Source organism: Trachypithecus francoisi, unplaced genomic scaffold (assembly GCF_009764315.1).
Source record: "Trachypithecus francoisi isolate TF-2019V2 unplaced genomic scaffold, Tfra_2.0 Contig01440, whole genome shotgun sequence".
Classification (NCBI taxonomy): domain Eukaryota; kingdom Metazoa; phylum Chordata; class Mammalia; order Primates; family Cercopithecidae; genus Trachypithecus; species Trachypithecus francoisi.
The window spans coordinates 20,854,778-20,926,866 of record NW_022681431.1 but is presented as its reverse complement, the minus strand read 5'-3'; positions in this window follow the sequence as shown (position 1 = coordinate 20,926,866).

Genomic DNA, 72,089 nt, shown 5'->3' with positions numbered 1-72,089 from the left:
GAGCTCGCATGACTTCTGCATTGCTGGGCAGAGAAAAGGAATCTCAGATCTTTTCTAATGGTACTCCCTATAATTTCATTCTGAAAGACCCCAGATAAGACAAAGTAGGAGCAAGCCAAACGCACACCTGAGATCCCAGAAAAGGATTTACAATAGACCCTGAAAGGCCAACTGCCCCAGCAAGAAGTCAGAGGACACAGGTAGCCCTATAGCCAAAACTGAGTCATATTTTTGTTGTTGTTTTCAGAAACCGCTTCTATGGAAACCCCCTAGAAAGGTCTCAGGGTTTCTGAAAGCAGACATCATTTTGAGAGAGACGTGTTTTTTGATGAAGAATGGACTATTAAGTAGCAATATAAAAGTGGAGAAAATGGACTCATAGTGAAAACAGAATTATGTTCTCCTATGATCTCCTGACTCACGTGCTTAAATGACCTCTCGGGGAAGAGAGGGAATGACGTAGTTTCACCTGCCTGTACTGAACTACAAGAGGTCAAAGGGTGTCGGAAGAAACCAAGGTGGGCTGAAAGGGCAGCGAATTAGGACCTACAAGATATCAGTTGCAGTCCTGGCTCAGCCACTATGTGGCTTGGCTTTGACATTTTGTCCTGTCATTTAACTTCCCTGGACCTTCGTGTCCTTCGTCATGTATGAGAATGGCATTAAACTAGACTAAAAATAATGTTCCAACTAGCTTGGGAATTCTGTGTTTTCATGACTGCAGTGATTATTTTCTTCTCACTAGAGCTATGACAAACTGAGGACAGCTGGGGGAGAACTATAAACACTGAAGAATTCATTAACGCAAATATGACAGTTGTGTATGGAGACTTAATTACCTACTTTTCTAATTTCATTATGGCAGAGTTCTTTGCTCTGAAATGCCTTATACTTGAGAATGTTGCTCTTTCTTTCTTCCTTTTTCTTTCTCTCTCTCTCTCTCTCTGTGTTGGTGTCTGTCTGTCTCTCGAGATGGAGTTTCACCTTGTAGCCAAGGCTGGAGTGCAATGGCATGATCTTGGCTCACTGCAACCTCTGCCTCCCTGTTCAACCGATTCTTCTACCTCAGCCTCCCAAGTAGCTGGGATTACAGGCGCCTGCCACCATGCCCAGATAATGTTTGTATTTTTAGTAGAGATGGGGTTTCGCCATGTTGACTGGGCTGGTCTCGAACTCTTGACCTCAGGTGATTCACCCACCTTGGCTTCCCAAAATGCTGGAATTACAGGCATTGGCTGCTGCGCCTGGCCTGTTTCCTATTCTTTCTGATCCAGTCATTGCTACAGACCCCATCTCTGATTTCAAAGCATTGAAGTCACAGATCTAAAACAAATGGATGAAATGAGGCCCTATTTCACAATGACCTTTTAATTTGTAGACTTTTGTAGTTTAGAGTAGTCACATAATTTTGGTTTTTTTTCCCCCCCAAACTCGTATTAATAGATTAATAATAATTTCTGTATCTTTTAATTCTGGGGCTTGGAAGTTAGACTACAGAATAGATTTGGTATCCCTTAAGGCAGTGATTCCCAATCTTTTTGGCACCAGGGATGGGTTTCATGGAAGACGGTTTTTCCATGAATCAGGGTGAAGGGTGACAATAGTTTCAGGATGATTTAAGCACATTGCATTTATTGTGCACTTTATTATTACATTGTAATATATAATATAACTTGCCATAATGTAGAGTCACTGGGAGCCCTGAGCTTGTTTTTCTGCAACTAGACGATCCCATCTGGGGGCGATGGGAGACAGTGACAGATCATCAGGCATTAGATTCTCATAAGGGGCACACAACCTAGATCCCTCACATACACAGTTCACAATAGGGTTCACACTCCTATGAGAATCCAATGCAGCAGATGATCTGACAGGAGGTGGAGCTCAGGTGGCAATGTGAGCGATGGGAAGTGACTCTAAATACAGATGAAACTTCGCTTGCCTGCAGCTCACCTCCTGCTCTGCAGCTGGGTTCCTAATAGGCCAAGGACCCATTTCAGGCCCCTGCTTTAAGGAATATATATATATGTATATGTATATCAAGAAAGATCTTAAGATTCAGCTTAAACCTCAGCTGCTTTGGCTTGATTCCTTTAAAGTATAACAAATTATTCCTTCCTCTTTGGTCCTACAAATCATTTCTCTTCTATTATCCTTTAGTGTGTTTGTAGGTGTAAGTGAGTGATCTTTGGTAATGTGTGATCCAAGTTTACACCAAACACTAAATTGTCTGGGTCCACTGTTTCATATTGATTTAAAATGTGACATAATAGGAAATGTATTTGGTTTCTGCCCTTGGCTCCTGGCTCCCGGAGTAGGAGGAGTGATAGGAGCATCTTTTGTTATTCATAATAAACCCTTTTCAACTGTATCTAAGTTATACTAATTAGCTGACTCTTGGAGGGTGAGTCCTGGTTGCCAAAGAAATTGACTCTGTGAGGCCAGGTGCAGTGGCTCACACCTATAATCCCAGCACTTTAGGAGGCTGAAGTGGGCGAATCACTTGAGGTCAGGAGTTCGAGACCATCCTGGCCAACAAGGTGAAACTCCGTCTCTACTAAAAATACAAAAATCAGCCAGGCATGGTGGCGCGTGCCTGTAGTTCCAGCTACTTTGGAGGCTGAGACAGGAGACTCGCTTGAACCCAGTGGGGCAGAGGTTGTGGTGAGCAGAGATAGTGCACCATATTCCAGCCTGGGCGACAGAGTGAGACTACATCTAAAAAAAAATAAAAATGAATTTTAAAAAATTAAAAAAAAATTGATCCTGTGATTAGAGGGTGGTAACGTTCAGCCCTATCCTCTGGGGAGATTGAGTTTACCCATGGCCAGTGATTTAATCTATCATGCTAATGTAGTGGAACTGTGGTAAAAAGCCTAAATGAAGGAGTTCTTGAGCTTGTAAGTTGGTGAACACAAGACAGGAAGGTGACGTACCCTACTTACAGGGACAGAGCTCCTGTGCTCAGGACCCTTCCAGACCTTGCTCTATGTACCTCTCATCCAGCTGTTCATCTGTATCCTTTGATAAACTGGCAATGAGTAGGTGAAGTGATTCCCTGAGTTCTGTGAGCTGTCACAGCAAATTATCAAAACAGGCGGTGTGGTTATGGTGAGACAGGAATGAAGCAAGATGGTCACAGGAGAATAGACACTTGCAGGCAGCAGTTTCACATGACCAGCAAAAAAACTGGAAGACTCTGTGGATCAAGCTGGCTAAGACTGACTGGACCCAACATTGTACTGGATTTGACCTAGGTTTCACCTTAGATCTCACTATATGCTCATCAACATCCTAAATCACACACCCACCAGCGCATGTCAGTTCCAGGAATACCCATATTTGCTGTAAAAATGGGTGGCACCACAGTTCCAAGAAATCTCCACATTTTTCTAGGAATCTTCTTGAATATCCCACCCCCTGGTTAAAGAAACCCATGCAGATAGAAGACCCACTCCCTTGTGTATGCCCACAATCCCCTCTTGAGAGGTACTGTTCTTTGCAATAAACCTCTGCACTTTCACTTTTTCAGCCCCTCCTTGAATTCCATCTTGTGACAGTGTCATGAGCCCGGACACCAACTGGGGTCAAGATCCCAGTGGCATTTGGGGACCTCCCCTAGCCTACTTGTATCAGTAGGAACCCCTGATTTGTAGCAAGATGGGACAAAACCATGAGTACTCCAGGAACCCACTACTTGCCATAGGCATTTGAAGCTAGGTGCAGTCTTATAGGACTGAGTCCTCAACCTGTGGGGTCTGCACTAATTGCAGGTGGCTAGTCAGAATTAAACTAAACTGTGGGACACTCAGTTGGAGTCTGCAAAGGACTGGAGAATTGCTCGGTGTGGAATACCCACACGTTTGGTGTCAGCAGTATTATGAGTTTAGAGAAACAGTTTTTGCTTTACAGAATACTTACTAAAACCATGCAGGACTTGGTAGAGATCTCTCAGGTGTACTGAATTTTCATAGAAAAATGAGTGTCTTAGAAAAATCTGGATCCCTGAGGAAGAAGCTGGGCAAGTGGTCCATGTGGATGGATGAGTCCAGTCCCAGCCCTGACATTCCCAACTCTGGACATCAGGGAGGTCAATCAGTTCCCTTGGCTTCAGTTTTCTCAACTGTCAAATGGAGATAATACTGTAACTGCCCAGTGGGTTCACCTTGCCGGATGCCTAGACAGTGGATTTATTAGACAGGGGAATTGCAATAGAGAAAGTCACGCAGAGCCGGCTGTGCATGAGACCAGAGTTTTATTATTACTCATTATTACTCAAATCAGTCTCCCTGAAAATTTGGGGACTGGAGTTTTTAAGGATAAGTTGGTGGGTAGGGGACCAGTGAGTCAAGAGTGCTGATTGGTCAGGTCTGACATGAAATCATAGGGAATTGAAGTTGTCCTCTTGGGATGAGTCAGTTCTTGGGTGGGGGCCACAAGTCCAGGTGAGCCAGTTTATTGACCTAGGTAGTGCCAGCTGATCCACTGAGTGAAGGGTCTGCAAAATATCTCAAGCACAGGTCTTAGGTTTTACAGTAGTGATGTTATCCCCAAGAGCAATTTGGGGAAGTTTAGAATGTTGCAGCCTCCAGCTGCATGACTCCTAAACCGTAATTTCTAATCTTGTGGCCAATTTTTAGTCCTGCAAAGGCAGTCTAGTCCCTAAGCAAAAAGAGGGTTTGTTTTTGGGAAAGGGCTATTATTGTCTTTGTCTCAAAGCTAAACTATAAACTAAGTTCCTTCCAAAGTTAGTTCAGCCTACACCTAGGAACAGACAAAGACAGTTTGGAGGTTGGAAGCAAAATGGAGATGCTTAGATCAGGTCTTTCACTGTATGTAATTTTCTCAGTTATGATTTTTGCAAAGAGGGTTTCAATACCAAGCTCCTATGGTGGATATGACTAAATGACACAATGCACATAAAATTAAACAGAGCCTGGTCTGAGGTACTCACTCAAAATATTCCAACAGTGATGAAAATGATATTGTGGGAAGGCACCAGCTGAGAATAAATGGGGCTTGATCTACTGCCAGGTGGGACAAATCATAGAGACAAATTCTAGGGACAAATTCAGGCAAGAGGGAAGCCTAATTCGGGAAATAAGGATCATGAGACATCTTCTGAAGTTACCTGTCTTTATAAACTTTGAACTCACTCTTTTGGTCCTTCTTTTGTCTTAAAGCCATGAGGTTTAAGAACAACTGTCTAATTACTATTATGCTTTTGTTTATGAGACAGAGTCCTATAGGCTGGAGTGCATTGGCAGGATCTTGGCTCACTGCAACCTCCACCTCCTGGGTTCAAGCGATTCTCATGCCTCAGCCTCCTGAGTAAATGGGTTTACAGGAGTGTGCCACCATGCCTGGCTAATTTTCGTACTTTTAGTAGAGATGGGGTTTTGCTTTGTTGGCCAGGCTGGTCTTGAACTCCTGACCTCAGCTAATCCACCTGCCTCGGCCTCCCAAAGTGCTGGGATTACAGGTGTGAGCCACCGCAGCTGGCCCAATTATTAGTATGCTTTTATTGTAACACACTCAACAGAGGAGACCCAACTCAATTTAGGGGAATAAAAGAATAATTTGCAGTATTTCTTTCTCCAAGACAGAAACTACTTATTTTGAGACATATAATTATTAAAATTATAATTTGCTATTGGTAAGTTGAAAATGGAAGCCAAGAAATAAATTATAAATGAAAGGAAACCCTGTGGATAATTTTTGTTCTTCTGAGTAGTTTGTGCTACTTAGTGGCCTTCAGAGAAACAAATCGATAACTATTATTTAGAGCTTCCCTGTAGCTTCCAGTGTGTTAGGAGCCCTTTCTCTATCAGTGATCCTGTAATTTCATCAATGTGGTATCATTAGCACTCCACAGTTAGCAATTAACCTTTATCCAACAAGCTCAGTTATAGCTTTAGGGGAAAAAACTGCCAGTCACATGGAATATACTCAGATTTCAGCAGTATAGCTAGTTCTATTTAAGATAGATGAAACAGCTGTTAAAGTTATAGTTAGAGCTAGAGTAAGTATTGATTTGCAAGAACCAATTTCCTGTTTTTAAGGCAGTCTGAGGAACCAAGGGGATATCTGTATCAGTCATTTTTAATCTTGGTGAGAGGTTAAGAAGTAAAGTGCTCCCTGATAGGGCAGCGTAGCATTCTGGTTTCTTACAGATCTCATTAGTGACTGCTCTCTTTTAGATACCAAAATATGCATTAGTATTTCACTGGCAAGGCCGCTATATTTGTAGGGTGCTTTCACACAATTACTTCAAATTAACTTCACACGATGCTGGGAGGTGGTGATAATTACGTTCTTTGTTCTGCTTGGAAATGAGAACTCACAGAGGTTAAGTAACCTGTCCCCCCTTCCAATAGCTATTAAGTATCATAACAAAAAGTCCAGGTCATTTTAACTCATTTTCATCAGTTCTTCTGAGCAAAAACATATTCCTGGATCCTTGCACTGGGTCTACCAGTGAATGTCTAGATGACCTTGAAAGTTGCTTGTCTGTTCTTCAGTTTCCTCAACTGTAAAAATCAACCTGTAATAACGGGGTTGGCACAGTGGGTTTCATCCAGATAGGAGATCTATGATTCCAGGCATCTCCAGATTAACTTTGTATCTCAGCAAGAGTACTTTAGTATTAATTATTGATGAAATGACATCATAATGTCCTAGCCATTGTCCTACAGTATATTTTGTTAGGGTAATAATGTTTTTAGTAATATGAGCACATTACACTGCATTTGTCTTTTAAATCTTTGCAAAGAGTGTTGTTTGGGTGTTTTTTTTTTTGGTGAGTCCTTTAAAATAGTGTTCAAGACTTGCAGATTATTCTTGTAATCATATTCATTAATTTTTCCCTCAAGTTCTAAAAAATTTGCTTTTGACATAAGCAACTGGGTTGATTTAAATTGTCAAAACAAAGTAAGAGATGGACAGATTTGCTCTTACTCTAGTAAGCAGGAATTCATCCATGTTTTTTATATTAATATAAATTGGCGGGATATAAATGCCATTAGTGAAGGAGATGATTCCAGAGACTGGTCTACAAATAATCTACATATTAGATGAAAACATTCCAAATAGAGGAAGAAATGCCCATTTTAATTTGTCATGGACTAAGTTAAATACCAAAAGAAATGAAAGCTTTTGTAAAGATGAACTTTCTGTTTGATATATAGACAGCTGGTCTTGAAGATTAAAGTTAAATACAATTCAGTACTGCAGACTTTCCAAAGTTTTCCATGGAAGTACCTCTATCAACAGAGAAATGGGAGTGTTGGTTCTTTTCCTACCACCAATCTCTAGGGTATGATTTGACGTGGCTATTGTCAAATACAAAAATTAATTGGAGTCTGATGTTTTATATAAACACATACAATCTTTATCATTTTATTTTGCTTTTCTTTTTGTCTTTAAAGTTATTTTAATAGAAAGTGTGTATCCTCTGAGATCTATTGCTAAGTTTAGAGCAGAACGTGGGAGGAGGGGAAGAGGGAGAAATAAAGACAATTATCCTAAAATATCATCTAATTGTAAGATCAAATAGTGTGCATGGAGACCAGAGGATGGTATAATCATCTTCTCCTTTGAGTCGCCTTTTAGTTCATGCTAATTTCATCTATGATGAACATCCATGAGTTCTTCTGTGTTCTCCTTTGATCCAGTGGATGACTGTATGTGGGCACTAATAAATATTTTCTAAGGAATTAATCTTCCTGTATCTCAATAGCCTTGCCATAAACTTTTTTAAAAAAATCATGATCTATGTAGCAAAATTACTATCCAGAAAAATGTTATCTGATTATAGATCTACAAATTGCACATTGCAAAGTATTATGGTCTCTTAAAGTTTTGTCCATTGCTATCATTTAACAGAAAGCCACACACATATAAATATGTACAAGAATATATAATATATATTAAGAGCAAAACTCTTATACAAATAACCATGTCTTTCCGGTTGAATCAGACTTCTATAACGAGGAGAGGGGTTGAGCTGTACCGTATGTTAGCTCCTGCTAGTTTTTTTTTTTTTTTTTGAGATGGAGTTTCACTCTTGTGAAACTCCAGGCTGGAGTGCAATGTTGCGATCTCAGCCCACTGCAACCTCCGCTTCCCAGGTTCAAGCGATTCTCCTGCCTCAGCCTCCCAAGTAGCTGGAATTACAGGCATGTGCCACCATGCCCAGCTAATTTTGCATTGTAAGTAGAGATGGGGTTTCACCATGTTGGCTAGGCTGGTTTCAAACTCCTGACCTCAGGTGATCCACCTGCCTCAACTTCCCAAAATGCTGGGATTACAGGTGTGAGCCACCGTGCTTGGCCCTATTGGTTCTTGAGAGCAGGTCGTGAACATATTTTCCCAGCGTCTCTTCCCAATTCCTGGTTCAATGACATCATGTTGGTAGCCTGAATTGGCCTAGGAGGGAATATTTGTAACATAGGAATACACACACATCACAAATTAGGATTTGTTTCCCCGATCTTGGAGAGCTGATTGTTTAACACTTGTCTTCGCACCACTGTCTGTTTACAAATCTTCTCCAGCAGTTTTCAAGACCTCTTAATTCACATAATGAGCAGACTTGCTTTAGTATTTTTATCTTCCAATTTTCTGGATTTACCCATTTAAATTTATTTACGACGAGTCTAATAGCCAAATGCCACTCCCAAAATTCTTTTGTGCTATATTAAACAGAAAGCTCCAAGAAAACTATATTCATATCACACAAGGTTAAGAGAAAATAAGTAATAAATACTTGAATAAAGAATGAGAATGATATAACTAAAACTGGAAGTATATTTGTAGGCTTTTAAGCACCACCACAAGCAATTTATGAATAATAGTATATGACCATCGGCTCAAAAAATTCTCCCGTGCTGCTCCTTTGTAGTCAATCTCTTCTCTCACACCCCCAGTTTCTGGCAATAACTGACCTGAATTCTGTCCCTACAGGTTGTGGGTTTTTGTTTGTTTTTTTGAGACTGGTTCTGGCTCTGTCACCCAGGCTGGAGTGCTGTGGCACTATCGCAGCTCACTGCATTATCGACTTCCCTGGCTCAAGAGATCTTCCTGCCTCAGCCTCTTGAGTAGCTGGGACTGCAGGCGTGCATCACCATACCAGGCTAGGCTAATTTTTTAATTAAAAAAATTATTTCTTTTTTTGTAGAGACAGGTCCTCCCTTTGCACAGGTTGGTCTCAAACTCCTGGGCTCAAGAGATCCTCCTGCCCCAGCCTCCCAAAGTGTTGGGATTACAGGCCTGACCCATGGTACCTGGTCACTCTATAGTTTTTTTATGTTTTATTTTTTTCCAGAATGCAATCTAGTGGAATCATACAGCATCTAGCCTTCTATGTCCAACTTCTTTCACTTATGAGACCTTCGAGATACCTCCATGTTTGTATATATATCTCAATGGTTTTCTTTCTTACTAAGCAGAATTTCATTGAGTGGCTATACCAGTCACCAGATGATACACGTTTGCGTTGCTCTTAGTTTTGAGGTTCAGATCTTTGTGTAGACATATAATTTTATTTCTCTTGGCTAAATATTTAGGAGTGGACATTTTGGATTGTGTGGATAATGCCTGTTTAACTTTCAGGAATCTGCCAAACTGTTTCTCAAAGGGGTGGTTCCATATTGAATTCTCACCAACAATATGAGAGTTCTAATTGCTCTATATCCTGGCCAGTACTTTGTACTGTGAACTTTTTCTTGTATAATTTCAGCATCAGATATGTAATAGTATCTCATTGTGGATTTAATTTTATATTTCCTTAAGGACTAATAGTGTTAGACATTTTTCATGTGCTTATTGATATTGTGATACTTTGCCCAGGGTTTTATTAGAATATTTTATTGTTAAGAGTTCTTTATATATTCTGGATAAAACTTTTACTATATCGGTTTTTAAAAATATTTTTCCAAGTGTGGTATTCTTATTTCTTAACATCTTTTGAAGAGCAGAACTTCTACATTTTGAAGTCTAATTTATCAATTTTTTCTTCTATGATTCATGCTTTTCTGTCCTAAAATTTTTTTGCCTAACTCAAGGTCACAGAGGTTTTAGCCTAAGGTTTCCTACAGAAGTTGTGTGGTTTTATTTTTCATTAATTTAAAGTTCATTTTTGTGTATGGTCGAAGTCCATTTTTTTTCTATGTAGATATCTAGTTGTTTTACTACCATTTACTGAAATAGTTATTTTTTCTCTTGGAGTCTTCTGATCTATGAGCAGTGTATATATTGCCATTTGTTTAGATTACATTAGTATCCTTATCCATATTTTATAATGTTCAGCATACAAGTCTTATATATTTTATTAGGTTTATTCTTAATTGTTTTGTGTTTTTGATGTTACTGTGAATGGTACTCTGTAAAATTTCTATTTCTGACATTTCATTGCCATTATATAGAAATGTAATTTATTTTTATCAACCTTACGTCTTGGGTACTTGATGAACTCTATTAGTTCTAGCGTTTTTAGTGGATTCTTTGGGATTTTCTTTATAGATGATAATGCCACCTGCAAATAAATACAATGTTATATTTTTCTTTCAAATCTGTATTCACTGGCTTAGACTGATGTCCCTGCCAGAATCCCAGTAGAAGGGGTCTTGTGGAAATGGCATACAGAAATGTCTGTAGCTTCTATATGAAATAACTCCTAAAGCAACAAAATTACTCTCACATAGTGCTGGTAGAGTGTAAATACTACAAATTGTCTTGGGAATACTTTTAAAAATGTGTGTCCCATTGACTCAGTAACTTCCAATTTTAAAGTATCTATCTTTTTTTTTAACATTTAAGTTCAGGGGTACCTGTGCGGATTTGTTATATAGGCAAACTTTTGCCATGGGGTTTATTGTACAGATTATTTTGTCATCCAGGTATTAAGCCTAGTACCCATTATTTTTCCTCATCCTCTCCCTCCTCCTACCTTCACCCTCTGATAGGCCCCAGTGTGTGTTGTTTCCATCTGTGTCCGTGTGTTCTCATCATTTAGCTCCCATTTATAAGTGAGAACAAAAGCATCTATCTAAAGCACATAGTTTAACAAGATGTGGACAGATTAATGCACAAAGATGTTCGATGCATAATCATTTATAGTAACGAAACATTGGAAATAATTGTATGTTTAATAGAAGGAAGATTTACTGAGAGGGATGATAGAATATACTGCAGTTTTTAAAAATGCTAATGTTTGAAAAGTCTTCACTATATATGAAATGGCAAAAGCAACAAGAGGAAAATAAAAATTGTATATGGTATTATCTCCTTTTCAAAAATTATGCATAAGAAAATATCTTAAAGATATATATCAATATGTCAAGTCATTCTGTGGTTTCTGCTTTTTCTCAGTTGTATTTTCTGAAAATAAACATTAATGTGCTAAATTAATATTAATATGTTAGTCATTTTATGGTTTCTGCTTTTTCTCAGTTGTATTTTCTGAAAATTCAACTCAGTTGTACTTTCTGAAAATAAGCATTATTAATGTGCTAAAATAATATTAAAGGAAATACTAAATCAATTGCATAGTATTATCTTGGCTTGGTTTATGTTTCCCAGACACAAGGGTTCTCGGCATGTAACTGAGTTTATGTGATTACTTATTGTTCTTAAGGAACAGATAATTATATTCAAACATTTCTTTTATGGATATAATTTTAATTGTGAGCCCTGCCATTTGTGTGAGGCTTGTTGCAACAGTTTTTAGTATAGGTAATTGTTCAGTTTTGAAGCTATGCTTTAGACAGAACCAACAGCGAAGTTGTCAATTCTGATAGCAAAAGAAAACAAGGTCCTGGGAACCTGGATATTTTCTTTTCTTTTCTTTTTTTTTTTTTTCGAGACGGAGTCTCGCTCTGTCGCCCAGGCTGGAGTGCAGTGGCCGGATCTCAGCTCACTGCAAGCTCCGCCTCCCGGGTTCACGCCATTCTCCTGCCTCAGCCTCCCGAGTATCTGGGACTACAGGTGCCCGCCACCTCGCCCGGCTAGTTTTTTTTTTTTTTTGTATTTTTAGTAGAGACGGGGTTTCACCGTGTTAGCCAGGATGGTCTTGATCTCCTGACCTCATGATCCGCCCGTCTCGGCCTCCCAAAGTGCTGGGATTACAGGCTTGAGCCACCGCGCCCGGCCCATATTTTCTAAATCTGCATAGAATGCCAGAGACTCAAAAGGAATGAGAACCAGGGTAAAAAGATTTATTTAGGTTAGACCTCATTTCAACAGGTCAAAGCCCCACTATTGCCTTGGGTTTCACCTACTTCACTAAGTCAGTAAGGCTTCAACACTTGTCCAATATTGGCAGGACATGAAATGAAATGGTGACGTCAGTCAACAGTAGACAGTTCCCTGTCTTGAGAGAGAATGACGCAGAAGAAAGCCATCAGGAACCCTCCCAAAACAACCCCACCCACAAGCAGACACTGACACAGGGGTCTTGGTTGTGTAGAGTTCATACAGATCTCATTGTTTTCTGAAGAAAATGGACATTTTTTCTCCATTTTTTCAGTTAATAGAAAATCACATCATTCAAGCCCTTAATCCTGCATGCCTGGATAAAGTTCCCTCTAAACGGGACTGTTCACTTCTGATCCATTTATCTTCTACTGCTGAATCATTCACAGTAAATCCCATGCAGAGCCCATCAGTGGCTCAAACATCAGCTCCTAGATGTATATCTTGGCTGCTTAAGGCTCTCAGTGAGTGGTCCAGCCCAGCCTACCTCTCCAACTTTAAACTATCTGGTATCTGAAACAAGCCCTCCAGTACATCCAATGACATCTACTCTCTCAGACACACTTTGACATTTATTTGGTCCTCTGTGCGTTTCACCAGTCATATTCTTTATAAAACCAAAATCTGTATTCTCCCAAATTCAAATCCTACTTTATTGTCAAGACTCAATCCAAATTCCCCCACCCTTCAAAATCTCTAACCTCTGCCCATCTCACCGTTATTGGCACATTATTGTTGTCTTTATGTGAGAGCTATTTATCTGATGCCATCTAAAAATTACTTTGAATTGATTTCTTCTTTAGGTTATTAATTTTCCTATCAGTTTTATTATAAACTCATATTAATTTATGTAAATCATAACTTATCAAAATGAAAAATAATAAAAATGAACATTGTTGAACCCTTAATATTTGTAGGCATTTAAAAACGACTTTGACATGTAATACTTAATTCTCATAACTGTGAGGCAGCCAAAATTATTTGCATTTTGCTTGAGGAAACCAGGGTACAAAGAGGTTAAGTAACTTGCCCAGACTGTCTCCATAACTAGAACTCTTAATCTCTGCATTACACTATTTCTCATCAATATAGAATAATACTAAATAAAAATAATGTAGTTCATGTGAAGGATACTTGAGCAATTATAAGACATCCTTGCCTCTGTTAACCTTTGGCCATTTTCCTTTCTAGAGCTTTATACATTTATTTGCATATCATTTACATGCATAAGTACCAGGTGTGAGTCTCAGTTCACAAAGTATGTAACTTTGTCTATAACTGAACTTAGTTGGTCTTAATTTTTCTTATAGCAGAAACATAATCTTACATAATTCTCAGATCTTCCTGGCACTTTTTCTCAGGCTGTGTTTAGATTCCTCTGGGGACCCCAGGTACTACATCACAGGGAGATATCAGGGCCTCTGTCCTTCCAGATATTCATGGTTCCATCTGATTTTTAGTTACTGAAAGCAAGGACTCTCCACATCTGGATGTCTCTTAGCTGCTCCTTTACAGTTCACAAGCAGATTGAAAATCATTCCACTCTTGGGAAGGAAACCAAGTGGGGCTGCCTAAGGCCCTTCACGACTACAGCATCTCCACTCCAGTGCTCTTGTACTCTCTTGAAGCAGGAGAAGCTCTGTGGCCTTGTCCTTAAGGACCCTACACTTGGGAAGGTCGATAGAAAGCAGCTCAGGGTCACTCTGCTCTTGGGTTCCTCAAATATCGGTAGAATTTTTATTTTATCATTTCTAGTTTCCTCCATCTCTGACATGGGGAGAAGCTGACTCAAGTTACATATAACTTCTTATCCTCCTTTCTCTGATACTTTCATTCTCCTATTCAGAGAAAAAATAATTTTAACTGAGTATGTGTTCTACCAAATCTTCCAAAACTCAAAAGATAAGACTTAACTATTCTAATGTCTATGCTCTCTCATATTGTTCCTTCCTTCCTTGAGGCAATGGTGATGCTAAGTTGCTCAGACAGGAGGAGGGACCACGGGGTACAGAAATGAGGAAAATGCCTTTATCTAAAAATACCAACCTACTATTCAATTCAGGTACACATTCAATATGTTATTTATATCAGCCATATGACTGGTGGGGTTGACTCTACCTCCAAATCTTGGGTGCGTTTTAGTTTGCTTACCCTATCAAGGTCCTCTCATCTGCTATGTATGGGTTTAACTATGAGTCTGTTGCATAAGGTGGTCCAAACAGAGTGATGATCAAGAATTTTATTCAGTGTTGTATGGAGAGACACTCTATCTTCTTTAGATGTAAATGAAGATGCTTGTGTGAACCCTGAAAATCAGACAGGTCTCAGTTAATTTTGGAAGTTTATTTTGCCAAGGTTGAGGATGCGTGCCTGTGACACAGCCTCAGGAGGTCCTGATGACATGTGCCCAAGGTGGTCAGGGCACAGCTTAGTTTTATACATTTAGGGAGACATGAGACATCAATCAGTATGTGTAAGATGTACATTGGTTCTGTCCAGAAAGGTGAGACAACTCAAGCAGGGAGGGCGCTTCCAGGTCACACGTTGGTGAGAGACAAACCATTGCATTCTTTTGAGTTTCTGATTAGCGTCTCCACAGGAGACAATCAGATATGCATTTATCTCAGTGAGCAGAGGGATGACTTAGAATAGAATGGGAGGCAGGTTGGTCCTAAGCAGTTCCTAGCTTGACTTTTCCCTTTAACTTAGTGATTTTGGGGGCCCCAAGATTTATTTTCCTTTCACACTGGTAACCTTGGTTTCTGCTTGCAGCCATTTTGTGAAGTAGAGTTGTCAGACAGAACAGAAGGCTCCTACTTGCAGAAGACTAAAACGCAGAGTATTGAGGGAAATGAAATTTGAGTCATGATGGTACCATGCCTGAAACTTGAATTATCTTTGGACATTTCAGTGATTATGCCAATCAGTTATCTTTATTTTAAATCAAATTTAAATATGTTCTCCAATAATTGAATTTGAGAACATCTTAATATCTATAGATAGAAATGAGATTGCTAGACGTGGGGCATGCTGTTTAAAATTTTCATAGTGTGAGACTACCCGCAGAAATACTTTGTCAATGTATAATACTTCCAACCAAGTATTTTAAATTATATTTCTTTGTACTTACATCAACAATAAATAGTATCGATCTTTTTTTGTCTCTACTAATCTGCTGGGAGAAATATAATGTAATGATGTCAATCCTCTTCACTCTCTTATTTTCTTTTCTTTTCTTTCTTTCTTTCTTTTTTTTTTTTTTTTGAGACGGAGTCTTGCTCTGTCGCCCAGGCTGGAGTGCGGTGGCGAGATCTCAGCTCACTGCAAGCTCTGCCTCCCGGGTTCATGCCATTCTCCTGCCTCAGCCTCCCGAGTAGCTGGGACTACAGGCACCCGCCACCACGCCCGGCTAATTTTTTTTTATATGTTTAGTAGAGACGGGGTTTCACCGTGTTAGCCAGGATGGTCTTGATTTCCTGACCTCATGATCCACCCGCCTCGGCCTCCCAAAGTGCTGGGATTGCAGGCGTGAGCCACTGCGTCCAGCACTCTTATTTTCTATAACAGATTTCATCTTAGGTAAAACTTAAATTTGTCAATTTATGGTATATCAGCATCTTTTGGTTAAAGACCATTCAATTTCAAGCAGTTATATAGCCAATTCAAATTGTAACTTTCTGTCAGGGCTACTTTTCCTCTGCCACAAGATAGGATGTGGTAAATAAATGCTGTACAGACAGGCTTACCTGATCTCTTGGTATGGAAAGGAAAGCCTGTGGACCCCTGCATTGTCTTCTAAACCCTCTGTGGTCTCTGCTTTGCTTGGGGCTGCCTTCTTTGACTCTTGGACTGGGGTTGAGGATGAAGTCTGCAGCCGTGGATGCATATAGTTGTTGACTTGTTTTTGTCATGGCCTATTTTTCCTCCCAAATGATTCAGTTCCACCTTTCCTTTGGCTGGCACTTGTCCATTTTTCTAAGGTACCTGAAATACCCACTAGATCTCCAATCTGGGACATTTGCCCTGGAATTCAGAACGGTCATGATACTCCTCTAGGCCATGACAACTCCATCAAGATTTCTAACCAAAATCATCTGTGACCTTTCACAGATGTACTTCCTGGTCTCATGGGATCAGAGAGTAATTCTGGCTCTGTCTCTAATTGAACTCCATGTGACCAAACAATATTGCTATGGGCTAACCTTGTGAGACAATATTTCTCACAGTTAACTCACTCCTACCTCCACAGCCCATAGATTTCCAAATTGAGGATAGGGCATCCACTTTTGTTTAACTTCTCAACAGAACTAATCCCTAGACTTCAGGGATTTAAGCTTGTTAAGGGAGCTGTAAAGTACTTCTCTGGGGCTTTTTTTCCCTATTAGGTTGGTGCAAAAGTAATTGTGGTTTTAATCCTTCCTCACCTTAAATCTATTCCATTAAGGAGAATGGAAAAGATGGACATTCCACTCAAATTTTCTTCTTATCTGATATTTTATTTTCATGATAATTCAACTTCTTTCTACATTGGCATTTGTCTGACTCTTTCTGAGATCATAAGATGCCAAGGAAGAAGCTAAAATCTAAAAGTGCTCTCTTATAGTGCAATGAAAATTGTTCAAGGGTTTATTACTGGCATTCTTTTTTTTTTTTTTTTGAGATGGAGTTTCACCCTTGTTGCCTAGGCTGAAGTGAAATGGCATGATCCCGCTCACTGCAACCTTCGTCTCCTGGGTTCAAGTGATTCTCCTGCCTCAGCCTCCTGAGTAGCTGGGATTACAGGCCTGTGCCATCATACCTGGCTAATTTTGTATTTTTATTAGAGATGGAGTTTCTCCATGTTGGTCATGCTGGTCTCCAACTCCTGACCTCAGGTGATCTACGTGCCTTGGCCTCCCAAAGTGCTGGGAGCACAGGTGTGAGCCACCGTGCCTGGCCCCATAATTGTTATATATAGATTATTGTATATGTTATATATTATGTAATATAATTATGTAATTGATGTAATTAATATAATTATATATTATATTCCATATATAGTCTAGATTTATTTTCATTGATTCACTCAACTAATACTACTTATTTAGCCTATTACTTTCCAAAATGTGTGCCTAGAGTCCACGTTCTCATGAACTTATAGTCTCATGGAAGAAATTAATTGAAAAACTAATAGGATAATCATGATAATAAATGTGTTATTCTAAAGTAAGATACATGCTCTGAATAATGGGAATAGCAATTGAGAGAGAGTTAAAATATGACCAAGACATGGATGTAAAAAGAAGACTTTTCTTTAGGGAACGATATTTGAACTGAATTGTTGCAAGTATTTTTCTCAGTCTCTTCATTGTCAAATTTTTTATGGCATTTCATTTCAAAGTTGTGTATAATAAGATAATATCCCCATATTTGCATCAGAAAGCCCAAAAGATATTTAAAGATACATAGTCATCTCAATAGCTGCTAAACATTTGATAAAATTCAACTCCTATTCACATGACTTGCACATTTCTCATTTGGTTTGCTCCTAAGCATTTTCAACTTGTTTGATTTTTTTAGTTTGCTTTTTGTATTTTCAGTATTTTTCCTTTCCTATTGTGTACGGGATTGATTTCTTTTCTAATTTTATAGGAAAGCTATTTTTATGCATTTATCTTTGGTACTATTTACTTTCTCATAAGCTCTGATTTAAAAACACATTCTTTAGATTTTTTTGGATAACAATCAAATTATACCAATTAAATATGTCTTATTGCATGGCCTCAAGTACATTGTTTAATTCATAGTGATAATAGAAATATTAGCCCTATTACTGAATGTAATTGGAAACAATTGTTTCATCAATATACGTGAGGATTGTTGTAGGATTCTTGTATACTATCTTTATCACATTATGGTAGCATCCTTTTACTACCAAGACTTTATTATCAAGAATGGGGTAGAATTTTATCAAATGCTTTTTAAGCGTGTATTGAGATAACTAGACATTCTTTCCTTTCATGTGTGCTGAAGTAGTGAATCACATTAATAGGTGAGTATATGTTCAATCCTCTCTGCGTTTCTGAGAAATACTCTCCTTTGTCATGAAGTACCATTCTTTCCCTATGGTACTGGCTTATTGAAAGAGTCAATGAACTTAGATTTTGAAAATCTATAATTGAATTTGAATTTAATACGTATCTGACTCTGCTCAAGTCACTTAGTTTTCATTAACCTTAATTCCCTCATGTGTAATATGAGTACATTCTATGCTACATACACAAAGTAACTATTAGAAGTATGTAAAATTGTTAAAATTCTTATATAGTAAAAATCACAAATGTCACTTATTAAACTTATTACTCAAGAGAACTGAGCAATTATACTTAAATCCCTCACATAGCAGGCATAAGATACATGATATGGTATCAATGAGGATGAACTGAGTGCATTGAATCACCACTTTGGGCAGCTATACTTTATTCCAAAGTCTTAGCTCCATCAACTGTATGGATGAAGAGCCCAAGGCACACAGATGGTACCTTAATTTTCCCCAAGATTGCATCAATGTTAGAAATACTATTAGAGATTTTTCGGAGGGTTCAGTGATCCCAACCAATAATTATCAGCTAGTAGCTTGGGTACTTCCTCAAGAATAAAGACTTACTTTGATAGTTACTTAGAAAGAAAATGGCCCGTGGGATGATATTTTGAAGACTGTCCACTAGATGGCATTACAAGCCTGTTGGAATTGTTTTAACCAGACATTTCTTCACCAGTTAAATACTAATTAAAGATACTAGTAAATGGAAGTTGGTGACAGCATTATCTTTGAGAAAGCTGTCTGTCCCTATTTGTTTGAATATATGCTGAAGGTAGCAACTACATAAAGCCATCTAGGGACAGGTTTACCTTTAGACCTCACTTGAAAGCAATCACCTCTATAAGGAAAAGAATTAAACTACAGCAAATGGACAGGATTCTTAGAAGAACAAAAAGTCAAATATATTTTATCAAGAAAACTAAACATATTTTTGTACTCAATTGAATTACCTAACTTATTTATGAGATAAATGGATTCCAAAAAAAGCTTAGATAAGTATGTCAATGACAGCATGAAACATGGCTTTTGAAAAAAAGCTGAGTAGAATGACAATGATGAAATAATTTTAGGTTTAACTCAGAGGGTTACTTATTCTGTCACCTCTTTGGGATTGCTGTTGGCAACAGAACACTTAAATGAATGGAATTTAGATTGTAATAACAAACAATATAAGGATGATTCTTACTAATTTTTATGACAGGAACTAAGAGCCAGGACTGTTGACGGGGATGCTAAGTATTTATCCACCCTAAACAAAAACTGGCTTTTCTGTTTTATTCTACTCTAACACTTCATTTGTCCTTCCACACATTCCCACCACCTCCTGTTCACTTTACTCACTTTTATATTAAAGAATGAGACACTTGGCCAGGTGCAGTGGCTCACGCCTATAATCTCAACACTTTCGGAGGCCGAGGCAGGTGAATCACTTGAGGCCAGAGACCAGCCTGGCCAACATGGCAAAACCCAGTCTTTGCTAAAAATATAAACAATTAGGCAGGCATGGTGGCACACACCTGTAATCCCAGCTACTCAGGAGGCGGAGGCAGGAGAATCACTTGAACCCAAGAGGCAGAGGTTGCAGTGAGCCAAGATCATGATGCCACTGCACTCCAGCCTGGGTGACACAGTGAGAATCCATCTCAAAGAAAAAAAAAAAAGGGAAAAAGAATGAGACACTTTACCTCTTTTTACCTCTCTTTAATCCCTTGAGGAAGAAAGAACACACCCAAATCAGAAGCTCATACTTTTCAGAGTAAAGTAATCTATGGGTGCCATTTGGAGTCATGGGTGGAAATGCTGCCTTCAGTACATATACTGGCACCTTCAGCTGTCAGCACACCTCATGTCCTGTCCTCATACTTTGAATATTCTTATTACAGGCTTGAGATAGTTGCCTAATAGGTTTCAAAGTACTGTCTTTACAGTGATGAAATAGTAGATATTTCATCAGCAATTATTTTATGATTTTTATAAATGGACATGCCTAAGAAGGAAGGGATTACTTTCCAATGGCTAGGGAGTCTGGGGAAAGAAAAGATGAAAAAAGACCCTAAAGACATAATGTATCATAATCTCATTACCTAGAAGTAAAATCTCATAGAACTCAGGAAACCTAAGAGAACCAACACAATCTTCGTGTGTTAAAATTTTAGCTTCAAACTTTACCTCACAGTTTTGGGAATTCTATCTTCCCAGTTAATGAGTAAATGGTCAACATTTTAAGGCATGCCACTCTCCTGAAATCAAAGTTCAAGTAGAAAGTTCTCAGTCAGGTTGCCTAGTTTACAAGTGTTGAGTCATGCTGACTAAGGAGCAGGGGTGCAGAGAGGTAAGGGGGAAGGAGTCATGCCTTAACACAAGTCATGTGAATAGCAATTGCTCTATTTTAGGACCGGAGAGCTCTCCGGGGCGCTGGTCAGAGTTGCTAACCAATAGGAGAGGGAGAAGCTATAACTGCCCCTTTTAATTCAGTGGGAGAAAAATGTTTGGAATGTTATTTATGTAACAGTGACCTTAATTCAGTACAACATGCCCAGGCAGGTAAGACAAAATCTACCATCAAGTAGGTAGATGTCTGAAGGGTGTACTTTTAACTTTTCAAATACAGAACTACTTATCGTGGAATAATACCGTCATAGACACAAAGTGAGACTATAATGTGTTGTGATTCACTTAAAAAAATCAAGCATAAGAGAAGAGCATATACTCAATAACTCTTCAGAACTCTTCTTTATGAATCTTGATAATTCTTGTCTTTTTGATATAGGAGTTAAAAAGAAATTATTTTGGCAGATAGGATAAGGAAGTCCTTGGCAAGGTTTTTCTTTTACTGAAAAGCAGCCCCCAAATCATTTTCTTCTCTATCAAAGAGCAGCCTGTAGAGTGGAGCCGCAGACATTGACAAGTAAGCTAGAAGCTTGCACGGTTGAATGCCGGCAGTTGTGCCAGTAGAAAAAGGCTACCTGGGATTAAGCATGATCAAAATGGCAGCTCCATCTTCCCTTTCTCCTTGCCAGCCACGTGTACAGTAAGGAGTAGACAAGATGGGGTGGCCAAGTGGAAAGCTCATTTGTATAATAGGATTAGGGTGGAGCAACCGGCTTTTCCTGCAAGCTCTGTAAAAGTCACACCTGGTTGAGCCAATCTGTGGGTCCTACATAAATCAGACACTGCCTCCTCAAGCCTGCCTATAAAATCTGTTGCAGTTTGCCACAGGATGGCTTTTCCCTTTTGGACATATCTCTCTGCTCTTCTCTCTCCTTTCTTTGCCTATTCAACTTTCCACTCCTTAACTCACACACGTGTCTGTGTCTGTTTCCTTAATCTTCTTGGTGCCAGACAATGAACCTTGGGTACTTACCACAGACAATGATGCCACTTCATTTTGAAAACAGAGTTGAGTTTTGGAAACAGCTGCAATGTAGGAAGCTTGGAGGAGATGGAGAGAATCACTTAGAAAGCTGAATAATTGGAAGGGTAGAAGCTACAGTGCCTGATCCCTTTTTTGTTTGTACTTTTTCAAATATGAGCTTCTTTAGATTTTTCAAAGATTGACCCTGCCTGTGGTAAGGGTAGCTTGAGATATACAGTCATTACCTGTGATATGGTAATACTTGCTTCTCTCCCAGTGAAAGTATTCCATGACAAATGCATCAAGTTGGACAGTCACCTTCATGGCCTTTAAAGGACTCAGTACATCAAAATTGGATATACTGGTGGAGGAAGCCTAGAGCTAAAGAGTTGAGATTTTTGGGTCATGTTCCAGCATAAGGAACTCCAAAGATCATGTGAATTTATCCTGATTCTGAAATTTCATTTCTATTTTCTACAGTAGAGTCTAATGCTCTAGGAATATGTTTTGGGATTACTTTTATTAAAGCGAAGTTTGCTTTATTTGCATTTAGGATAATTGGATTTGGCATATAGGAACCCTGAGAAAAGACTAACAAGAAACCTATGCTAGATTAAGATCTATGCGAAATTGACTGAATCCAGCCTCTATCTTTATTAGTGATAGAATCACAGGATTTAGACTGACACTGAAAAAATGAGAGATTTGGATAAGGTGAAAAGGAAGTTTCTGAACCTTCTGCCCTGGTGATCTTGGAGTTGGAATGTGATATATAGCAGCCTATCCAGAAAGCTTTAAATTCTGTGATGCCCAGTTTCAGGAAGAATAATGGCTTTTTCACTGGCATGTCATCATGATCACTATTTTTAAAACTTCAAGTAGAGTTTATTGTTTATGGAGGCTGGGAATTTGTCAGTCTTGACCAAAATATTTGCAAAAGATACTTGAGAAGAAATAAGGAAAAGGGAAAAGTAGCCTTCTTTATTGATACTTGTAAATTTTATTTGTGGGTTTTTTGTTTGTTTGTTTTATTTGTTTGTTTGTTTTTGAGACAAGGTTTCGCTCTGTTGCCCAGGCTGGAGTGCAGTGGCGTGATCTTGGCTTACTGCAACCTCTATCTCCTGGGATCAAATGATTCTCCCACCTCAGCCTCCTGAGTAGCTGGGACTACAGATGCATGCCACCATGCCTGGCTAATTTTTTTTTTTTTGTAGAGGTGGGGGTCTCACTGTGTTGCTCAGCCTGGTCTCAAACTTCTGGACTCAAATGACCCTCCTGCCTTAGCCTCCCAAAGTGCTGGGATTACAGACAAAAAGCACTCCGCTTGGCCTGATTCTTATAAATTAAAGCAAGTCATCCTGAAGCTTTGAGCTATATAGATCGCCTACATGAGCTATATCTAATAAGTTACATATCATACATATGATATGTACATGTGATTATATATATAACTATATATAATATATATATATATAAACTACCTAAAATAATATTTGGAAATTTTTCTCTTCAAGAAAGTATTTCTATGGACTTCGACAAGACTTTCTTGCTCTGTAATTTTTGTCCTTCCCTTCTCATTCAAAATACTCTCCTGACATAAAACATTTAGGTGACTAAAATGTGATCATCTTTCTCATTAAAGGAACTCAGACCATTTATACTATAAGCCTCCCTCTCTCTACCAAGTCAAACAAAAGTAGCTTCTCATTTCATCCTAAAACAAAGAGATTTTAGGAGCAGAAGTGATGAGGCAGCTAGAAAAATGTACATAGGAAAGAATCCTGAATGTGGGAGCTAGTGTCACCTTTGCCTTTGAACAGCTGTGTGCCTTTAGGCAAATCACACGGCCTCTTCTGGCTTCAGTTTTCTGAACTGTAGAATGTGGAGTTGAACAAGAGTTTCCAAGATGGTGGATCTGTAACCAGTCTGCATCTTAGAATCACCTGTAGGCTTTGAAGGAGATGAGTTCCTTGCAGTAAAGAATAGCGATGTCTCCCCAGAGCCTAGGACACGGCACTTACTTAAGGTTGCCAGACCTGGCAGATAACCCAGGACATCCAGTTAAATTTGGATTTCAGATAAACATGAAAAATTTTTAGTGTAAATAGGTCCCAAATATTTATCTGACAAGCCTACACATAATGGTCAAAGTTTCTTTGTGGAATGAATATCATTGAGCCTCTACCCATGGGAATTTCAGATAAGGAATGCCACGTGGTAGGGGAATACGTTTCAATAGCATTTTCAGTCACATCACATGGAAATCTTATTTACTCTTTTCCCAAGCTTTACTAGCCTTGATGGAAGCAGTTTTTCACCCTCTGACAAGAATTATATCAATTGGGATGCTTTAGGTCCTAAGTAAAGTATACCTTGATTAAAATAGCTCAAATCATAAGGAAATTTATGGGTTTACTTAATGAGACATCTGGAGCTAAGATGATGTCATGCAGGACCCAGGTGTTCCCATCATCTTTCTGATGGGACATCCTCAGTGTGTTGGCTTTCACTTTCAGGTTTGTCCTGTTACGTTTTCAACATGGCTATTGTATCTCCATATATCATGTCTTCACATAAATATATTCAGGGAAAAGAAGGGCAGTTTTGTGTTGTACATGTCTTTTCAACAGGAGAAAAGAAATCTTTGCTAAGGATTTCTACCCTAGAAAACTTCATCTTAATAATCATTGGCCAGAATTGGCTCACATGCCCATGGCCAAGCCCAAAGGAAGGTTGCAATGCAACTGTCAGATGTTTTCACTCCTCCTGGTGGGAGGCAGCTTCTGTAACAATGAAGGAGGTGGGTGAAAATTAAATGTCATGAAAGCACCTGGGTGTCATCACTAACTATTACACCTAGGGTAATCTTTTCCTTTCAAATGACGCCAACACATGAATGGGTTCTTGGCTGATAGACGAGTCTGAAGGAGTGGGAAATACATCACTCTTTAGGAAGTGGTTTCTTTGAAGGCCTTGATGCATTAAATTCTCACCTGAAAAAAAAAGACATCTACATTGGTTCCAACATGGTTCATTAGTTGTGCTATCATTTAGCCAGAGTGATTAGAGCTTTTAAAATACACAATGACATCCATTTCTGCACAGAAAAAAAAAAATTTAAAGAGTTTATTTTTTTGTTTTTGAGACTGAGTCTTGCTCTTGTCACCCAGGTTGGAAGGCAGTGATGTGATCTCTGCTCATTGCAACCTCCACCTCCCAGGTTCAATTCTCTTGCCTCAGCCTCCCGAGTAGCTGGGATTACAGGCACGTGCCACCGTGCCTGGCTAATTTTTATGTTTTTGGTAAAGATGGGGTTTTATCATATTGGCCAGGCTGGTCTCAAACTCCTGACCTCAGGTGATCTGCCCACCTTGGCCTCCCAAAATGCTACGATTACAAGCATGAGCCAACACGTCTGGTCTAAATAATGCTTTTTTCTTGTTCTGTTATTCACCTCAGTTTTTCATATCAAAAATATGGCAGAAAATCTCACTGCATATACACACACACAAATTTTAGAACTGGTAGAATTCTCATTTCATAGGGGGCTTCTTAGTTGGAATTCATCCAAGTGTACTTTCAGGCTTAAGTACACTGTTAAGAAAGGTAATATAGAAGATAATTTTTTTTTTTGATACCAATGACTGCTCAAGATTCTGAAAGTGCTCTGAATGCTTGTTTTAACCTGCAGTCGCTTTGATCAGGGGGAGCAGAACAAGGTGTTGCAGTGTGAGGAATACTTAACTAGCCTCAAGGCCTGCAAAGGTGCTCTGGCCCAGATTTTCACACAACGTTACATGCTTTGTTCATCATGTAAGTGGGGTGGGCCGCAGAAGTGGATTCTTCCACGTGCTTGTAAAACATAAATATTTAAGTGTATTTTCCCAAAGCTTATATAAAATTCCAAGTGGTATACAAAATACATTTAAAATGCCACATATGGAGAATAAAGAAAATAAAACTAGTATTTAATGAAAAGCTTTGGTATGCCGGACATGATGCTAAATGTCTGACATCTTTGGATTTATGTAATCTTGAAAGCAACGTTTTGAGTTATTTTATAGGCTATTGATTCACCCAAGGTCATATAATCTAATGAACATCAGAGACAGAATGAGAGTCATTGCCAAAGAATACGTCTGCAAAGGAAGATATGTGGAGTTTTTACAAATACACACTTGATAAGGAAGGTTTTTCTTTGGCTGTATCTTTGCCTATCTATTAAAACAATTTCTGCTTAAGGTTGAATTTCAGAGCAGGCTTTACACCCAAAACAGCACTCATGATCATTGGTGAGATACCCAATCAGAGATTATTTTCTTGAATGATCTGCACATTTTCTTTTGCCCACTGACAAGGATAGGTACATTCTCTGGAGTTCACTCCATTATGCATTCCAAGCATAGCAGCTCAATCATTAATTACTCTCAGGAAGAGTGGCCAAAGTTCTCTTCCTTCTCTGAGTGATAGGATAGAACAGTAAAAAACAAAACCTTGGGTACTCAGTAGTTAAGCAGCATGTGATCCAACAGCCCAATTTTTTTTTCCTCAAAGTTTAGTTTAGATGCAGAGGGTACATGTGCAGATTTGTTTACAAAATACATTGTGTGATGCTGAGGTTTCACGTATGAATTGCCTAGGGTAGTGAGCATAGTACTTAACAGGTACTTTTCCGTCCCTTGGTTCCCACCCTCCTGCTCTTGTATTCTCCAGTCTCTATTGTTCCCATCTTTCTGTCCACATGCACCCAATGTTTAGCTCCCACTTATAAGTGAGAACATACGGTGTTTGCTTTTCTGTTTCTCATTAGTTTGCTTAGGATACTGGCCTCCAGCTGCATCCATTCAGCATCCTAACTGTTACAGATCCTCTAATTCTACACTGCTCCCTCATTTTCTGAGGGTAAAGGAGGGAGAAGAACATGGATTTTTTGTGCTGAAGGAACAAGTAGCTTTGAACCTTCTTAAGGTAGTAAATTTGAGTTGTAGCACAAAATACCATAGTTTTATTTATTTGTTTGTTTGTTTGTTTGTTTATTTATTTTTGAGACAGAGTCTCACTCTGTTGCCCAGGCTGGAGCGCAGTGTTGTGATCTTGGCTCACTGCAACCTCTGCCTCCCGGGTTCAAGGGTTTCTCATGCCTCAGCCTTCCAAGTACCTGGGATTACAGGTATGTACCACCATCCCCGGGTAATTTTTGTATTTTTAGTAGAGACGGGGTTTCACCATGTTGACCAGGCTGATCTTCAATTCCTGACTTCGAGTGATCCGCCCACCTCAGCCTCTCAAAGTGCTGGGATTACAGACGTGAGCCACCATGCCCAGCCCAAAATAGCATAGTTTCTAAATCTTGAGCTGTGTGTTAGCTCCTCAAAAAGGCTCTGATACATGCATAGGTGTGTGTGTAGTGATCATTTAAGGAGAAGGTGGGAGTTTGGGGGAAGCCTTGAGAACAAAGAAAATCATGCAATAGATTCTCACTATTGCTGGAAAAAAGAAGAATCTAAAGGTATATTAGTCCAGTAAAAAGAAAACAATACTGCCCAAAGATTCTTACAGAAATTTTTCTGGTTCCTAGTAACGAGGACATAGTAAATGTTTAATTTACTGCTCAATGTAGAAAATGTATGTATTCAGTCCTTTACTGAATACCTTTTATGTATCAGATACTGATATAGGAATGAAATAGAATTGTAAATTGACATATAAGATGGAAAGTGTCACAACAAGAAAGTTAGATATCAAACTTTAAGAAAAAAGGTAGGAACAAATTTTAAAACATTCATTCTTTAGTGTGACTCAGGAATCCCATGTCAACTTTATATTCTCTCTCCCACTTATTATATAAGCTATCAGTGAGGCCCCAGGCCCTTGAAAAATTCTGCTCACTTAAAAAAAAGTGAGAAAAGTGGTTTTGAGTAGAATTAATAATTACAGGGTGTATGAAAAAAGTGTTATGTTGGCCTTTTAAAATAGTTTAAGTCAAAGATTGCAGCCTAGAACATAAATTTCAACTGTTACCCGAAAGAGACAGCTTCAGATTTTAGTATTTAAAAAAATTTAGCTCACTCTCAGAACTCTAATATTAACTTTCACTTAGAGGAGTATCTTCTGAAATCTAACCTGAGCCAAAGGAAAACTTCTGTTGATAATTCTGTAGCTTGGAGAACAATTCTGTGCCACTCCTGGTGTTTGTCTTGACCATTCTCTTGTCTATATCTGATTTGCTTCCAAACTCAGAGGTGGGGGGACAGGGCATTATTTATACTTACTCCAAAACCCTAGCATTGCCTAGAGTTGCAGACCAGGTAACCCTAGGACAGGCCCTGCCCATACTTGGCTTTAGTGGCAGCCTGACTCAGACAAGAGAAATCCTTCATGGATTTCTTACTATTCATTCTTTTTGGAGGAAATGTTCTCTGAACTGGAAACAAGTTCACTGAAAGTATGTGAAAACTAGCTTGTACCCTGGTTCATTAAAGGGTCACACTGGATTACACAGCTGAAAGGAGGGGTTCCCTAATGGTTCATGAAACCAGGAAGAAGACTGATCCAAAAAATGCTAAACGTATGAATTAAAACGGAACGGTAGATTGCCCCAATATTCAGAAAATGGCTGAAAAGATTTTCAGTTTTCATTCCAGGATTGGGCTCCTGAAGACACACTGAATCTCGAACAGTAAAGGTCTTATGTACAATTTTTAAAATGAAATTTTAGCTAAAACAACTGATAGACAGGTTTCCTTGACATCTTTATAGAATCTCTTAAACCTGCTGAACAAAAATATACTGAAAGACCCCATGTAAAAGGACTTCGAAAGGTCATTTAGCCCCGTGTGTCTCAGCTGCTGCATCACACCCCGTGAATCCATTCAAATATCTCATTGTCCTTCAAAGATTCCCGTCGATCTTTCACTTCTCTACTAGTCTAACCTCATCACTAATTTATTCCATGGGTGTAAGAATCATTCTCCTTGCTCCTACAATGTTCTGCAAATCTACAACACTCACAAAGTGAAAATCACAGTGCTGGACTTGCTGTTACAATCAAGACTTTGGCTTATCAGAATAATTTAGTCTCTCTCTCTCTCTGGCTGAAAGCAGGACATCTAATACCTTCTAAGGTCCCTAAAAAAGAGGTATGGCCGTCTTCACAGATTCTTCATGAACCGTCTTCTTTGAGTTTTAAACCTTGCATCTGTTTTCTCCACATTTTCTTAACCAAAGCATATCCCACTTCATCTGGGCACTGAGTCTCCTGGGTTAAGATTTTGATTTGTTTCTCTTTTCCTTTCCAGTGTATTTCTCTGATTGGCCCTCATTCATATCCCATAGCATCCAGTGCTCATATAATGCAAAGAGCTCCATGTTCCCTGGTGCATTCATATTTGTGCATATGGTATGTATCAAAGCAGTTTTTAATTTCATATAGCTGTGCAGTCACTGCTGGTGTCTCCTGCTTCTAGAAACCTTGCCAGTACCATCTGTAGACACTTTAATTATGCTTTCTGACCAGAGGGCAACTGGCAGGAATTAAATATGTTATGATTATATTCAATGAAATCTCAGGGTTCCAGTGCTGTAGCTCAGAAACAATACCAGCTGGCCTTCAGTAGGAGACAGAGGTTAACAAGACCCCCACTTCAATGGCAGTGATCTGTCTCAGAGTCAGCAAATACTGTTGACACTAAAGAGTAGCAGAACTCAGATCCTACACAAATATCACCCATTGGCTGGTCAAGATAATAGGACTGGGTATGTAAATGACAGAAACAGAAAACTTGTTTGGGTGCTGGATGTACCTTTTTGGGATCAGGAGGAATTATTGTGGCTGGCTTTGGGATCACAGCAAATTAGTCAGGCTGACTTACTGCAGCTTTAAGGACTCTCTACAAGAAAAAAAATACTCACCAAATTGAAAGAAATGAGCTTGCTTAGCTGACCCTCCGTGTAGCAGGTGACCTGGATGTGAGGGTGGGCAGGATATCTATGGAGCCATGTAGACCAATGTCGTTTCAGCTGACCTGCAAATTATCCCCTCCCTCCCTCAATAGTCTACCCTAAAGTGGCATGATTCACAGATGACCACAGATTAACAGTTACATTCCTTCTACAGTTTAACTTTCTGATCATTTTGTTATATATAACTACTTGCCTCCCTATGTAGTCCTCTATATTAAGGGTGGTTTTTGGGAAAATGATGCACATGTACCATATACACTCATTGTGGTAGGAACACCTGGGTATTTTGCATTTGTTGAAAGGGAACTTCTGCTTTTCTTGTGAGAAGAGTGTCAAGTGAGTGGAATGTGGAGTTATGTATAAGAGGAAGGAAAGGAAAATAGACATGCAATGAGTCCTTCATTATATGAGACTGGTGAGGGTATTTGTGTTATTTAGAAAATTTGAGTCCAAATTCCAGAGATTAGCTTGCAGAGACAAAAGATTGGACTCTTTGTCCTTTGTTTTAAAATCAACTTTATTGAGGCGTTATTTGTGTACAATAAACTGCATTCATTGAAAATGTACAACTTGGTATGTATACTTGTTAAACCACTGCCACAATCAAGAGAATATTTCTGTCTTCCAAAACTGCTTCCTTGACTCCTTTCTTTCCATCCCTCCCTTTACCCTTGGCCCCAGGCAACTCTGATCTGCTTTATTGTCACAGCTTTTTTACATTGTCTAGGATTGTGTATAAATGGGATCATACTCTTATTTCTGAATTCTTACATTCAACATAATGATTTTGGCATTAATTCATTTCTTTGTGTGTAAATTAGTAATTTTAGAAATTGTTGAATAATATCCCGTTGTATGGATGCACCCCTTTTTCTTTATCCAGCACCTGTTGGTGGACATATAGATTGTTTCCAATTTTGCTTCTAGTACAGAAAGTTGAAATAGATTGTTTCCAATTTTTGATTACTTTGCATAAAGCTTCTATAAATATTTGTATACAGGTCTTTGGACATATGTTTTCATTTCTTTTATGTAAATACTTGGGAGTGGAATGTCTGTGTCATATGTTTAACTTTTCAATAAATTGCAAAACAACTTTTTCAAAGTGATTGTACCATAATACATGCCCACCAGCGAAGTATGAGAGTTCCAGTTGCTTGACATCATCGCTTATATTTGGTATTGTTCATCTTTTTAATTATAGTCATTCTAATGGATGGATAGTGTCATATTGTAGTTTCATTTCAATTTCCCTGATGAATAATGTGCTTTACATCTTTTTATGCCATTTATATACCTTCATTAGTGAAATATCTGTTCAAATTGTTCATTTCTTATTGAATTATTTGCTTTTCTATTATGAAGATGTAAGGGTCTTTATATAGTCTGGAGACAGGTCCTCGGTTGATTACATACTTTGAAACTTTTTCTACTACTCTGGGTTGTTTTTTCATATGCTTAACAATGTCTTTTTCAAAGAGCAAAAGTTTTAAATTTAAGTCTGTTTTCTTTTAGAGTTCATTGTTTTTTGTCCTAGCTAAGAAGTCTTTAGAAAACCCAAGGTCATAAATTTCTCTATTTTCTTCCAGGAATTTTATTGCATTAGGCTTTAACTTAGGCCTATGAAAATTTTGAGTCCATTTCTGTATGCAGTTTGAGGTAAGAATTGAGATTATTTTTAAGTATGGGTATCTAATTGTTTCAGGACCACTGAATCTCCTTGCCACATGTATTCAATGTCAATTGGCCATGTAAGTGTAGATCTATTTCTGGACTCTATTCTATTTCACTCTTTCAGATAGCAATCTTTATGTCGATACAACACTGTCTTGATTACTGTAGATAGTACAAGTTCTCCATTTTGTTCTTTTTCGAAATGTTTTGGCTGTTCTAGATCCATCTAATTTCTAAATAAAGTTTAGAATCAGCTCATCAATTTCAGTGTTTCACTGAATGCCTGTTGAAATATTGGCTGGGATTGCTCTGAATCCATAGATCAATTTGGGTAGAACTGACACCTTGACAATTGATTCTTCCAATGAACTATGACTTGGAATCTTCCAATACATTTATACATGTTTTATTTCTCCGTTTATGAAATTCTTCCATCATTTCTCTCAGCAGTGTTTTGTAGTTTTCTGTGAGGAGTGCTCACAAGTATTAAATATATTCCTAAGTATTTTTTACTTTTCTACTCTTGCAGATCACATCTTTAAAATTTAGTTCTCCAATTGTTTACTGCTAATATATGAAAATACAATCTTTTCTGGTATTAACTTTACATTTTGCAACTTTGCTAATTTCATATTGATTTTAGTAGTTATTACACAGAGTCTTTGGAATTTCCTATATAAATACTCATCCCATCTGTAAATAGAGTCAAATTTTTTTCTTCCTTTCTTCATTTGCTTTTTTTTTTTTTTTTTTTTGTGAGATGGAGTGTCTCTCTGTCACCCAGGCTGGAATGCAGTGGAGCAGTCTTAGTTCACTGCAACCTCCATCTGCTGGGTTCAAGCGATTCTCTTGCCTTAGGCTCAGTGTGTGCCACCAGGCCTGGCTAATTTTCGTACTTTTGGTAAAGGTGGGTTTTTGCCATCTTGGCCAGGCTGGTCTCAAACTCTTGACATCAAGTGATCTGCCTGCATCAGTTTCCCAAAGTGTCGGGATTACAGCTGTGAGCCACTGTGGCTGGCCCTTCATTTGCTTTTGATGTGATTTTTGTTTCACTTGTTTGTTTTTTCTTTACTCTTATTCAGTTGCAAGCAGTTTTCACTGTTGCTCACAGGGGATAACCCAGCGCTATATTGAAACCTTGTTTTGGAAGTGACAGTGAGAAGAGGACACAAACACAGCAGATGCATGGGAGCACGTGGGGGCGACGGGCCTTTTTAATTTCCTAAGAAATTTAGCAGAGATACCCAAACTGCTTATCACTGAGAGGCAGGAAAAGAACTGATTGAATAAAGAAAGTGAAGATACTGTGAAAGGTATAGAGTTAGCTAGAAGCAGAGCTAGACTTCAGTCTTGATCTGCTGTTCCTGTTGCTCATGGGTCTGTCACGTTGAAGTCCTTTGGAGCTGGTCAGAAGGAAGGAGAAAATGTGTTAGAGATGTGAAGGAACTGGATTCACTGTGGCTGGAAAACACTTACAGACTTTCAAACTATTAGTGATTTCCAAGTTAGTAGGCCAATGTCAGCCATCGGCAAACATGCCAATTGGATCCCTCTTCTCCTCCTCTGCACGTTCGTTGCTGGCTGGAGAAAGCAGTCTCAGTCTCCGAGTCTCAATTTCTGGGCCATTCTCTCTTCTCTAACAGTATTAGACTCACTTCCCAGAGTCAGTTTCCTTCTTCCCCTCAACAAAAGTTCTCAATTAAATTCTACCCTGTACCTATCCCTTGACCTTAGTTATATTTTAACAAGATACGTCTGAAGATGTTTTAAGTTCCAAACAAGTGAAAGCATAAATATAAGAACAACACATATAAAGGAAAGGAAATAGCATTTATTGAGCACAGGTACTGCATGACATCCAGAGTTGTTATTTAATCAAAATAAGATACAAAATCAGATTTATATCCTCATCATAGATAAAAGGACTGGGTTCAAGAGGTTAAGCATCTTGTTCAAGACTCTATAAAAATGAATTTGAGAAAGAATTTGAATCTCAGTCTGAGTTTTAAGTAAAGGCCCTTTTCATTGTGCCTTTCTGATTCTTCAGTATTACTGAGAACCTTCATATCTGCTGACTTACCACTGACTCTATGATATGAGATTGTACACTTGTTTGCAGGAGTGTATTTGCCAGTTTATTCCCCACTCCTAGCATAGAGCATGGCAAATAGTAGGTATTCATTGTTTGCTTGCCTAATTGATTTAAATATTCACAAAATCATGTTTCTATTTGTGCTATTTATTCACCAATTACATACTTTTTAAAATGGCTGAGCATATATGTTTAGAGTAGGAGTCAGATAAATAAGCAATTCACTGTACATAGTGATACCAACTATGCTAGAGGAGTGAATAAAGTATTAAAGAAGCACAAAGAAAAGTTACTTAATCTGGCATTGGGGGTCAGCAAAGGCTCCCGGATGAAAGGCTATTTTGACATTAAATGTGAAGAATGATGCAGTGTCAAAGACACTCCAAACAGAGGAGCAGTTGTGCAAGACTGGAAGTGAGAGAGGTTGATACATCTAAGGAAATGTAAATAGCTCAATATGGCTGGACATAGAATGTGAACCATAGAACGATGAGGGATGAGGGCAGAGAATGAAATAGGCATCAACTATGAGAAGACCGTTATGTTATGTTAAGGCTTTATCCTGAGGGAGCCACCAAAGGTATAAAATCAGCAGATGGCAGGGTCAGATGTTTAAGTCTGAAGGAACTTGGTGGTTTTCTTGTGGAAAGTGATTGAAGGGAGATCATGGCTGATTTGAGATGAAAAACGATGGTGGTCTACTCTAAGGTAAAGAGTATGGGACTGGGGCAAGTAGGTGGATTTGAGAGAAAAGTAAAATTAATAGAGTGTGGTCACCGATTTAATTTTGAGAGTAATGGAGAAGGAGTTGATAAGGATGATTCTTAGGTTTTGGGTTTGAGAAAATGGTGGGCAGTAGTGTCATTTAATGAGCTCTCTTGAGCCCAGGTGAAGGATTTATCTGTAGAAGAATATCTCCAATGACTGTCTTCCCAATTTACTAAAGCATGAGATTAATATTTATTTCACTAAGCTATTAGGTCCCCCACCCAACTAATTTGTCATATCTCTTTACAATACCGTCCTTTTCTGTGTCAGTAAGATTACAAACTTTATGTTCATTATTGGTTCCTCCTCTTCTCAACGCCTCCCTTTCTTCTTTTTTTTTTTTTTGAGACTGAGTCTCGCTCTGTTGCTCAGGTTGGAGTGCAGTGGTGCGAGCTTGGCTCACTGTAAGCTCTGCCTCCCAGGTTCATGCCATGCCATTCTCCTGCCTCAGCCTCCCAAGTAGCTGGGACTATAGGTGCCCGCCACCATGTCCGGCTAATTACTTTTTGTATTTTTAGTAGAGACAGGGTTTCACTTTGTTAGCCAGGATGGCCTCGATCTCCTGACCTCGTGATCCACCCACCTGGGCCTCCCAAAGTGCTGGGATTACAGGTGTGAGCCGCCACACCCAGCTCACCCCTCCACTTTCAATTAGTCATCAAGGCCTATTAATCATTGCTTATCAATCAATGTCTCCTGAGTCAGCCTGTCTTCTATCCCCACCAGTCTGAGCCCTTATATCTTCATGCCCACCCTATTTCCCAGCCAGCAGTTTTCTAGCTCATCTCCTTACCTCCAGTTGTTCCCCAATGCACTCCATCTGGCATCCACAAGGAGTGCTTTTCTTTAAACAGTGTTTTCATCACCTCTGTCCCTCAGATGTGTTCAGTGCAGTCCTCTCTAGCCAGATGAGTTACTCATCAGCTTCCCAGCATGCCTTATGCATTTGCATGTAGGAAACCTTTGCGTGGAATGTGGCTTTCTTCTAACACTCTCCTCTGCCTTCCCAAGCAGTCTTCATTCTTTTGGGCTCAGTCCAGCCTCCATGATCCTCCTGTGACCATCCATAACAATCTCTCCAGTCCCTGAAATCCTTTGGCACATAAAACCAATCTTGTACACTTTCTTGTGTTGTTCTCTATGTAAGTCTTATCTCCCTATCTGAGCAGAAGGCTCCTGAAAGGTGATATAATAGGTCACTTCCCCAGTCTGTGGTGCGCATTCAGAAGGGATCTGATTCTGATCAGTTCACTTGCTGTTATTTCTTGCTGCCAGTTGCCTTTGTAATTGAACACAGGTTATGCCAGTTGGATGGATAATTGTCCACTCCATCTGGGATATCCTTGCTAGTCTAGGTCCCTGTCCAGTTAATAGCAGTGACCTATGTTTGGTGCCAAGACCACAACTCTGGCTCACATTCCCACACTCAGCCATTGTTCTTCACGTACACTGCTGGCTCTGAGTGGCTAGATCTGGAGAGTCTTCTATCTTGGCCAGTCATGGTGCAAAATCAGCTTTCCTATTGGAACATCAATCCAGGAGGCCCTTGTCACTAGCCCAGGTGCCTTCTGTCATTTTGGCTAGCTCCCCTTTAGGAGTCTTCTCTGTAAACTAGTATATATTTTCTTCTTCAGAAACCACATTTCTATACCAAGGTTTATTTCAAGTTCTATATCTTTCTGGCAACTGCAGTCTTCCTTATTATTTTCCCCTCCCTCAGCAAGGAATACCTATCTACCCTACATGAACATAGTGAATAGGGTGAGCATGGGTATTGGAGGAGGGTCAGTGAATGATGTCAGTGATTCTAACTAGAACAAAAGTGATTCACCTCAAGGTAATCTATGGTTACACCTTATACAAAGGAGAGAGGCTTGTTTCATTTTTAGATGCCTGTGCCAAACATCATTTTCTCTCTGCCTCTTCCTCAACCCCAAATCCATTCTCCACTCTACTAAAGAGGCTGTCACGTACAGACAGCTTCTTCAGGGAATGTTTGTCCAGTATTTTCCATGAGTTTGGGCAAAAGGTGGGGCACCTTCAGGAGACTGCAGGCTGGGAAGTGAAATGAGAGGGGCCAAGTATTTATTCCTTTATTGCCTGCTTGCCTCATAGCAGTTCTGGAAGTGGCTCAATCATCTATAATGGCCGGGTGTGGTGGCTCATGCCTATAATCCCAGTACTTCAGGAGGCCGAGGCAGGTGGACCACCTGAGGTCAAGAGTTTGAGACCAGACTGGCCAACATGGTGAAACCTTGTCTCTACTAAAAATATAAAAATTAGCTGGGTGTGGTGGCGGGCACCTGTAACCCCAGCTACTCTGGAGACTGAGGCATAAGAATCGCTTGATCCCAGGAGGCGGAGGTTGCAGTGAGCTGAGATCACACCATTGCACTCCAGCCTGGGCAACAGAGCAAAAACTCAGTCACAACAACAAAATCATCTATGGCAAAAGGACTGGCCAGGTGCCCCCCTTCCATCATTTCAACTCTCCTGACTTCAATAACACCATTGCCTCCCTGTGACCTTTAGGATCAGGAGTAGTAACAGGTTCCCACTGTTGCTAGTCCCTGAGCACTTTAACATCTCTTGACAGCTCTCTTAGCTCTGTTTCTTCACTACATTCTCTTTGGCTAAATTCTTTTCAACATGCTGTCTGTCTGAGGCATGGACCCTCATTCCTACAATGCCCTCTCAAAGAGCACCCAGATTTATCTTTCCTGTTACTGAGGGATGGATCTGGGTATATCTGTCTATCCCAAGACACAAAGCATGTGGCTGACTACTATAAAATCATTTAATACCCTAAAAAAAGATATTAATAAGCTAAATTCAGTTCTTCTGTGTGAATCCAGAGTTCCTGTTGAAGCCAGCCATGCTTCCAGCTGTGAACTCCGTTAGCACTGGTGTTCTGATATTGCACTGTGGGTTTGGCCCTTCACCCTGCAGGGCCCTCCAATAATGAAGGTTTGAAACTATATTATCTTATCATCTGACAGTGGTGGCATATTGAATAAATTCAGCAGCCTATCTAAAACCCAACAAAATGTCTCTTCCATCTCCCAGCTCAAAAAATTCTAAGACATTGGGACTGATATTATGGATGAATCTAGCTAATTTGCAACTGTGTGAGAGAATGTCTGTAAAAAAAAATTATTTCAAGAGGGCTGATGCTTAAACATTGCTACCTTCGGGGTAACTTGGAAATGATCTGTTTGCAGTCCTTCTTTCTGTTTAACAAGGGCAATGTCCATTTTCAGAACTAGAAGCATCACTAGTCATCTATGATCAAAGACAAACTCCAAGCAAATGCCTTAGCAGAGATTGCTGCTCTGCTGCTTGTTGGAGGCCTTAGCAATTTTTGTTTCAATTATTTTGTCTCCATACATCATGTTCCTGTAAGAAATTTCCAACATATTTCCAAGTTATTTTAGCTGGGTATTTTCTCTGCCAATCTCTGAATCAGTGTTCCTATATTAAGAAGCAAAGTTTCTACTTTTTGCTCCTTAATTATTCTTCCCAATGGAAAAAAGGAGGGAAAGGATCTCAGGATTCTTTTTCTCAGAATGTAGTGTGCCTGTCTCTTGGGAAGGGTTTTTTCAGCCAAATGTCAAGTGGAAGGATCCAGAAGGGCCAACACATGCAAATTTGAAGGAAGGGTTTCCAAAGCAGAAGTCCAGCACCAATCCTGTCACACATGCGTAAAACAAATTATCCAATGGGAACAGCACATAAATCACTCAATAGAGGGTGCCAAAAAATTTCATTGCATTCTTTCCAGAATCTGAAACCCAAACATGCAAGAGTTCCAAACTCTTACCTAAAAATTCTGAAGGGAAAATGAACTGTGAATAGCTATGGAGAAAGCATAAGCAATTCATCCACCTGATGGGACCACCTGCTAATCAGTGTTCACACAGTATTTTGTGTCCAGCTATGAATCAAAATTCTTGAGCTAAGTTTAGGGCTTAAAAAGCCAAAGACCCCTGTCATCATCACCACTGCTATTTACCAGTGACTGAGCCAGAACTGGTGTGAGTTGCTATGTTTCTTTAAGGATGTTGATCTACGTGGGTTGTGTCTGATTTTGAGGGAGGAGCATGGGCTGGTTCCAGGTGTGAACCAGCCCATGCTGGAAATGGGTAGTGCAGTAAATCATGGTCGTAGTAACTAAGGGCCTTTGGAGGTGAGGGCTTCAGTTTCTTAACCCACTGTATGCCCATGGAAGAGAACTGTGTGTTAGAGATGTCTACGGAAAAGTATTTTCACATATGTTTTAGTGAGTGTGCTCTTGCACAGGATACAGGATCTTGTATAAACTTTTCTAAAAACCATTTGTGGACTAGACAAGAAATAAACATTTCATATAGAAAAATGTCTGCTCTCCCAAGTGTAGGAAGTAAGTGGGGTCAAATACGAGGAGCTCCAAAACAACAACAACAACAACAAAACAAAAACAAACAACTAGAAAAAAAATGGATTTCCCTCAGTGTTCAGCTATAAAGTCAGTGCTCTGAAATAGATTAGGGGTGCACAAAGCCTTGTACTGAAGCAGAAGATGTGACTAAATGTATCTATGTTTTAGTTTGTCAGGGGTGCTATAACAAAGCACCACAATCTAGGTGGCTTAAAACAGCAGAAATTCATTGTCTCATGGTTCTGGAGATGAAGAGCATGAAATTAAGATGACCTCAGTGAGAAAGTGACATTAGCATGATGGCAGAGTGACAGAGACCAGCCTTCATCCCCCGACAAAAATGAACAAATACGCAGTGATCCATGAACAAAATTAGCTTCGGGAGGGCTCAAGAGCCCAAATAAGAATCTACAACACAGTGGAGCAAAAGTGGAGAATAAGTACACAAAGGATTTCGGGGGAGATCCTGAAGTGTCTGAAGATGGCTAGGATCAAAGAAAAAGGGAGAGGCTATCAGGATCAACTATATAGGAGGTGACACTGTGGTCCCCAATGGCTGCTTTTGCAGAGGACACTGGGATCTTTCTTTACTGCGGTTACTAAGTTACTAAAGCAATTCCTGTTGTTGATACCCTCTCCTGGTAAAGGAGATGATGTTGCACCTCGCCCCGCCCTCCACAAGCACCCAATCGTGCTGCCCTGGGACTGGGGCCACCACCTTTCCAAACCCAGCATGTACTTCAGACCCTGGACCTGCAGTCACTCTTGTGTATGTCAGCACTCCAGACCCCAGCTCCACAACTGTTCTGTAAGTACCTGCATTCCAGTCCCTGGGTCTGCAACCATACTGCATGTGTCTACACCTCAAACACTGACAATCCTACTGCTGAATATTAGCTCTGCCCTGGGCTTTAGAGCCTTGGTTGCTCTGTGTGAACCCACACTAAGGATACCAGTTCGGTTGCTGTTCCATGAGTGCCTATACCTTTGATACCTGAGTCACCTCAACAGTGAGCCAACCCCAGATCTTGGAGATGATGCAGCATCTCGTATGTATGCACTCCAAACCTGGCTCTCCAGCTGCACCATACACACCTGTGCCTCAGAAACTGAAGCCACCACTGTAATGAGCTAGTCCACACCCTGGGCCAAGGAGGTGTGGTCTCTGGGCATACCTGAACTTCAGATACTGGCTGTGCTCCCACAGTGAGTTAGCCCATATGCTGAACTCTGGAGATGCTATAGGTCTATATACAGCTATATTTCAGAATCTAGCTCAGTGGTTGCTCCAAAAGCACCCACATCTCTCACACCATTATCAATGAGACACCAGTGCCATTGCTGCCCTGGACCTTAGAGCTGTGGTCCCTCACATGCTCACATGTGCCAATCATCTAGTTTCTGGCTCTGTGACCATTCCATGAATGTCACACATTAGACCTCAGTGCCACTGCAAGCACCTGTAAGCTGGACTCAGAACCAAGAGGGGATTTCCTTGGCCACAATTTCCATGGTGGAATAAAAAATCAGGAGGAAATCAGTAACCTTCACCACAATACTCCAATAGCCCTCACTGCTACCAAAGAGGCCTACAGCACTGGCTGCAGAGGAGCACTGCATTCTTTGCTAATGCCAGCCTCAGCTGACAGACCTGGAGGGAGGTTATGCTGCTGCACCCTCACTGGAGCCAGAACCACTGCACCCCACCCAACTAGTGCCTTAGAATGTAGCCATAATGTAGGGCCTTTTCCTGCCAAAACCAGTCTATAAAGTTTGAAAGAGATGATTACTCCATCAAATGCACAGACCTCAACACAAGGCAATAAGAAACATGAAAAAACAAATATACCACCAAAGGAATGCAACAGTTTTCCAATAATCGATCCTTCCAAAATGGAGATCTATGAATTGCCTGACAAAAATCAAAATAATTATTTTAAGGAAGCTCAGTGAACTACAGGAGAACATAGACAACTTGATGAAATCAGAAAATCATACAAATAAAACTAGAAGTTTAACAGAGGGGTAGGAATAATTCCAAAGAACCAAACAAACTGGAGCTAAATAATACAATGAATAAAATAAAAAAGCGCAATAGAGACTATTAACAGAACTGATCAAGCAGAAAAATGAATTGGTAAACTCAAAAGCTGGGAATTTGAAAATATTTGATCAGAGGAGAAAATGAAAAGGAGTGAAAAGCCTACAAGATTTATGGGATATCTTCAAAAGAACTAACAATTACATTGTAGAATTCAAGGAGAATAGAGACAAAGTTTATTTAAAGAATTAATGTCTGAAAACTTCCTCAATCTTGGAAAATATATAAACACCCTGGCACAGGAATCTCAAAGATCTCCAGCTAGATTCAATCAAAAGAAGACATATCATAAGCAAACTGTCAAAAGGCAAAGAGGATTTTAAAAGCAGCAAGAGAAAAAACAATCCTCACATACAAGGGAACTCGTTAAGCCTGTCAGTGAATTTTTCAGCAGAAACTTTGCAGGCCAAGAGAGAATGGAATAATATTCATTTAAAGCACTGAAAGAAAAAAATGTAAACCAAGAATACTTTACCTGACTATGCTGTTCTTCAGAAATTAAGGAGAGATGAAGACTTTCCCAGAAAAGGAAAATGGAAGGAGTTTACCACCACTAGACCTGCCTTACAAAAAAACGAAAGAATTCTTCAAACGGAAATGAAAGGATGCTAATTAGTAACATGAAAACATATAAATTATAAAACTCACTGGTAAAGGTAAGTACATAATTCAGAATACTCTAAAACTGTAATTGTAGTATGTAAAATCACTTATTTCTAGTATAAAAGTTAAAAGAAAATTATTAAAAAATGTAATTTTAAGGGATACACAATATAAATAGACATTATGACATCAAACCAAAATGGAGTAAACATGTAGTTTTTGTATGCAATTAAAATTATCAGCTTAAACTGTTACAAAATGTTTCATAATAACCACAAAGCAAAAATCTATAGTAGATGCACAAAAGATAAAGGAATCAAAGCATACCACTACTGAAAATTATGAAATCATAAAGACAATAAGAGGAACAAAGGAACAAAGAATCTACAAAACAATCAGAAGATAATTTTAAACTTACTTGAGACAGGGTCTTGCCTTGTTACCGAGACTGGAGTACAGTGATGTGATCACAGCTCACTGCAGCCTTGACTTCCCAGGCTCCAGTGATCCTCCCACCTCAGCCTCCCAAATAGCTGGAACCACAGGCATGCACCATCATGCCCAGCTAGTTTTTGCATTTTTGGTAGAGATGGGTTTTTAATCACATTGCCCAGGCTGGTCTTGAACTCCTGAGCTCAAGGAATCCACCCGCCTCAGCATTTCAAAGTGCTGTGATTATAGGTGTGAGCTACTGTGCCTGGCCCAACCAGAAGACAATTAACAAAATGGCAGTAGTAGGTCTTTACCTATCAATAATTCCTCTGAATGTAGGTAGATTAAATTATCTAATGTAAACAAATAGAGGAGTTTGAAAAGATTTTAATAGTAAAATTAAATGCTATCTATAAGATATTTGCCTCACCTGCAAGGATACAAATAGACTGGAATTAAAGGGATGGAAAAAGATTCATGCAAACAGAAACCAAAAGAGAGCACAGGGTACTAAGCAACTCTTAGTAATGAGATGTTAAATCAAAAACTGTAAAAAGAGACAAAGCAGGCTGATATATAATGACAAAAAGGTCAATTCATTAAGAGGATATAATAACTGTTGATGGATGTGGTGGTTCATGCCTGTAATCCCCGCACTGTGGGAGGACGAGGCAGGTGGATCATCTGAGGTCAGGAGTTCAAGATCAGCCTGGCCAACATGGTGAAACCCCATCTCTACTAAAAATACAAAAATTGGCCAGGTGTGGTGGCGCACACCTGTAATTTCAGCTACTCAGGAGGCTGAGGCAGGAGAATCACTTGAACCGGGGAGTTGAAAGTTACAGTGAGCTGAGATTGCACCACTGCACTCCAGATTGGGTGACAGAACAAGACTCCATCTGAGAAAAAAAATTGTAAATATGTAGGCACCCAACATCATATCACTTAAATACATAAAGCAAAATTTATAGCTCTAAAAGAAGAGACAGATAGCAATACAATAATAGGAGACTTCAACCCCCATTCTTAACAATGTACAGATCATCCAGACAGAAAACCAATAAGGAAAGATTGAATTTGTCTATGCTTTAGACCAAATGAACATAACAGACATACAGAACAGTCCATCCCACAGCAGCAGAATACACATTCTTCTCAAGTACATAGGGAACATTCTCTAGGATAGGTCATATGTTAGTCCATAAAACAAGTCTTAATAAATTCAGGAAGATTGAAATCATATGAAATATCTTTTTGACTACAATGGTATGAAACTAGAAATGGATAACACAAAAATAATGGGGAAATTTATGAATATATAGAAATTAAACATCATCCTAAACAAATGAATAAAGAAAAACAAAAGGGAAATAATCTTGAGACAAAATGGAAACAAACCATACCAAAACACATAAGATGTAGCAAAATCACTTCTAAGTGAAGTTTATAGCAATGAACATCTACATTTAAAAAAATATTTCCAACAGCCTAATGTTACACCTCAAAGAAGTAGAAAAAGAATGAACTAGGAAGCAAAGTTAGTAGAAAGAAGAAAATAAGAAAGGTTGAAGTAGAAATATAAAAAAGAGATGAGATAAAACAATATAAAACATCAATAAAACTGAGTTGGTTTTGTGAAAAAGATAAAATTGACAAACCCATAGCTCGACCATCTAAAAGTCAAATAATAAATAATGAAGGGACATTATAGCTGATAGTGCAATTATAAAGGATTAGCAGAGACTATGATGAAAAATTATATGAACAAGACCTGAATGGCAGCAGGTATGTGAATGTGAAAAAATGCAGTATCATTAATCATCAAGGAAATGCAATTAAAAGCACAATAAGATAACCCCTCAAACCTGTTAGAATGGCTGTTATCAAAAAGACAAGATCATAAGTGTTGGCAAGGATGTGGAGATAAGGGAACCCTTGTACGTTGGTGGTGAGAATGTAAATTAGTATAGCCAAGACGTTGAATCAAACTAAGTGTCCATCAACGGCTGAACGGATAAAGAGAATGTGGTATACATATGCAGTTGAGTACTATTTCACCTTAAAAGAGAGGGAAATTCTACCATGTGTAACAACATAGATGAACCTGGAGGACATCATGCTAAGTGAAATAAGCCAGGCACAGAAAGATAAATGCCACATTATCTCACTTAAATATGCAACCTAAAAAAGTTGATCTCATAGAAAGAACAGAAGGGTCGTTACCAGGGCCTGAATGCAGAGGGGAATGGAGAGATGTTGGTGAAAGGGCAGAAGTTTCAATTAGAATAAGTTCTGGAGACCTTTTGTACAGCATGGTGACTATAGTTAATAATGTACTGTACACTAGAAAATAGCTGAGAGTAGATCTTAAATATTCTCACCAAAAGAAAAGTGTGTGAGATGATGAATGTGTTAATTAGCTTGATTTAATCATTTCGCAGTATATGCATATATCAGAATGTCATATTGTACACCATAAACACATAAAAATTATACTTGAATAAAACTGGAAAAAAAGATGACAGCAGAGCCTTACTCCCTCTGAAGTCTGCAGGGGAATCCTTCCTTGGCTTTTCCTAGCTTCCTAGAGTTTGGTGTTGGCTGCAATCTTGGGCATTCCTTGCCTACAGCTGCGTCACTCCAATCTCTACCTTCATTGTTGCTTGTCATTCTTCTGGTGTGTCTGTCTTCACGTGGCCACCTTCTTACAAGGACACCCATCACATTGGATTAGAGGCCCATCCTACTTCCACATGACTTGATGTTTAAAGCTGCAACAACCTTGTTTTGAAATAAGGTCACATTCTATGGTAATGGTAGTTAGGACTGCAACATACCTTTTTTGTGAGGGGTGTAATTCAACACATACTAATTTACATATTGAAATATGGCAGGGATAAGATTTCAAAATCATAAGTTTTTTTTTCTATTCTCTTTTCTTCTTGTCTCTTTTCCCTCCCTTTCTCCCCTCCTCTCTTCTTTTGCTTGGTTATCCATGAAATCTTTGTGAGGCATACAGGACATAATTAGGAGAAGCTGAGAGAAACTAAGTTGATATATATAAGAAGTAGCACTGTGATGCCCAGAAATAAAATAAGAAAGGTGGTATGCCTACGTGATGGAAAAAAAGACTGAAGATGAAAAGTAAAATATTGAAGAGGGAGAAGAAATTTTTAAAACTTAATATGGGAAAGGCAGTTAAGATGATTTTCAAAAATTGGCTACATTGCAGAGTAGCTACCCTTTACCACCAGTTGAGATCTTGAGTCCACATCTGTGTTACACTTCATGGCTTTGTCATATCTGTATTTCCTTCACATGTGTGACTGCTTTGAGGTGGGTTCTTTGGAGGGAGGAAATACGACCAATTTTGATTATGCTACATAAGGAATGTATTGGTCTGAAGGGGATTATTCAGCAATGGAGACGTAGTAACAAAAGAAAAGCAAATATTGGCAATGTTCATTCAACCATAGCCCAAAGGAAAAAGAAATTTGATCTGTGGATTTTAATGTGATGGCTTCCCTAGCAAGATGCTCCCTGTAATAGACAACTGTGTCTCATGTTTTCTTAGCTGAGAACTACTCCTTAATACTGCTCAAGCCCAGCTATTCTGCTCCTTTGCTCACTAAGCAAACTTCTCACTCTACTCCTTCAATGGGATATGCTAATTGTGTTGACAAAAATATTCTCCTCGGGGTTTGGCAAACTTTTTCTGTAAAAGTCAAGGCATAGTTCTAAGTGTTTCAGGCTTTGCAGGCCACATTGTCTCTGTTGCAACGATTCAGCTCCACCACTGTCTGGGGAAATCCACCATAGACAATAGGTAAACCAATGGGCAGGGCTGTGCTCCAATAAAACTTAATTTACACAAACAGGGTCATGAAGAGCTGGCCCATAAGCTATAGTTTGCAGACATTGTCTTAGACCATCTTTTTTTGCATTTTTAGTACAAATTTGGATTTCTGTTATATATAAATCTCTCTCAGCTTGGTTAATGTGCACTGCCTTCGAGAAGCAGTCTCACTTTCCATGTGCTGAAAAATTCAACTCTCTGAGTATGTGAGACTGAAGATCAGATCTGAGATCATGGCTAATTCACAAGCACCTTATTTCTTCACAAAGTATCATGGCGGTAACCAACTGGTTTATCTACAAACAGGAGTAGCATCTCATAAAATTTCATATCAGGTGTTTTCTGGTTTTGTTTTTCCCATGCTGAGGGGGTCATCAAAGGCCATTGAGACTAATGGTTTTACCTAGGGCTAAGTGAGCCTTAGAAATGTTAACTGACTTGTTAAAACTAGAAGCTAGGAAGTGGCCCCAGGTTTCCCAACCCTAGTCCACCGGCTGTCCTATTGCTTCAAGTGGTCTATGATCCACTTCTGTGGTTTGCTGATTAAGACTTTGCTGCTAAAAATAATCACCAAAGCTTGAGATTTGAGACTTAAGTCTCAAGGAGCCGAGAGCACCCAGAGTCTCTTAAGGTCCCTTATTATAGCTTGTATAATGTCCTTTAAGAATCTGTAGCGCCATATGCATTTTTTACCCATGTATTTATCTAAACCTGTCTTGAACCTGTTTATGTTTTGGCTTTTACAACTAGGTTGGGCAATAAATTCCATATGCTTATCTACCTTCTGGAGAAGAAGCCCTTCTTGTTAATTCAGGGCCTATTTTTATTAAAACTAATGGTGACATAACTGAGAGAAGCCCAAGGCTGACTGCCCCAGAAAGCTCCTGAAGAAAAGTCTTTGGAGACCTTACGTAGCACATGACTGTAAAGCAGCACAACCAAACAGTGATTTCCTAACACTGTCAGCCACCAACCTTGTTAAAAGAACTTGCATGAGTTCTTAGATAAAATTACTAACAGATGCACTTGTCTACTTGTATTCATCGCAGAATTTAACATATCATTCACTATTTTTAAAATTTGTCTTCCTTCACTAGAATATAAGCAAAATGAAGGCAAGAACTTTGCTTATTCCTATCCGCTAACATAGTCCCTGATGCAAAGTAGGCACCTAACAAATATTGCTGAAGAAGTAAAATATGTGAAGGTTTGAAGCTAAGCTGGAGTCTGAGGCTTTCTCTTTTCTGCCATCCAGCACTGTTATTGAGGATACTTGTGGAGCTCTTTCTGGTCTGTGAAGTGAAGGTTGATTGGTCTAGAGCTTTGGTATAAACTTACACACTGTTACTGGGGTCCTCTCAACAATCCTGTGAAGTATGTAGACCCACATAATATTCCCAATTCGCAGATGAGAAATCAAAGACTCAGAGAAGATAATGGACTTGTTCACAATTGTGTTGGTAGAAAATGATAGGGTGGCAGAGTGGAGATTCTACTCCAAATGCACTGCACCAGTGGTTTTCAACTATTTTGACTGCAACTTAGAAGAAGTGCATTTTAAATTTTAAACCAGAATATACACATGTATGCACACACACACAGGCATACACAATGAAAGCAAACATTTTACAAAAGAATGCCCTTACTAATGTAATATACTCTGATATGTTTATTCTATTCAATATTTAAAAAATCGTAATTGCAACCACAAGTTGAAAAACACATTCTCTACCATAGCTATTTTTCTGCATCATTTCCCCTCTCATAATCTTTTCTCTCTGTTTCACAAATGAAATCATCATTGCCTTTTTCCCTTCTAGGACGACTTAGTCTCTTCTTGCAGTCGCCCAGTCTGGGGAGCGGGAGAGTTCCTCCATGCTGGAGTCGGAGAACATGAAACAGGCAGATCACTGTGAGAGGAAATTGAAAGCTTTTACGAGGGCAAAGAGGGAAGAGAAAAATCCAATCTGAAAGCCTGGACCTTTTGGGCAGGAAACAGTTAAGAGCCCACTAGATGCATGGAGCTGCCAAGACCACCACAATGTTCGTACAAAGATTAGACAGAGAACAGATGTGAAGTAACCAGAATCCTTCAGAGTAAGATAGCAACGACATAAATTAACCTTGTCAAGGGCCTGACAAAGGGACCACGCGCTTTTTGAAGTCTTAAGAGTGAAGCCATTTTTTTTTTTTTATGGACTCTCCAAGGTTATATACCTTTAGCTAACAGAAAAAGTTTAATTAGAGCCAGTTGTTTACAGGGAAGGGAAGTGAGCCCAGTGGGGCTATCAGGGTGACCGCATAGAAAATAAACAAATGAGCCTGCAAAACAGCTGAGGTTTCCTTGAGTTCTCTTCGGCCGATAAGATTCCCCTCACCCCTTGAGATTACTTTTGTCTATTTTCCTGAAACTGGAGAAACAAAGGGGTGAAAACATTCCAGACTCCTGATCCTTTTAGTTTGGCAAGAGTTTGGTTATGATCTATTTCAAAGCCGCCCTTTCTGGTTGTGAGACCACTAGGGTGGTAACATGCCCAGCTGCAGGAGGATGAGCTTCAGCGACCACTAGCCCATGTGGCACTACTGCAGGAACCACCACCTGGGATATGGGCTAGTCTCATTCGTGGGTAGGTAAACCAAGGCTTTGAGGAGGGCCTGGTGCTTTAGTTTCAAAAAGATCAATTCTCTTTTAAGAGGGGTCCCAGCTAGGGTGAGATGTGAGCCAGAGAAGGCTTTGTCAGGACTGTGTTCCAGAAGAAAATATGGGATTTAGTGTACCAATGATAGGGTCCTATGAATCCAAGGCCTCTTAGAAAGTCTGAATTGAATTGGAAAATGGGGCAAGGGCTGAGCGCCTAGTGGCTAGGAGAGAAGATGCTAGATCTGGACCAAATTCCTGTGAACAGTTCTGGAACGCCTGGTCACCTGGGAGAAGGAACAAGGAAATCTAGCAAGGTGGGTGGGGGATGAAGGGAGGAATGAGAGGCCTCTCTGAAGTGGCAGAGCTGCCACGAGTCCCTGGCTGAATGCACTGATTTTTGGTGGCTGGAACTGATCAGGGCAGACCTTGGTACTGGGAGCGTGTTTACCTTGCTTCTGGGCAGCTCTCTCCTATGACCTTTCTCAAACTGGCTTTGGTAGGCCTTCATGGAGAGACAGAGCAGCCCAGAGCAGCCTAGGGTTCACCATGGTACAGATTTGAGAAACAGAACAGCAGCAGCTGTCTCCTCTCTCAGGCAGGTGAGCAAATTAGAAAGCCCTAAGAAGCCTGGGTAATATAGTGAGACAGTGTCTCTACAAAAAAAAAAAAAATATATATATATATATATATATACACACACACACACACACACACATGCATGTTAAAAAACTTAGGCAGGGATGGTGGCACACGCTTATAGTCTCAGCTGCCTGAGAGGCTAAGGTGGGAGAATCACTTGAGCCTGGGAGCGCATGGCTGCAGTGAGCCATGATGGTGCCATCTAGACTCCAACCTGGGCAACAGAGCCAGAGCCTATCTAAAAAAAAAAAAAAAAAGGGGCAACCTAAGAATGATTGTTTCCCTCCCAGTTCCCAGGGTCAGCTTCCATGTGGGTGGTGGAGCCTGTGTTATGGTTGTAGACTATATGAATCACTGAGACAAGTCCTGATCCTAAGACATTCCCTTCAAACTGCCAGAAATGCCACCTAGAATTTGAGTTAAATGGTGCTATTAAAAGATTAGTCCCTAGGGAGATCTGAGAGAATCTGCATCATTCACAGCTTACTAAGGACTATTTCACTTTGCTCATTTTCCTTTAATATCAAGCTGAGGTCCCTGTAGTTGACAATAGAAGTTTTTCTGGGAGAAAGGACACAGTTTTAGAATAAGCCATTTCTGGGAAAGGTAACCTAGGGTAAAGGGGGCTTGGGGTTGTTGAGCATTAGAGGCCCAAAGGGTTGTAGGTGAACCTCTGTTGGGAACGGGGGTGACAAGAAGCAGATGGTAAGGAAAATGAGATCTAAGCAAATCCAAAGACAGAGGCATGCTTTGCTGTCTCAGAAATTGTGCCTAAAGCTTGCCTTGTGTTCCCATTCCACTTGCTTCTCAATCCCTGTGCTGGTGAGGTGGTGGGGGGAGGGGGCGCTTGAATTTCCTTCTGTGTGGGTTGTTCATGCCCAGGGTAGGAAAAGAGCCCTTTCTGTTTCCTGACCTCCAGCTCAAGTGCAGGTGAGACCCTCACCAGCAGCCATAAACAGGCTTCACAGTGATCCCCGCTGGGCAGACTCCACATCTGATTGCTATTTGCATCACCCCCACCCAGCTTGGGGACATGGCGCCTCACTCATCAAAGGCATACCATGTTTGCCTGAAGACCGACCCACCCAGTAGATGGAGTGTGTACATTTCATGCTTGTGTATAGTTCAGGAACTTTGTTCATGCTGCTCTGTCATCCTGCAATGTGCTCCCTTTCCATACCTTCAGTAGGTGAGTTCCTACTCATCCTTCACAACTCAGATCAAATGCCATGTCCTCTTTCTAGCCTTTCCTTACTGTCTTCATGAGATTTCTCCTTGGATGAACACCTAGCAATACATGTGTCGGACGTATTGTTGATATTTCTCTTAATCTTACCTACTTGACCTTGACTTTCTTGAGGTAATTTGTATTCCGTTTCTATGACATAGCACAACACTTGGCACCTAACGTGTTATATGGTAACCTTTTGGTGAATTGATTGGACTTTATTAAAAATTATTTCCAAGGGACCTTGCTGAAATTGCTGGTGGTTTTTCAGCCTGTGTGGCCAGAAAAATCCTCAGCAGCATAGGGACAAACAATGTCTGGGTTGGAATATCACTGGGTCTCTATTCATTTCAATTTTCCATGGAGAGCTACCTTCTAATACTTATCAAGTCAAATTCCCTTAATTCTCCTTCTAAACATCTTCTGAATTTAGCATCCGAAAAGGCAGGTTCCTGATTTGGCACATACAAAGCTAACATTCATTTCGAGGCTTGCTGACTATTGAGAGTCTATACAATAATTGCAAATAGAATCCATAAAGTAGTACCGCACCTGATGTCCATGACGCAGCTGTGCAGGGTTTGCCTTTCTGGTGGCACAGAGATCGACAGAGGACTGGGCATGGGATGTTTTGATTTTATGTCTCATTTTCTGTTTTTGTACTGATCCAGACTTTCCCTGTTTCTGACCCTCTCAAAGGGGTTACTTGTTTCCAAGAGTTGAGGCAGTTGGTGGGACAATCTCCGCAAAAGAGAAAAACTCATAGGCGGGGTCAGAATATGGGTCGTGGTTTATTTCGACATAGTACAGGTGCAAAGTATTGAGTGCAAAGTCCTTTGCAAGGCATTTACTATTAGTTTAGTGAGAAATCATCAGTGTTTCTCTTTCATAGGACTTTGAAGCCTCTCTTTCTTTCCTTCCTCTTCTATTAACATTTTCAAATATACATAAACTAGTGAGAATACTATAATAAAACCTCCATGTTTCTATCACCCATAGATGGGGATAACAAAAAATTATCCCTTTCATTCAGCTCCTTGTGTGGCCATCATACCACAGACCTGATGATTTCTTAGATCTGCTCCAGCTCTAATACGATAGTTTTTTCTTCATGTCCTTTGTTCCTGCAATAATTGTTTCTCCAACCTAAAGTATAAAACTGCAGTGGCAAATCTAAATGGTGGGCTGTGTGTGCAAGCATGTTTTAATCCCCCCTCCACCTGTTTTTAATCAGTGCCCCATTCTACCCAAATAAATATACAATCTAAAGGTAATAGTAATGTGCTTGCTAAATGTAGCTTCAAGACTAAGCGCAATTCTTGATGTTGCCACCAACAGTGGACAAAGTTAATGTCTAGCTTCTGGAAGTCAGATATCACCATCACTACAGCTTTAAGAACTGATCTTCACCAGGCACGGTGACTCACACCTATAATCCCAGCACTTTGGGAGGCCAAGACGGGTGAATCACTTGAGGTCAAGAGTTTGAGACCAGCCTGGCCAACATAGTGAAACCCCCATCTTTACTAAAAATACACAAATTAGCTGGGTGTGGTGGCACACACCTGTGATCCCAGCTACTTGGGAGTCTGAGGCAGGAGAATCACTTGAACCCGGGAGGTCGAGGTTGCAGTGAGCTGAGATCGTGCCACTGCACTCCAGCCTGGGCAAAAGTGAGAGTCTGTCTCAAAGAAAAAAAGAACTGACCTCTCTCCTTTATCTTTCCTTTTCACGAAATATCTCTTTAATTGCCTTGGTGCATAATGGGGGCTATTTAATTTTTTGACTTTTTCCCTTTCCTTCTTCCCATTCCCTCTTTTCTTTTAGCAGATATTATTGGACATTTATAAAACTTTAAAAATTAGACTACAGAATTTAAAGTTCTCTAATACATTAGAGTATTCAAAAAATAACTTTGACTTTAGCTTTTGATCTTCTTTACTATACTATCTGTATAGTAAAGATGCTTCTGCCTGAGTAACACAGCATTTTTATATCCTCTTGGTATCTCATAGCTTTTGTAAATAATGTCAGTGTTCCTTAGAGAACTGTGCTACAAGGAAGGTGGGTGGGAGATATATGCCATTTAAGAATTTTCCCATTTGTAACTCCTGACTAGTCCCTGGAAAAGCTCTATGTTAAGATATCACTGTGTGTGGCTTTTATGTATACAAAATATGTCACAGTTATTCGTTATCCTTGATTGAAAATTTGAATCATAAAAAATGACTAGCATTGCCACTATCAAATTAAAAATCCAGGTCAGTGAAAAAAGACAGAATACAGGTATCTATGTCGATATGTGTGTATATGTCCAAATTTGATATTACAGAATGAACTGATGAATATATAGGTAGAGAAAGTCTGTTCATTAACTGAATAAAATGTTTCTCATCTCAGCATTACTAGCTTGAGTTTGGGGTTTCACTTTTAATATGTTCATAAGTAGATTAAAGTGTGTTTACATTTCTGTAACATGTTCTTCTTTGTGTCAGCTATGTACTTATGGAACTTTGGGAAAGTGATGTAACATCTCTGGAACCTTGTTCTTGAGTGTTTTTTAAAAAAAGAACTGAAATATTTCTATCATTCCTTTCACTTGACACGCTATATTTCAAAACCAGGATATTAGTCTGAGTCATTTTGTCATGTGGTAGGACAGTTCTTAACAAGGACATATACATTCAAATCAAATAATTAAGTTGCCTAGAAGCTAGAAGTATAAACACAACCATAAATAAGAAATATGTGGCTGGGTACAGTGGTTCATACCTGTAATCCCAGCACTTTGGGAGGCCAAGGCTGGTGGATCATAAGGTCAGGAGTTAGAGACCAGCCTGGCCAACATGGTGAAACCCCATCTCTCCTAAAAACGCAAAAATTAGCCAGGTGTGGTGGCAGGCACCTGTAATCTCAGCTACTCAAGAGGCTGAGGCAGGAGAGTCGCTTGAACCCGGGAGGTGGAGGTTGCAGTGAGCTGAGACCACATCACTTCACTCCAGCCTGGGCAACAGAGCAAGACTCCATCTCAAAATAAATACATAAAAAATAAAGAAATATGCTTGTTTATCTTTTTTACTGTGGTGTTAGTTTAATCTCCAGGTATTAGTGTGTATGTATCACACATAGATTTTTGGATGTATATACACAATGAGAATTTGGTCTGCTGTACATAATAAAGCAAAAGTATTTGGTATTCATCTATAAAAAAAGTTGAAAGACTTTCTCCTTCTCAAATTAGTGTTACTCCAGGGAGGTGTATGACATGCCAATTAATGTGTGCATATACTTTTTCAATAGTTCTACCTTTTTTTCTCCCCAGAGCTGTGAGGCAAAATGTCAAGTCCTCTGTAGCCAGCCACTTTCCATAATGTTCCTGTTTATTCCAATGAGTGTTCTCATGGCAGGTGCATACCAATGTACCATATGGCAGTCTCCCGTATCAGTCCTGTCACCAAGCCCTCCTGGAAATGAGGAACTGTATTCTTGGGACACAAACAGGCCCCTAGTCAGACAGAGACTCTTGCTTGTTTCCAAATTTATGACTTCCCAACATTAAAGCATTTCACCAAAAAATTAACAGAGGGAAGAACTGGGGAATATTATTGAGCCCCACCTTAGGAATACAGGCTGTCATTCATTTCTTTCTTTCTTAATATTTATTTTTTTGAGACAAAGTTTCACTCTTGTTGCCCAGGCTGGGGTGCAATGGCACAATCTTGGCTCACTGCAACCTCTGTCTCCCGGGTTCAAGCAATTCTCCTGCCTCGGCCTCCCGAGTAGCTGGGATTACAGATGCCCACCACCAGGCCCAGCTAATTTTTTGTGTTTTCAGTAGAGGCTGGTCTCGAACTCCTGACCTCAGGTGATCCACCCGTTTGGCCTCCCAAAGTGCTGAGATTACAGGCATGAGCCACCATGCCTAGCCAATTTCTTTCTTAATATTTATTAAGCATTAACCATGTCTTTACTTTGTACCAGGAACTGTCCTAGGTGAATGGGATATAAAAGTTAAAAAAAAAAAAAAAAGATAAATGTTACAAAAAAGAAAATAAGGCAAAGTAAAGCAAAATTATCAAGATAGTTTTGATACAATTGAGTAAAGAACTGAAATTAAGTGATATGAGAAGCTGAATGGCCATTTTTGAGAGTTTGTTTGGGAATGACCTCTCAGAGGAAGTAATATTGAAGTTGAGGATTGAATGTCAAGAAGGAATTGGACATGCACAGATCAGGAAGTAGAGAATTGAAGCTCAGGGCACAGAAAGTGCAAAGGTCCTAAGACAAGAAGGTGCCTGATGTGTTGCAGGAACAGAAGCCAGGTCAGTGTGCCTGGAAGGAGTAGAAGGGAGTATGCAAGTCAGAAGCCAGATCATGGAGGGCTTCATATATATTTTTTTTACACAAGATATTGCTCTGTAGCCCAGACTGGAGTGCAGTGGTATAATCGTGGCTTACTGCAGCCTCAACCTTTCAGGCTCAAGCAATCCTCCCACCTCAGCCTCCTGAGTAGCTGGGGACTGCAGGCATGCACCACCATGCCCAGCTAATGTTTTTGTTTTTTGTAGAGACGGGGTCTCACTGTGTTGCCCAGGTTGGTCATGAACTCCTGGGCTCAAGTGATCCTCCCACTTTGACCTCCCAAAGAGCTGGGGTTACAAGTATGAGCCACTGCACCAGGTCATAGAGAGCTTTATAAGATCAGGGTGAAACGTGTGGATTTTGTTCTCACAATAATAAAACAACAATTGTAAGTTATTGATCTGAATTATTGTTTAAATTAAAAGTCAGCTATAGTATGGGAAATGGATCATGGAGGTGAAGAATGGATGTGCTAGCACACATTAACTTACAGTAATAAGTCGACCAGGTGAAAGAACAGGGTGAGTTTCAGAAGCAAATTTAATAGGAGTTGCTGATGGGTAGAATGTGGGTGTTAGGGGAAAGAGAGGAATCAAGGATAACGTCTAGATTTGAGGCTTGGGCACTTGTTGAACAAAAGTAATTAAAAAAAAGCCATAACCAAGAAAATCACAAACCAATTTGTAGTGGGGTAGGAATTAAGGGTTTGGTTTTAGGATCATCTTATGATTGGGTTGCTCTTTAGACACCCATGCAGAGATAGGAAGAATGTTTCTGGATATATAAATCTGAAGTCCAGAGATGTTGATCTGGAATCATTGACATGTAGATTTATTTCAAGCCATGGGTCAAATGATGTCACTTGGGGTGAGTACATACAGAAGGAAAATTTTCAAGATGGAATCCTGGGACATTCTCACATTTAGAGATCCACCAGTGGAGAAGGACACAGCAAAGACCCAGAAACTGAGGAAGAAGCTCAGGAGTCTGTTATTTCACCAAAGACAAGAGAAGAAAGAGTATCTTTTCAAGGAAGAGGTAACTGGAACATCAGAACCTCTTGATGCCACTGGAGATGACAAATTCCTGCTGAGGCTCCTTCTCATCTCATGACTTATTTTTCCATTAGCCAGGTCTTGCGCTTGCACCTCAAATTGGAGGTGGGTTTTTATCCCTCTCTTGCTCATAGTGTAGGCCTGCACCTACTAGTTTCTATTTCTCCATTCTGGCAAAGACAATTCATTTTCTCCAGGCTTAGGCAAGGCCTCTCTGGTTCTGTGTCTGGCCCCTCCCACCCATCTTACAGGTGTGCCTTCCCTGCAGCAAGCACTCCCACGCAGGCAGTTTTTGCCTCAGGGCAGGATTTGACAGTAAAGAGGGAGCTCAAAGGAAGTCCCAAGAGGAGAAAAGTGAAGACAGTCAAAGGAAGGGCAAGCGGACTCAGGGATAACACTCTGCTTTGAGGCTGCACCTTTCCCAGAGATCTGTTTGTGTCTTCCTTTCAAACTTTTATTTTAAGTTCAAGGATAAAAGTGTAGATTTCTTATATAGGTAAACTTGTGTCGTGGGGATTTGTTGTACAGATTATTTTGTCACCCAGGTATTAAGCCTAGTACTCATTAGTTAGTCTTCCACATCTTCTACCTCCTCCCACCCTCTAAAGGCCCCATATGTGGTGTTCTCGTCTATGTGTTCTCATCATTTAGCTCCCACTTATAAGTGAGAACATGACACATTTGGTTTTCTGCTCCTGCGTTAGCTTGCTAAGGATAATGGCCTTCAGCTCCATCCATTTCCCTGCAAAGAACATGATCTCATTCTTTTTTATGGCTGCATAATATTCTATGGTGTACATGTACCACATTTTCTTTATCCAGTCAATCATTGATGGGCATTTGGGTTGATTCTGTCTTTGCTATTGTGAATGGTGCTGCAGTAAACATCTGTGTGCATGTATCTTTATAAAAGAATGATTTACATTCCTTTGGGTATATACCCAGTAATGGGATTGCTGGGTCAAATGATATTTCTCCCTTTAAGTCTTTGAGGAGTCACCCTACTGTTTTCCACAACAGCTGAACTAATTTATACTCCCACCATCAGTGCATCAGTATTCCTTTTTCTCTACAACTGCACAAGCATCTGTTATTTTTTGACTTTTTACTAATAGCCATTCGGACTGGTGTGAGATGCTATCTCATTGTGGTTTTGATTTTCACTTCTCTAGTGATCAGTAATGTTGAGCTTTTTTTTCATGATTATTGGCTGCATGTATGTCTTCCTTTGAGAAGTGTCTATTTATGTCTTAGGCCTTTTTTTCTTGTAAATTTGTTTCTTATAGGTGCTGGATAATTAGACTTTTTTCAGATGCATAGTTGGCAAAATTTTTTTCCCATTCTGTAGGTTGTCTGTTCACTCTGTTGATAGTTTCCTTTGCTGTGCAGAAGCTCTTTAGTTTAATTAGATCCAATTTGTCAAATTTTGCTTCTGTTGGAGTTGCTTTTGGTGTCTACATCATAAAATTTTGCATGTTCCATAATGGTATTTCCTAGGTTGTCTTCCAGGATTTTTATAGTTTTTGGTTCTACATTTAATTTTTTAATCCATCTTGAGTTGATTTTCCTATATAGTGTGAGAAAGGGGTCCAGTTTCAGTCTTCTACACATGGTTTGCCCATTATCCCAGTAGGATTGAGTAGGGAATCCTTTCCTCATTGCTTTTGTCAGGATTGTTATATACGATCAGAAGTTGTTAAGTGTGCAGCCCTATTTATGGTTTTTCTATTCTGTTCCACTGGTCTATGTGTCTGTTTTTGTACCAGTACCATGCTGTTTTGGCTACTGTAGCCCTGTAAGATAGTTTGAAGTCAGGTAGACTGATGCCCCCCAGCTTTATTCTTTTATTTATTTATTTATTTATTTTTATTATACTTTAAGTTCTAGGGTACATGTGCATAACGTGCAGGTTTGTTACATATGTATACTTGTGCCATGTTGGTGTGCTGCACCCATCAACTTGTCAGCACCCATCAATTCATCATTTATATCATGTATAACTCCCCAATGCAATCCCTTCCTCCTCCCCCCTCCCCATGATAGGCCCCAGTGTGTGATGTTCCCCTTCCCGAGTCCAAGTGATCTCATTGTTCAGTTCCCACCTATGAGTGAGAACATGCGGTGTTTGGTTTTCTGTTCTTGTGATAGTTTGCTAAGAATGATGGTTTCCAGCTGCATCCATGTCCCTACAAAGGACGCAAACTCATCCTTTTTTATGGCTGCATAGTATTCCATGGTGTATATATGGCACATTTTCTTAATCCAGTCTGTCACAGATGGACATTTGGGTTGATTCCAAGTCTTTGCTATTGTGAATAGTGCCGCAATAAACATACGTGTGCATGTGTCTTTGTAGTAGAATAATTTATAATCCTTTGGGTATATACCCAGTAGTGGGATGGCTGGGTCATATGGTACATCTAGTTCTAGATCCTTGAGGAATTGCCATACTGTTTTCCATAATGGTTGAACTAGTTTACAATCCCACCAACAGTGTAAAAGTGTTCCTATTTCTCCACATCCTCTCCAACACCTGTTGTTTCCTGATTTTTAAATGATTGCCATTCTAACTGGTGTGAGATGGTATCTCATTGTGGTTTTGATTTGCATTTCTCTGATGGCGAGTGATGATGAGCATTTTTTCATGTGTCTGTTGGCTGTATGAATGTCTTCTTCTGAGAAATGTCTGTTCATATCCTTTGCCCACTTTTTGATGGGGTTGTTTGTTTTTTTCTTGTATATTTGTTTGAGTTCTTTGTAGATTCTGGATATTAGCCCTTTGTCAGATGGGTAGATTGCAAAAATGTTCTCCCATTCTGTAGGTTGCCTGTTCACTCTGGTGGTAGTTTCTTTTGCTGTGCAGAAGCTCTTTAGTTTAATTAGATCCCATTTGTCAATTTTGGCTTTTGCTGCCATTGCTTTTGGTGTTTTAGACATGAAGTCCTTGCCCATGCCTATGTCCTGAATGGTACTACCTAGATTTTCTTCTAGGGTTTTTATGGTATTAGGTCTAACATTTAAGTCTCTAATCCATCTTGAATTAATCTTCATATAAGGAGTAAGGAAAGGATCGCTTTATTCTTTTTGCTTGGGATTGCCTTGGCTATTTGGGCTCTTTTTTGGTTCCATATGCATTTTAAAATAGTTTTTTTTTTTTTTATTTCTGCAAAGAATGTCAGTGGCAGTTTAATAGGAATAGCATTGAATTGATAAATTGCTTTGGTTAGTACAGCCATTTTAAAGGATATTGATTCTTTCTGTCCATAAGCATGGAATGTCTTTCCATTTGTTTGTGTTAAAACTGGATATCTATATGAAGGTTGGAATCCCCAAATAAAAATCTCTGCTACTTCATAGAGACATGTATTGAAATAACTCTAGTAATGCTGAACAGAAACTTAACATTTCTTTGGAAAAAATAAAAGTATTCAAAGAAAACTTATTCTGTCATTCATAAGTAAGCAAGGGACTAGAAACACATCTTACAATCCACCTCCATTAGTTATCTTTTGCTGCACAGCAAATTACTGAACTTAGTAGCTTAATACAATAAGCATTTATTACCTCACAGTTTCTGTGGGTCAGAAAGTTAGGAGCAGATTAGCTAGAGGATTTTCTATTAGAGTTTCTCATGAGGTTGCCAAACAGGCATCAGCCAAGATTGTAGTCATCTGAAGGCTTAATTGGGGCTGGAGGGTTTGCTTCCAAGATGGTTGACTCCGATAGCTATTGGCAGGAAGCCTACATTCCTTACCCTGTGGGTTTCTCCATACAGTTATTTGAGAATTCTCATAGCACTGATTTTCCCCAAAGTGGTTAATCTAAGAAAAAGAACAGAAAGAATGTCACTATGCCTTTTATGATCTAGTACTGGAAGTCTAACAACATTAATTTTACCGCATTGTATTCATTAGAAGTCACTAAGTTCAGCCACACTCCAAGTGAGGGAAACTAGCCTCTACCTTTTGAAGAAAGCCAGATCAAAGCATTTGTGGACATTTTCTAAAACAACCACACTGGCTGTAATTAGAAGTTGAAGAAATGGTGACTTGTGGTGTCCAGTGAAAAATAATTGGAATAGACCATATATTTGGAATGGAGTGTCAAGGTTGGAAATTTAAAATTCACACATTTTTGAGCAAATACTGAGAACAAGTATTCATAACAATCTCTGGAGAGAAATGAGACTAGGAAATGAGACTGAAAAGACTAATTTTGCAGTGGGGAAGACCAATCTTTATCCTTAGGTCTGGCAGCAACAGCAGAGACAAACCTGCAAAGGGCCATTCCTGAAAGGAAAAAGAACAATTGTGCTTCCTACCAGATACTGGCCCACAAGAAAGAAGTCCCTGCCCTGGAGAACAAACATGCAGTGTCAGGCAATATGGGGAAATGGTGGACTGACAAGCCTAAGATGTGGTCAATTGTAATAAAAGTTTGCCAGAAGCAGCTCAGAATTTGAACTCTGTAGTAAATGTGCAGTTCTAATCCTTCCCTTCCCCCCTCCTTATGATTTAATACTTGGCAGGAGAAAGGTCACTTGACAATATTTATTAGCTCATTAACTGTAAGTGTCCTTGCTGCCATGGGGGATATTTTTTATAACAATTCTATTCTGTTCTACAAGCTACATTGCAGGTGTCTCTCCATTGTGTAAATGAAATGGTGAGCACTAGCTTTCTACTGACATCCCAAATCCCTTACTAAATATTACTTTTTTTTTTTTTCCAGTTGATGAAAAGGAACATGATCAGACTGAGTCAGGCTTGGCTAACTTACATCAGGCCAACCACGCAAATATTAGTGTTGCCTGAACATGGGCACTATTTCTAAGATGCTGAGCTTGGGCTATCTCATTGCCCCTTCTCAGACTCCTATCCCTAAGGAAAGGGAAAATGAAGAGAATAAACATGGATTGTATGCCAGATACTATATTATCACCCTTATAAACATGATTGAATTAAAGTCTATCAACAGCTCTATTAAACAAGAAATGTTAGCCACTATTAAAACAGATGAGGAAACTGAGTCTCTGAAAAGTTAATATGCTACATTGCAAAGCTGATGGGTGGGGAATCTGGAATTCAAACCTAAATCCATGCTTTTTTTTTTCTCTCTTGAGATAGAGTCTCATTCTGTCACTCAGGCTGGAGTACAATAGTGCAATTTGGGCTTACTGCAGTCTCAGCCTCCTGGGCTCAAGCAATCCTCCCATCTCAGCCTCCTGAGTAACTGAGACTACAGATGCGTGGTCTCACCCGGCTAATTTTTGTATTTTGTGTAGAGATGGTGTTTCGCCATGTTGCCCAGGTTAGTCTCAAAGTCCTGGGTTTACATGCATTTTCAAACACAATATTCTATGTTAAGAAAAATAGTAAAGAGGCCGGGTGCAGTGGCTCATGCTTGTAATCCCAGCACCTTGGGAGGCGGAGGCGGGTGGGTCACCTGAGGTCAGGAGTTCGAGACCAGTGTGGCCAACATGGTGAAACCCTGCCTCTACTAAAAATATATATAAAAAAAATTAGCCAGACACGGTGGCGCGCTCCTGTAGTCCCAGCTACTCAGGAGGCTGAGGCTGGATATTCGCTTGAACCTGGGAGGTGGAGGGTGCAGTAAGCCGAGATTGCGTCACTGTACTCCAGCCTGGGTGACAGAGTGAGTCTCAAAAAAAAAAAAAAAAAAGGTATTCTCAAACATCACACATTTTTTTGCTTTCTGAAAAAAATGAGAACTTGGTTTTACATGATTCAGAAGTAGCCAGAGGATAAAATGTTGCTGGACCTCCAGTGGGAAAAAATTTACTTAAGATGAGGGATGTTGATTTTTTAAAAATTAACAAAATATTTTAATTGTTTTCAAATATACATTTGATCATAATTTGGTTCTGATCTCTTTTCTTTTTTTGGGAGTGGGTAGTCTATATGCCTACCAGCTCTAATTGGTAGTGATATAATGCCCATTGACCAAAAAGTACTTGATAATATTATTCATTTAGTTGTCCTCTGCATTCACACTCTACCCCTGGTTTAACTCCTAATCATTTAACTCAAGTGTCAACTTTCCTGAGAAAGTTACATTCCCTCTCATAGTATGATGTATATACAGCCTTTTTGTTTTGTACAAATCACTCTACACTTTACAATGAAATAATTATTAGGCACCTATAGTCTGTAACAATATTTCACATCCTGTCTAATGTTGGGGATACCACTGCTTTGGTGATAATTGAATCTAGGACTCATGGCATGACGACAAAAGTAGAACAGTAGGGGATGAATTTATCAAAGATCAAGTCAGTCTCTCTCTTCCCCCTCCTTGCATCTCTCCTCCTCCTCCTTTCCCTCTCTCTCTTAAACTGTCTCAGATGGGGGAATCAGTAAAATATCCCATTGCATTGCTATGGGATGAAGGACTTTTGAAGTTCATTTATGTAGGTCTGATTTGGAATGGACATTGACTTTATATGACATCAATCTGTAACGAGGGCCCTGGTAAACTTTTGAAGAAAATGCTGTCCGTCGGAAGAGAGATTTGCCAGCATTTGGAAACTATCCCATAGGACATGACACTGAGAGTTCATTTCTTGTGAGTTGAGCAGAAAGTGTTTGGTAGAAGAGTATGATTAACCATGACAGGCCAATTGGTTAAACTTTTCATCATTTTTAAACTTTAAAGTTAATGCCTATTTAGAATGGATCTAGCTATTCCAGAAGGTAAGAATATAGCATATTTAAATAGAATCATCACAGAATGTTAAAGTCTTTCCAGGACTTTGAAATAACTTGATTTTATGTAATTAACTGATTCCCCTACTTATCCTGTTCCTTTTGATTGGAATGTTGTGGAATCACTTTTTTTTTTTTTTAAAGGAAGCATTAAAGATTATTAGTATCTAACTTTTCTCTACTAATGGGGGCTCAAAAAGGATGGTTTTGCTTTGCATTGCTACATCTTTATGATCAAAGAGGATGTAATGAGCCCAGCTGAACAGACAGGAAAATAGCTTGTTATTCAGAACCAGCCCTGAGGTTGTGGGGATGGTAGAAAAGCAGAGAGGAAATGGGGGTGCTAATGATATTAGGGAGAGTGGTTCTTCAGGGGAAAGCATTTATTTTACACATTTCAGGAGAATTATGGAGATAATTAATATTGGCAGCCGTGTTCATTTTGTGCAGGGAGGACTTTAAACAGCAGCTGACTAGATGCCAGCAGATGTGAGAGTAATAGGCCTTTGGATTTAAAATGCTGCTGCATTCACATGAGGGAGAATGAAGAGTTCTTGTTCAGCGGATGTTCAGTACCAGCAGCTATAGTTTTATAAATTACCAGCTGTTATTTTTTCCTTCAGAGTTCCTCAGATTGCCTTTTAGAATTTTTCCTCCTTTCTGAAGCAACGTGCCCCACAGCCAGAAAGACCTTATGTCCTGGAAGTTTGAGAGCAGTTCCGATTTAAAATAATCTATCCTGTCGTGTACCCCCACAGGTTAGACCGTGTGACCAATTTGGGGTTCAGAAAGCATGGTCACCACAGACTCAGCCATTCCAGATGAACGCTTGCATTCCATCAACTCTCAGACGGTTTGATCATCGAGTGCTTGCTGCGGCACCCCCTCCGGCTTGGACCCTATGCACATTGTTACCAAGCAAAAGAAACAAGCAGAGAAAGAAGGGCACTGCTCTCTTACAATATTATAGGAATACTATTCTGTATAATAAAAAAAAATGCAGGCAAATAGTTTTTTAAACTACACAATACATATTGTAGAAAAGTTAGAAAATATAACAAAGCAAATAAAATAAAAACACCTTGACCCTACCACTTGCAGATAATTACTATTTAATATTTCAATGCACATAGATATTTGATAGTCCTTTTTAAAATAAATGTGATCCTAATGTCTATATACAGGTTTGTCACCACATTTTGCATTTAGCAATGAACTAGCAATATCTCTCTACATCTTTAAATATGATTAACATCAGCATTTTAATTGCTGCCTAGTACTCTGTAGTAAGAATATACAGTGAGTTACTTTAAGTCCTCGAATGTTATTTCGATGCCTTATTATATACAATGCTGGGGGAAAGCACAGTTTTCTTTACATAAAGTATGTGGGTGGTGATATGGGACTTTGTCCTGCAGAAATCTGCGGATCTTCCTGAAAGGTGCCAGGAATCATGACTTGCTATAATGGAGGTTAGTCTAGTCATTATATGTGCCCATGCATCAACGACATGCTAATATATCTCACTTTAATCTTTCCTATCATTTGCTGTTGGCTTCTCTTGTGTGTCTCAGGGGTCCTCTGGTGTCCAGACCAACTTTCTTGATCATCACATTGCCATTATTTTTTGGCTGGCTGTGGCATGCATTGTTCTGAGGTCAGTCTATGACTGAGTCTGTCTGGATTACATTTTTGGGTGGTACATCACACACCATGTCAGCTCCCTGGCTCCCACTAACAAGACTTTAAAGAGATTTTTAAAAAGGCTCAGAAAGTTTCTTGGATATCAAACAGCCCTTATAAAAATAACATTTTTATGACTTAAAATGTAAATGAATCAGAAACATACGGATTAAATTTCCTTTGAAATGCCCAAGGGTTTAAAAACTGAGAGAAGAGTACTTGCAAAACGAGTTAAACTAAGTTTTGCCAAAAATACAACACTTGAAAAATCGTTTGGGATGTTTTACAGATCCCTAGGTGCTCATGGGTCCTCTATTCTCTATTTGAAAAGTACTTAGATTTTCAAAATTTAGGTCACTTAATAAAATGCACTTAGAACTAGTTCTAGTTAAGGAAATGATATTAAAAAGTCAAATTTAGATGAAGTGTACTTGAAATATGCCTACTACTTCAGTATCTTGCAATTTCCTCCTCTAGCTGTGATCATACCCTTCCCGTGTGAAAGGTGCACCATGAGAACTTTTACTATGTTGGGAAAAGATTGATAGTATCTGTCAAACAAGTACAAATTAACACTGCTCTCCCACTTTTCCTTCTAAGGCAGTTGCTCCAGTATTTCCCCACTCTTCTATCTTACCTTGGTATCCATAGAAACAGAGCCTAGGACAGGGATCCTTGCATAAGTGATTTACTGAGGAAGTACTCTCAGGAGAAATCTGGAAGGAGAAGAAACAGATAAGGCAAGAGCAGAAACTGAGCAAGATGTGGTTTCAGTTGAAGTCTAGCCTCAGCCTGATCCCACAGGGAACTCTGAAGCAGGAGGGCTCTACAGAGTTGTCTCACCTTGAGGCGTATTCCAGGATGTATAAGTCAGTCATTAGCTGTCAGCTGTCCCTGGATAAAAACACATAATTTCCCTGGCATTTAGAAGATGGATGCAATAGGCACATAAAGGGGATCTGGGCAGAGCATGAACAGTGTCCATTATATCTCTGTTTCTCAAAGCCTTGAAGACATCTTTAATTCCCCTCTACCTCCATGCTTCCCCTCTATTCAATGAAACTTCAAATTCTTTCTTTCTTTCTTTCTTTTTTTTTTTTTTTTTTGCAGTTAACCTGCAGTGATCGTCTTTGCATATTTCCCACTGTAGTCATGTTAGCCTAGACTTTCACCTCTAATAGCTGGATTCTCCTACCCAGTTCCCAAAAGAATTCCCACTTTAGAATATCCCCTACATGGCTTCATTATTGTCTCTAAACATCATTTTCAGATGCCCACGGATCAATTGTAATTCTTAAATATCTACTGGAACATTTCTCAATTTCTTTTTAAGATAAAGAATACCTTTAAGGCTGGCGCAGTGTAAGGTGTGATTACAGGATCACACCTGTAATCCCAGCACTTTGGGATGCCAAGGCAGGTGGATCACGTGAGGTCAGGTGTTCAAGACTAGCCTGGCTAACATGGTGAAACCCCGTCTCTACTAAAAATATAAAAATTAGCTGGGCATGGTGATGGGCACCTATAATCCCAGATACTAGGGAGGATGAGGGGGGAGAATTGCTTGAACTCGGGAGGCAGAGGTTGCAGTGAGCTGAGGTTGTGCCATCGCACTTCAGCTTGGGTGACAGCATGAGACTCCGTCTCAAAAACAAAACAAAACAAAAACCAAAAAAACCTTGGAATCATAGTGTTTATTACACTAAGGTAGATTATAATATGGAAAAGTAAGGCTTAAGAAAAAAACAATTTGAAAAGTATCAAACTTACCAGTTAATTAAACTAAATTTTTGTTTAAATAAGACTATATGTAAAGCACTTAGACTAGTACCTGATAGGAGTAAGTGCTCAATAAATACTGGTAATATTATCACTGTTGTTGCAACAGTCTTACAACTGATCTCCATGGTTATACTTTTGTCATCCTTTAATAGTTGTTTCATGCCCAGAAACCAGCATGATCATGTTTAATAACCAAGTATTACTACTTTACTTGTATCTCTTCCCAATTCATTTACAATAAAATCTAATCTTTACCTTAACCTATGAGACACAGAACAACCTTGTCCTATTTATGTCTCCAACCTCAGCTCCAGCCACTGCCCAATACATGCTTCTAGCATATGGACTTTCTTAAGTTCCTTGTACGTCAAAATCTCTTTCTTGCCTCAGGGACTTTGTATCTGTTTCCTCCACCTAGAAAAGTCTTCTCCTCTCACCCCTCCTTGCACGACTGGCTCCATATTTAGGTCTCAGCTTAAATGTTTATTTCTCAGAAAGCCTTTTCTGATGACCTCATTTATTCATTCAGTAAGTACTTACTAAGCACTGACAATAGTCTCCCTTAACTGCTGTTTTGCTTTCCTTGATTTCAGTTATCTGCAGTCAACTGTGTTCTAAAAATATCAAACGAAAAATTCCAGAAATAATTAGTCGTAAATTGCACACCATTCTGAGTGGCATGATGAAACCTTGCACTGTTCTGTTTCATCCTGCCTGGGACGTGAGTTATCCCTTTGTCTAGCATATCCATTGCTATGTATGCTACCTACCTGTTAGTCATTCAGTAGCTTTCTTGGTTATCAGATCAACAACAAAACAGTATACAGCTGTTCCTCAACTTATGCTGGGGCTACATTCTGATAAACCTATTGTAACTTGAAAATATAAGTCAAAATCATATTTAATAGACCTACCAATATCATAACTTAGTCTAGCTTACCTTAAATGTACTCAGAACACTTATATTAGCTTATAGCTGGGCAAAATCATCTAACAGAAAGCTTATTTTATGCTCAAGTATAGAATACTTCACATAATTTATTGGTTCCTGTAACTTCCAATAAATTATGTAACCTAATAGGTGTAGAAAAAGCTTTCAATAAAATCTAACATCCCTTCATGATAAAAACAAACAAACAAACAAAAACCCTGAACTGACTAGGCATTAAAGGAACATACCTCAAAATAATAAGAGTCCTCTATGTCAGAACCACAGCCAATATCATAATGAATGGGCAAAAGCTAGATGCATTCCCCTTGAGAACCGGAAAAAGACAAGGATGCCCACTCACCACTCCCATTCAACATAGTATGGGAAGTCCTGGCCAGAGCAATCAGGCAAGAGAAAGAAATACAAGGCATTCAGATAGGAAAAGAAGTAATCAAACTATTTCTCTTTGCTGACAATATGATTATATATCTAGAAAACCCTAAAGACTTCTAGAACTATTATAATAAATTAGTAAGGTTTCAGGATACAAAATCAACGTACAAAAATCAATAGCATTTCTATATACCAATAACATCCAGGCAGAGAGTCAAATCAAGAACACAATCCCATTTACAATAGCAACAAAGAAAATGAAATACCTAGTAATACAGCTAACCAGAGTTGAAAGATCTCTACAAGGAGAGCTACAAAACACTGCCAAAAGGAATCATAGATAATACAAATAACTGGAAAAATATTCCATGCTCACGAGTAGGAAGAATCAATATCTTTAGAATGGCCATATTGCTCAAGGTAATCTACAGATTGAATGCTATTCCTATCAGACTACCAATGTTGTTTTTCACAGAATTAGAAAATTTTCTAAGATTCATATGAAACCAAAAAGCCTGAGTAGCTAAGGCAATCCTAAGCCAAAAGAACAAATCCAGAGGCATCACACCATTCAACTTCAAACACTACTACAAGTCTACAGTAACCAAATCAGCATGGTACTGGCACAAAAACAGACACATAGACCAATGGAATGGAATAGAAAACTCAGCAATAAAGCCACACACTCACAACCATCTGATCTTCAACAAAGCTGACAATAACAAACAATGGGGAAAGAACTCCTGATTCAATAAATGATGCTCGGATAACTGGCTAGACATATGCAGAATAATAAAATTGAATACTTCCCTTTCACCATATGCAAAAATTAACTCAAGATGGACTAAGGATTTAAATTTAAGACCTCAAACTATAAAAATGCTAGAAAAATACCTAGGAAATACCCTTCTTGATATCAGCCTTGGCAAATAACTTTTGGCTAAGCCCAAAAAGCAACTGCAACATAAACAAAATTGACAAGTGGGATCTAATTAAACTAAAGAGCTTCTGCACAGCAAAAGAAACTATAAAGAGTAAACAGATGCCTGTAGAATAGAAGAAAATATTCACAAGCAATGCATCTGACAAAGGTCTGATACCTAGAATCTATAAAGAACTTAAGCAAGAACCAAATAAACCTAGTAAAAAATGGGCAAAGAACGTGAAAAGACACTTCTCAAAAGAAGTGTCCAACGAGCATGAAAAAATGCTACATCATTATCAGAAATACAAATCAAACCACAATGAGATACCATCTCATACCACTTAAAATAGCTATTATTTAATTCTTCAGCATCATGCAACATACCTATGTAACAAAGTTGCACATGTAGTCCCTGTAGCCAAAATCAAAGTTGAAGTTCAAAAAATGAATGGTTGTATAGGTCCTCAAAGTACAGTTTCTATTGAATGCATACTACTTTTACACCACTGTAAAGCTGAAAAAATTTGAACCATGATAGTTGGGGACTGTCTGTATATAGGGTTTGGTACCATGTGCAATTTTAGGCATCCACTGGAGCTGTTGGAACATATCCTCTGTGGATTGGAGGAGGGGAACTACTGTACGATGTGCCAGGCATTATTTCAGTCCCAGAAAAAATGAGTAAAAAGGCAGCAGGCCCTATCCTCATAGAACTTACATATGAGTAGAGAGAGCAAAAAGCAGAAGTAAGCTGATCATATGTGTGTATGAGAAAAGTGAGGAGATGAGAAGTGCTGAAAAAATGATTAATTGTAATAGAGTGGTCAGAAAAGGCTTCTTTAATTTATCTGAAATAGAGCTAAAAGTCCTATGTAGCTATATATTCTGCATTTTGTTCTTTTGTAATTTTAAGTTCTGGAATACATGTGCAGGATGCGAAGGTTTGTTACATAGGTAAACGTGTGCCATGGCAGTGCTCTGCACCTATCAACCCATCACCTAGGTATTAAGCCCTGCAAGCATTAGCTATTTACCCCATTGTTCTTCCTCCCCACAACCACCCAACAGGTTCCAGTATGTGATGTTCCCCTTCCTGTGTCATGTGTTCTCATTGTTCTGCTCCTACTTAAAAGTGAGAACATGCAGTGTTTGGTTTTCTGTTCCTGTGTTAGTTTGCTGAGGATAATGGCTTTCAGCTCCATCCACGTCTCTGCAAACACATGACCTCTTTCCTTTTTATAGCTGCATACTATTCCATGGGGTATATGTGCCACATTTTCTTCATCTAGTCTATCATTGATGGGCATTTGGGTTGATTCCCTGTCTTTGCTATTGTTAACAGTGCTTCAGTGAACATATGCATGCATGTATCTTTATAATAGAAAGATTTGTATTCCTTTGGATATATACCCAGTAATGCAATTGCTGGGTCAAATGGTATTTCTCATTCTAGGTCTTTGAAAAATTGCCACCTGTCTTCCACAATGAACTAATTTACATTTCTGCCAGTAGTGTAAAAGCGTTCCTGTTTCTCCACAGCTTCTCCAGCATCTGTTGTTTCTGCACTTTTTAATTGCCATTCTGACTGGCATGAGATGGCATCTCATTGTGATTTTTTCATTTCATTTGCTCTTGGTTCTCTAGTTCTTTTAGTTGTGATGTTAGGGTGTTGATTTGAAATCTTTGTAGCTTTCTGATGTGGGCATTTAGTGCTATAAATTTCCCTCTTAACACTGCTTGAGCTGCATCCCAGAGATTCTGGTACGTTGTCTTTTTGTTCCCATTGGTTTCAAAGAACTTCTTGATTTCTGCCTTAATTTCATTATTTACCTGGAGTCATTCAGGAGCAGGTTGTTTAATTTCCACATAGTTGTGTGGTTTTGAATTTCATAATCTTGAGTTCTAATGTGATTGTACTGTGGTCTGAGAGACTGTTGATTTCAGTTCTTTTTCATTTGCTGAAGAGTGTTTTATTTCCAATTATGTGATCAATTTTAGAGCAAGTGCCATGTGGCACTGAGAATAATATATATTCTATTGTTTTTGGTTGAAGAGTTCTGTAGATAATAGGTCCACTTGATTCAGAGCTGGGTTCAAGTCCTGAATATCCTTGTTAATTTTGTCTCAATGACCTAATATGTTCTTTTGTATTTTTCCTCCTTTAAAGCTATTTATTAAAATTAATAATTGTTGGAAATTTTTTCCTGATTTTTTGGGAGTGTGTTTTCCAATAGACTATAAATTTAGTGAAGATGAAATTGTGTCTATCTTGTTTACTATTATATTCCCAGCATGTAACATTGTACCTGATGCATAAAAATTACTCAATTAATATGTAAAGTTGTTTATTATTACCCAAAATTAGAAATTAGAAAGTAACTTGAATGCAATCTATTTTACTAGAGTAAAATAAAATGTTACATGTGAAAGTACTTTTTGTCATGACAAAAGCTTAAAAGGGCAAAGTTAAATTGTAATGTAATGCTGCCTCAAATAATTTTGAGTAAGAGATATGGCATAAATAAAAGGTGAACACTAGGGGACCATCTTAGCAGTATGGCACACCCCATTATATTGCAACAGAGAGCAAAAGTGGAGCTGTATTCTACCTCCAAACTCTGATCTCTATATCCCCTTCGTTCTTCCTCAAAACATAAAAGGAGTACCCACCAAATATTTATATCTATCTCTTTCCCTATGAATGCCTAAGATGCTGAGAAGATATGCACAATGATTCATCAAGATCATTTGATGTGGATGGGTGGGAATAAAATGAATTGAATTTCTTGTTAATTATTGAATAATAGGTCAACTGGTAAATTAGAAAATTTTCCACTTTTGCGGACAATTAACTCTACATCTGGCATTAAACATCCCGTTGTCCTGGGCCTTATACTTCTGACAGCCTCACTTTACTCTCCAGCTGAGCTCTTCTCCATAGGGCAGAGTGGTGGAGCCAAAGAGATCTTTGTTCACTCAGAGAACTTACCATGTCTTTCATGGTCTGGGTCCTGGAACCTCAGAATTCTTTGCCCAAAACAGCCCTGGCTTCACTTCTGGACATGTGCAGGCTCTTCACAAAGCTCTTCCAAAGAACAGATCCCAAAGCTGATATGCCTATTCCAAAACCCAAGGAAGGGTGGCCTAAGATTGGCTCCTTGTGAGATGAATACAGAGCTCAATGACTGGTGTGTCCACATACATGTTTGTGAGGTCCCTTGTAGTACAAGATAGAACCCAGGAAAGAAAGAGAAGGGAGAGCTGCCAGCTGAAGTCCAGGGCCTGGGCAAAAGGGCACCAGCTCTCTCAATTTGCTGCCATATTCTGGCTCAGGATTTGTGAGAATCTATATGAATTTCTGTGGGAATTCTGTTTGAATCTGGCCTTCTAACCTGGAATGGGCAATATAAACAGAGTTTGAGGTCTCCCCAAGCTGTAAACAGGAATTGGTTGGCTTGGCTTGAGAGTCTCACTGCTCATAGTGTGTGTCTCCTTCTATACCCTTGAATAGATCCTGTGAATGTCAGGGCCAGGCCTGTCCACTTCCCAGTCTCAGACAAAACATCTAATTCTTTTTCAAATTTTCCATTGAATGAAAAGAGAAACTGTGAAGACTGACAATAATTCAATCCAGCAGAAACATATCTTAGAAAAAATAAAACTATGAGGCACATTCAAGACGTGGAAACCCATGAGGTTTCCCTATGAGGTTGCCCTATCTTTGTAATATCAGCCTGTAGCTGGAGCTAACCACCACTCCCAAGGGTCCTGGGAGTGTCACACCCAGTGCTTACAAGTGGGGTGTGCCCCATGAAGATATCATTTCTCACAAAAATTTGTAACCACTCTGAGGTTTATGTTGTAGGCCCTTTTCCTAGACTGTTATTTCCATGGAGAGAGACTTGAGAACTATACTAACAGTAGGATGCTAGTGGGTATTTTCGAAGTAAGGCCAAGAAGGCAATCAGGAAGCTGCAGGTCAAGAAGTCAAGGGATGTACAGTGTCTTGTCGATTATTCTAGTGAATGTGTTTAGAGAGAATAGCTATGAATTTACTTAGATTGAGGAAAAATGATTTAGCAAATTAAATTCCAGTAGAAGTGGGAAGTTTCAGTTTGGTCAGTGCTCTGC